General features: G+C 43.5%; 2 protein-coding genes across 2 annotated transcripts; one reads left to right on the top strand and one right to left on the bottom strand.

Annotated features, from left to right (window-relative positions):
* The first annotated feature begins 8,553 nt into the window (after positions 1 to 8,553).
* LOC138979737 (uncharacterized) lies at positions 8,554 to 33,881 on the top strand. Its single transcript, XM_070352478.1, has 5 exons — positions 8,554 to 8,772; positions 15,323 to 16,847; positions 18,768 to 19,012; positions 22,347 to 22,664; positions 31,432 to 33,881. The coding sequence occupies exons 1-5, from the start codon at positions 8,565 to 8,567 to the stop codon at positions 32,091 to 32,093; spliced, it is 2,958 nt and encodes a 985-aa protein (XP_070208579.1). The 5' UTR covers positions 8,554 to 8,564; the 3' UTR covers positions 32,094 to 33,881.
* Positions 33,882 to 39,529: 5,648 nt separating this feature from the next.
* LOC138979738 (uncharacterized) lies at positions 39,530 to 50,927 on the bottom strand. The gene is made up of 4 exons (XM_070352479.1): positions 50,775 to 50,927; positions 48,370 to 49,486; positions 43,697 to 43,877; positions 39,530 to 42,122 (listed from the first exon to the last, which is right to left on the bottom strand). Exons 2-4 carry the CDS (start codon positions 49,234 to 49,236, stop codon positions 41,989 to 41,991), a joined length of 1,182 nt encoding a protein of 393 aa, XP_070208580.1. The 5' UTR covers positions 49,237 to 49,486; positions 50,775 to 50,927; the 3' UTR covers positions 39,530 to 41,988.
* Between the last annotated feature and the right edge of the window lie 1,573 nt (positions 50,928 to 52,500).

Genomic DNA, 52,500 nt, shown 5'->3' on the forward strand with positions numbered 1-52,500 from the left:
ATTATTTCGTTTGTGCTTTTTTGTTGGTCGCGCACGCAGGCGCTATGCGTCTCTCCCTCTCTGTCTGTCTATCTCTCTCTCCCTTTCGCTTTGTCTCTCTCTCTCTTTCTCTCCGGGCTCTCTCCCTTTCTCTTTGTCTATCTCTCTCTCTCCCTTTCTCTTTGTCTCTCTCTCTCTGTCTGTCTGTCTCTCCCTTTTTCATTGTCTCTCCCTCTCTGTCTGTGTGTCTGTCTGTCTCTCCCTTTCTCTTTGTCTCTCCCTCTCTGTCTGTCTGTCTGTCTCTCTCTCCCTTTCTCTTTGTCTCTCCCTCTCTGTCTGTCTATCTCTCTATTCCTTTCTCTTTGTCTCTCCCTCTCTGTCTGTCTATCTCTCTCTCCCTTTGTCTTTGTCTCTCCCTCTCTGTCTGTCTATCTCTCTCTCCCTTTCTCTTTGTCTCTCTCTTTCTGTCTGTTTGCGCACTGGGTATGGTTGCTGAATATTGCACGTTTGGTTGATAAGTCGGTTGGTTGGTTGATTGGTCAATTGGGACTGATAAATTCATGTATTCATTCATTCATTCTTGTTAAAAGGCTTCTCTTAATTTTCTTCCCCAGGTTTTACGCGGAGATGGTTGGCATCCTGATGTCCTCGTGTGACCCATGGAACCATACACAGCACTATATATGTACTAGCGTTCCTCACTGAGTGGCGTGTGCACTGTTGATAGGAGGACACTTACATCAAATCAAACGTGTTGAACAGTTACCACCAGCCTCGTGTGCAACACTTTCATCAAACGATATCTGAGGCCATGGAGGAGCAACGTCAAAAGGCAGAGACATTTCTGAAGTCACTTCCCGACCTCTCGCAGAAAATCTGCGGGTTGTGGTCTCCTGGCGTGGTCAGTGTATCAGCTGAACTACGAAAACATTTGAATGAACTTAAAGACGGGCGAAGTTTGTTCAGAAGTCTGCCATCTCTAATGAAAAAGGAATATAAGAGAAAGGCAGGAGAAGTTCTGATCAACTCGGGGCTGATAGCCTTGCTGTGTGAGAAAGCCACGCCATGGCTTGAAAACAAACAGGGCAATCATGTGACTGACGTGACACGCGCACTTTATGTGTGCACCAAGGGCACACACATATTGCTGAAAAAGGATGGAGATCTTCATCGGCTGTTGACTCTGATGGTGAATCTGCTGAAGGAGTCATTTTTGGACCACATGGCGGGTACTCTACAGCAGGTGAGTCTATGGGTCAGCTCGGACCGCGTAGAAAGCGATGGTTATTCCAAGCAGTCAGCATCTCGAAAAACAACACAACTCCTCACTCCATGCAGCTTGGCTTCTTTCAATTTTAATTTTCCTTCTTTTTTGTTTTATCACTTATTTTATCATCATTATTAAAACAAAAAAGAGGGGGTGGGGGTCTGTTTTATAGGTTTGTACAACATGCAAAGGCCGTGTCATTGGCCCACTGCAGTGGGCGTTTGTTTGTTTTGCTTTGCACAAAAAATGTCAATACTGAGCATGAATTATCTCCCTGCTTCCCGTCCTCCTTCTCTGCCTTCTTTTACATTTTGTCTAAAATTTGTCGAACATACAATCTACGCAGGCAAGCATGATACGTCATGACGTCATATAATTCTTAGCATATTGACGTAATGCTAAACATCCAGTTATCTCGAGTTTTTTCCGTAATACATGTCCGTGGGTTTTTCAATGTTCGGTTATTTCCGTGGCTTCATGCGGAAAGGGAACCGTCGTCTGCAATCAACGACATTGATCATTCTGGTACTTGTTGCTGACAAAAACATGATTTTAACACAGAATTTAATGTTAGAATAGCTATATAAACGCTATTGTGTTTTCATCGTAGCAATAGGGTCCGATATTTAGACTCGAACAAGTATAATGTAACTCGTCTTCGACTCGTCGGCATTATAGGGGAAGGGCTCCTAATATGGACCACTTTTTGTTTCATGCTAATAACTAGTTTCTTTTCTTGCGAAGAAGTTTCATTTTGTGTTTGGTAGTCCTTCTCTCTTAGGTGAACCGTTAGGCATAATTAGAGTAAAATAGCTTTGATACACATTCAGCAAAAATTAAATACAGAAACAAATCACAAATGGTTCATATTAGGCGCCCAGGCTCCTAATATGGACCAGTGAAGCAGCCGTCACGAATCACTGTCAAAAGCCCCCTATACTTCAAAATAACATGATACAACTTGGTGTGCATGTTAGACTAATTCAAATATGCTTTAGATTTATCTGTTTCGGGTTGATGAGAGCATTATTTGAAGCACACCAGGAAACTAAAGAAGCATATCAAAAACAGAGTGAAAATAAGTGAAATTATCAACTTCCACAAAAAGAAGACAATTTGATATATTTTTTTGAAAGCTTGAGGGCTAGTTATAAGTTATTTTCAGCAAGCTTCTTAATGGATTAATGAAAATAGTCTTTAGCTTTTATTTTCTTCGATTTGCTGAAGGTGGTCCATATTAGGGGATTCACACATATTTTGAGATTTTGATATAATTTTTTGTTTGCAGTAGAAAATCGGGGTCAAAACTGCTAAAATGTAACAAATACGGTCTAAGCTGTCATATGTAGCAATTTTTGTGTGATAAAAGCTTTGGCTGTGGACAGAAACGAGTCCGTTTTAGGCGTCAAATTTAGAGTGAACGCTGCTAAAAGTGAAAAAAAGAGAAAAAGGCTAACGGTTTTGAGGTTTGTGTTTCTGCAACTGTTTTGACATGTGCAAGTTATCCAGAGAGGGTGAATACAGCGAATGAAAATGTTTTTAGCGCTCTAGCGCCGTTAGTTTGTCAGATCAAGAGGTGGTCCATATTAGGAGCCGGTCCATATTAGGAGCCCTTCCCCTACTTGTCTCGTCTAAATATCGGACCCTATTGCTACGATGAAAACACAATAGCTGTTAATATAGCTATTCTGATGGACACGTGGGGGGAATTCGGGGACTGTGATTGGATGGTCTCACACATCCCTTTTCCGATCATCAAAGCATAATGCTGCGGAAGTCGGCCATTTTTGCCAATATCCAAAAGTATATTGGCAATAACAAAGACGCATGGTTCCGGTTTCTTTCACGTGTATAAAGTACAGGCATACCTCGCCAGGTTTGTTTCTGTGACGAGTCGACAGACGATGCCATTTGCTTTGTGTGTGTTTTTGTTGTTGCTTACTGTACATGACATACATTACGTGTAAAATCCAGTTCTTTAACAGGCAACAAACCTTGCAACTTTCCAGAAGCTGCAATCTGAAGCGACCTATCTCTGATTCTAGCAGACGATCTCTCCAATGTTTAACACAAAATCAGCAAACTCTCCTCTCACATAGAACGTCCATTGTATAGTGCAATGTTCAAATCAAGTTACCGGTCTGAAACATTTAGTCGTTTCTTCTGAGACAATCCTTGTTCTCTTATCATCTACAGATTTACCGCAGTCTTCACCACGCGAATTCCCAACAGAAGTCAGACTTTCGAACATACAATCTACGTATTTTTGTTTGTTTGTTTGCTTAACGCCCAGCCGACCACGAAGGGCCATATCAGGGCGGTGCTGCTTTGACATATAACGTGCGCCACACACAAGACAGAAGTCGCAGAACAGGTTTCATTCTCACCCAGTCACATTATTCTGACACCGGACCAACCAGTCCTAGCACTAACCCCATAATGCCAGACGCCAGGCGGAGCAGCCACAGATTGCCAATTTTAAAGTCTTAGGTATGACCTGGCCGGGGTTCGAACCCACGACCTCCCGATCACGGGGCGGACGCCTTACCAATCTACATAGGCAAGCATGATACGTCATGACGTCATATGATTCCTAGCATATTGACGTAATGCTAAACATCCGGCTATCTCGAGTTTTCTCCGTAAGACATGTCCGTGGGTTTTTCAATGTTCGGTTATTTCCGTGGCTTCATGCGGAAAGGGAACCGTCGTCTGCAATCAACGACATGGACCATTCTGGTAATCTGACAAAAACATGATTTTAACACAGAATTTAATGTCAGAATAGCTATATAAACGCTATTGTGTTTTCATCGTAGCAATAGGGTCCGATATTTAGACTCGAACAAGTATAATGCGACTCGTCTTCGACTCGTCGGCATTATACTTGTCTCGTCTAAATATCGGGCCCTATTGCTACGCTGAAAACACAATAGCTGTTAATGTCATGTTTACTCTAAAAATTTGCTCAGAATGAAAAAGAATAGGATCAGTAAGTACTACGGTCGCATGCTTTGCGGAGACGAGCGTGACCCGCCTCGGTCTTTGGGTAGGGTTAGCCGAGACTATCTAAATGTAGTCCCGGCGATGATTGGTTTGTGGTGTTGATCTTTTAGTTTGTTACCGACTGACTAAATATCTTTATATCGCTTTACGCGACTTGTTTTGTTCTTCTCTCTCTTTTTTCCCTCTCTATCCCTCTCTGTCCCTTTCTGTCTGTCTGTTTGCCTGTCCGTTCGTCTGTCTGTCTGTCTGTCTCTCTATCTATCACTGTTTCTCTCTCTCTCTGTCTTCATCTCTCTCTCTACCTTTCTCTTCCCCTCTGTCTTTCGGTTTCTTTCTCTCTCTCACTCTCTCTCTCCCCCATATCTCTTCCTCTGTTTCTCTTGACCTGATTGCAAATGAAGAACTCCACGTGTCATGTTTCAGCAATCTAACGTTGGTGTGGTTGACATTATTGTAAATAAAGTAGAAGGTAATGTTTCAGATGGAATCTGTTTTTACGTTTATTAGAATATTCTCTTACTACACTGACGTTTTTCCTTCCAAGAATATGTAGTAAAATGTCATTGCCGCTAATTAAATTATTCCTGTTTCGTTCTGAATATAATTGCTTGTCATGCAGGGGCATTGCATACATTTGAAAAGAAATGATCTGCCCATGAAAACAAAAATAAAAACATGTATTATAATTGAAAATCACCCTCTGAGTATTTTGTTAATTGATTAAATGATAACTATTGTTCATGATCAGAACAATTCTGTTAGGGTGGTGACGAAACCTTGATTCACAGCCTGGGTGTGTTAAGCGGCTTGGCAAGGGTTGAAGAAAACAAGCAGCATTTACGAGATCTGCCAAACATCCACAGCGTCTTGAGAGCCTACTCCAGATCAGAGAATGAAGGGTGAGACAGCTTCATTCTTATTATTTTAGTGTCACAGTATTACGGCACATAACATAATGATATATTAAAACATTAATGGGGACTTTTTTTTACTTAAATAGAAAGAAATATCGGAGAATTATTACTATTATTGTTAATCATTTATCTGCAAATTAATACCCTTTTTAATCCCAAAGCACTTCGTGAAAGGCTATTTGTAACACAGTCTTGCTTGGTATGGTGGGGTGTGTTTGCGCGTCTATTTTTACCCCCCCCCCCCCCCCCCACACACACACAAACACACACATGCCCGCGCACGCACACACACACACACACACACACACACACACACACACACACACACACACACACACACACACAAACACATACACACACAGCGGGGGTCAAGGTCACCTGCGGTGGAAAACAAACAAGAGTTTTTGCGTCTTCAAAGAAACTGCTATTCCGAGATATCTACGCCAAAATAAGGATGTTTCTGGACTTACTAGCAGCGTCTCAAGATCTTCTGTACACTCTTCTGATTAAAAACAGCGTCCTTTCGTGGAAAATAAGCGGTAATTGACAAAACTGTCTTTACCATCCGACTCACATCATGCAGAGAGGATACACAGAGACAGTGGACAAGAAAGTCGCCTTCACAACAGTTACTGCGCCGCGACCAACAACGCCTAAACCAAAGACTGGGGCAGGTAGAACAGGAACATTTGAAATCAGAGAAACATTAATTTGTGTTTATACTGAAAAACGTACTTGTTAATCAGACACACTGTCGCTCCTCCTTACACCCCCCTCCCCTCCCCTTCGAAATGTACTTAGCAAAGTTTGATCGAATATATCACTTTACACACACACACACACACACACACACACACACACACACACACACACACGCACACACGCACACACACACACACACACACACACACACACACACACACACACACACACACACACACACACACTTGGGAATGAACGAGGAAACATAAATATCCTTAATCATGTATCATACATCCTGGACCATAAAGTCGCTCTGTTGGTCTACAATGGTATAAATCAATTACTGCTGACCAGGTCACCAGGTGGCAAGCTGACTTGTTCTTCATCTCAAGCGAGTGGGTTCTTTTCGAGACTGGTCAGCTGACTTCTTTTGGGTTTAAAGAACTGGTGTGGTAGGCAAAACCCAAGTGTTTTGTTTAACCTAGCCATTCTAGTCTTATCTTAAGTGATAACTGTGTTTGATTTGTCTAAATATTATAAGGCTTACACATTGAAACACAGACTTCAAACGTACCCAATATAAGTGTCGTTACACACAAGCCAGTATCATAGTTGTAATCACGTATTAGTTATGGGAAGGAAAAGATTGCCGTTTGAGATGTGTACGTTTCATTGGTCAGGATGTACTACTACGCAGTCACTACTCTGGCTTTTGTGGAGACAGAGAGGCGAGCAGACATATCCTCCCCAAACCATGGCATGGTTCAGTTTCTCCTGGGTCAGCTGAAGGCGCTGGAGCGTGAAGGATTTAATCCACACTGGGACTTAAAACTGCGGGGAGCAATGAGAGGTACATGTATTGCCTGAATGCCTGTTTTTCTACCTGTTGACCTGGTCGTGACGCTTTAGAATTGGGTTGATTTTTTTCACATTTAAATTTTTTTTCCCAAAGAAGTAGCAGGACACATTTAAAAAAAACAACATTTCACCATATTAGCAGACATGAAGCCACTTACAGTGCCGTAGGAGTGTATTATACATGGTTTTGCGTCTTTATTTTCAATTCTTATTTTGATAACCCAACAAAGAAGCAAACAAAGAAAAAAACACGATGAAAAAGTGTCATTAAATAAATATTGCCATGATTTACAACTCGGGCGTACCCGTCTGTTTCTGTAGAGTATACGGAACCAAGAAATATGAAAACAAGCTTCTACATTTGACACACGAGTTAATCCAGGCCTAATATGTTTGCCCAGTAAGTAGTTATTTTGAAACTTGCAGTGAGTCATCACCGACAATATCATCGATGTTCAGCAGACCAGCAAGGGTACTGTGATAATTTTTACCACATACGTACACACACACACACATCTTACTATCAAAGGGACGTAAGTGGTGGAAAATATGGCCGACGACAAGGAAAGTGAGAGTTATGTGGAACCAAACTCTTCACATCTGAGACAATAGGAAGCGTTGAAATGAGCAAGCGGTTGCAAGCAAATGAATGTTAGTGTTCTTTTTCCGGGGCACTGTCACAAGCAAAAGAACCAGCTTTTATTCTTGAGTGCTCATTGTCCTTAGACCAGGACTGTAATTTTACGAATGGCCACTTTTATGCTAATATTGTTACCAAGTTGCCGGGTTAGTGTAAGCCTACGTGATAATCATAACAAGTAAGGCAAAACGTTATAGACAAGAGTATTGAAACATTAGGGTGTATGCGCTCACATTTTGAAAACAAAATAACCAGAACAACATTTTTTTGATGCAAAGTCAGTATACACTTGACCCGTTAGTTGTGTGTGCGTGTGTGTGCGCTGGGTTTGTTATTCGTAATCATGGTGACGTTTAGAAGATTTCCCGACACCTGCTTCCACCTGAGTCGTTTAAGTGCTAAACATTTTTTTTTGGACATCATAATGACGTTACGTTGTACCCCTGCACTGCGTTCCAAAGCCCAATAAAAAACGGTTTGTTCCAGCTGTTGGCATACTGACATGGAATCCAGGCAACAGGGAGCTGCTGGTGCAGGAGGGTGTTCTCCCCTACCTGGAGAAAAGCTTGGTGAAGTGCGTTTCTGAGAACACGTGTAAAAGTAGGGATGACGCTTTTTTCCTTGGAATTGTTCTGTGTTTGCGTTATCTCATTTTCCGCCTTTGATGTGTACGATCTGCTTCTTTGTGGACAGAAATCGAAATAATTTTCGTGGGTTTTTTTTTACACACCAATGATCAAATGTCATGCTTGTTTGTTCTTATTTTGGTTGGATTCCATCTGTTATGGTCGAAACCCACATTCGGTTCATTGATTTATTGCTAACTATTACACTCGCACGCACACACAAACACACACACACGCACGCACACACACACACACACACACACACACACAAATATACACACACACACACACACACACACGCACGCGCTCCCCCTCAACACACTCATTGTCAGGAATGCATTTGACTTCCCGATGAAAAATATCGTGCGTGTATCAAGTTTCAAGAATTAAATTTCATGGATTTATGTACAGTAGAAAAATGACGTACCTACGTGACATAAAATCATCATGGAGTCGACACAAATAACTGTTCACAAACATTTCTCTGATAGGAAGTGATTGTAATAAGGACAGTCAGCAGACAAGTGATATCTTGCAGTGGTCTGGTTTCAGAATGGGTAACGTGCGCAAACATGGTGATTACACTGCTTAATCTGGCCTGTGCTGACCGGAACAAAGCGGAGATCATGAAGCACAAGCAGCTGCTGGATTCCTTGTTCAGCATCAGCATTGACCAGTCTCATAGTCACCGCCTTAATTGCATTGGAAGTGCTAAAAAAGCGCTATCAAAGTTGGGTATGAATCCACAGGACATGCAGGATGATGGAACACGACGTACAGGTGAGGAAGAGCTTTCAGACCTGTTTGTATATTCTGTAATCCCAGCGAAGCTGGAGGTATCCCGTGAACGCTATACTGTAATCGATTTGAGAAATGTGCATACCGAATAATACATGATAAAGAAGGATTCTTTGTGCCCGAAAATGGGCCACAGTTGGAGATGGAAGTTCACCAAAAATTGGGACCATACTCCCAGCTAGCAAGCTTTCGTCGGCCGACTGACGATTTCAGTCGGGTGACGTCGTCAAATGTCGTGTGTCGACGTCCGTTGTCGCGCCGATATAGTTTGCCTGTGTGTAAAACTCGGCAAATGTACGTAATAAACCCCGACATCGGCCCGACGCAATGTTGCTGTCGATAAAAATATGCAGAGTTACGGGAGATAACAACTTGAATTTATTATCATTATTTTAACATTTGTTACGTCCCCTGTTCAAGCGTCGGGAACGGCGTGACATGACTCTGCAAATGCGAAACTAAATTATTCATATTTGTTGACTTTTTCACATAGGAGTAGGATAATTAATTGTAAGTTTTGTTTGTATATTTGCAATCAAATACAGCATGAGCTCAAACCATGAGTTTTACATTTTAAAAATACGCCATCATATATACTTGAAATACTCTTATAGCTTTCCTTACGGTACAAACAAGATTGAGTGTGAACATGGCCGGCTAGCTGCTACTTTCCCGCGTGACCGAAGTTTATTTGTTTTCTTAGTTCAAGTTAATATCGAAAGAAGAGACATTCTTGCGAATGTTGTACAGCACATTGATGATATGTTATCCGAGACGAATGTCGCCTCGGGATCTCAATCTGAGTGCTGGTCCCAGTGCCACGTGGTGGCGGTGATAGTTGACAAGTTAAAATTGTGTAGCCAAGGACGGATGGAAACCTACAGGTGTGTTCAAGCTGTTAACGTCAACTCGAGGTCAACCGACGGATCCAGCGAGTAAGTGATTTTGGATTTTCTTGCTTTAATGTTAGTTTTGCTGTTATACAGTGGGGGGGGGGGGGGGGGGAGTACATACTGCTGTATCTGTATATGTAGATGTAGGTGTTTTGTCCTGTTACAGTGGGGGGGGGGGGGGGGGGTGGAGTACATACTCATGATACTGCTGAATCTGTAGCTGTAAGTGTGGTTTGCACTGTTACACTTGGGGGGTGGGGTGTATGTATACTGATGTATCTGTAGCTGTAGGTGTGTGTATTGCATTGTAACACTTGGGGGGGGGGGGGTACATACTGATCTATCTGTAGCTGGTGGTGTGTTTTGCACTGATGCACACTTGGGGGGGGGGGGGGTGTACATACTGCTGAATCTGTAGCTGTAGGTGTGTTTTGCACAGTAACACTGGGGAGGGGGGGGGGGGTACATACTGCTGAATCTGTAGCTGGAGGTGTGTTTTGTACTGTTACACTTGGGGGGGGGGGGGCGGTTGTACATACTGATGTATCTGTAGCTGTAGGTGTGTTATGTACTGTTACAGTAGGGGGGGAGGGGGTTGAACATACTGCTGTATATGTAGCTGTAGGTGTGTTTTGCACACGGGGGGGGGGGGGGGGGGGGGTTGAACATGTACTGCTGTATCTGCAGCTCTAAGTGTGTTTTGCACTCTACACGGGGGAAGGCGGTGGAGTGTTGTACATACTGCTGTAGGGAAGTTTTGTACTGTTACATTGGTGGCAGCGGGGGGAGGGGGGTGTACATAATTCTGAATCTGTAGCTGTAAATGAGTTCTGTACTGTTGCAGTGGGGGGGGGGGGGTTGTACATACTGCTGTATCTCATAATCTGTAGCTGTAGGTGTGTTTTGCACTGTTACACGGGGGGGGGGGGGGGGGGGAGGGGGGTTGAACACACTGCTGTATCTGTAGCAGTAGGTGCGATTTGAGCTGTTACAGTTGGGAGGGGGGGGGGGGGTGTACATACTGCTGTAGCTGTAGGTGTTTTTTACACTGTTACACTTGGATTGGGGGAGGGTTGTACACACTGCTGTATCTGTAGGTTTGTTTTCCACTGTAACACTGGGGGGAGGGGGGGGGTTGTACTGCTGTAGCTGTAAGTGAATTTTGCACTGTTACATTTGGGGGGGGGGGGGGGGGGGTACATACTGCTGTATCTGTAGCTGCATGATATACTGCTGTAGCTGTACGGGGAGGGGGGGTACATACTGCTGTAGCTGTTAGTGATTTTTGACTCACATGCGAAGCAAAAGTGAGTCTATGTACTCACCCGAGTCGTCCGTCCGGACGTCCGGAAAACTTTAACGTTGGATATTTCTTGGACACTATTCAGTCTATCAGTACCAAATTTGGCAAGATGGTGTATGATGACAAGGCCCCAAAAAACATACATAGCATCTTGACCTTGCTTCAAGGTCAAGGTCGCAGGGGCCATAAATGTGTTCTAAAAAACAGCTATTTTTCACATTTTTCACATTTTCTCTGAAGTTTTTGAGATTGAATACCTCACCTATATATGATATATAGGGCAAAGTAAGCCCCATCTTTTGATACCAGTTTGGTTTACCTTGCTTCAAGGTCACAGGAGCTCTTCAAAGTTGGATTGTATACATATTTTGAAGTGACCTTGACCCTGAACTATGGAAGATAACTGTTTCAAACTTAAAAATTATGTGTGGCACATGTTATGCTTTCATCATGAGACACATTTGGTCACATATGATCAAGGTCAAGGTCACTTTGACCCTTATGAAATGTGACCAAAATAAGGTAGTGAACCACTAAAAGTGACCATATCTCATGGTAGAAAGAGCCAATAAGCACCATTGTACTTCCTATGTCTTGAATTAACAGCTTTGTGTTGCATGACCTTGGATGACCTTGGGTCAAGGTCACATGTATTTTGGTAGAAAAAATGTGTAAAGCAGTTCTTAGTATATGATGTCATTGCTAGGTTTAGTTGTTTGACCTTGACCCTGAAGGCCAAGGTCATGTAAAGGTCAAGCATGTGAGTCGTATGGGCTTTGCCCTTCTTGTTTATACTGCTGTAGCTGTACGGGGAGGGGGGGTATACTGCTGTAGCTGTTACAACTTAGTGATTTTTGCACTGTTACAGGGGGGGGGGGGGTGGAGTACATACTGCTGAATCTGTAGCTGTAAGTGTGGTTTGCACTGTTACACTTGGGGGGTGGGGTGTACATACTGATGTATCTGTAGCTGTAGGTATTGCATTGTAACACTTTGGAGGGGGGGTACATACTGATCTATCTGTAGCTGTAGGCGTGTTTTGTACTGTTACACTTGGGGGGGGGGGGGGCGGTTTGTACATACTGATGTAGCTGTAGGTGTGTTATGTACTGTTACAGTAGGCGGGGAGGGGGGGGGGGGGGTTGAACATACTACTGTAGCTGTAGGTCTAGGTGTGTTTTGCACTCTACACGGGGGAAGGCGTTTGAGTGTTGTTCATACTGCTGTATCTGAAGCTGTAGGTATGTTTTGTACTGTTACAGTGGTGGCAGCGGGGGGAGGGGGATGTACATAATTCTGAATCTGTAGCTGTAAATGAGTTTTGTACTGTTACCGTGGTGGGGGGGGGGGGGGGTTGTACATACTGCTGTAGCTGTAGGTGTGTTTTGCACTGTTACTAAGGGGGAGGGGAGGTGTACATACTGCTGTAGCTGTAGCTGTAAGTAATTTTTGCACTGTTACACTTGGGGGGTTGTATATATACTGCTGAATCTGTTGCTGTAGGTGTGTTTTATACTGTAATACTGAGGGGGGGGGGGGTGTATACGGCTGTATCTGTAGCTGTAGGTGTGTTTTGTACTGTTACAGTGAGGGCGGTAGGGGCGGGGGGTTCTACATACTGCTGTATCTGTAGCTGATGTGTTTTGCACTGTTACACTGGGGGGGGGGGGGGGGGGGTTGTACACACTGCTGTATCTGTAGGTTTGTTTTCCACTGTAACACTGGGGGGAGGGGGGTTATACTGCTGTAGCTGTAAGTGAATTTTGCACTGTTACACTTGGGGGGGGGGGGTGGTGGTACATACTGCTGTATCTGTAGCTGCACCCAGCCAGCAAGACATTAGCGGCCGATAGTCGGCCGAACACCCTTCAAAAAGTCGGGCAGGTGACGTCAAAAGATACGACGCGGGTGTTGGCCCGACTAACTTTTGCAAAGAGGCAACGAGGAGGCCGACAGGCGGCCGAACACCTGTACTATGGCGGCACGCATCCGGTCCGATGTTAATCGGCCCGATGGCTTGTTGGACCTGCGGCCCGACACCTTATGCCGACATCGTCCCGATGTCTTCCCGCTGAAATCGATATCTTCCCGATGTCGGCATAAGGTGTCGGACCGCAGGTCAAACAAGTCATCGGGCCGATTAACATCGGACCGGATGCGTGCCGCCATAGTGCAGGTGTTCGGCCGCCTATCGGCCGCCTCGTTGCCTCTTTGCAAAAGTTAGTCGGGCCAACACCCGCGTCGTATGTTTTGACGTCACCGGCCCGACTTTTTGAAGGGTGTTCGGCCGATTATCGGCCGCTAATGTCTTGCTGGCTGGGGGTGGGTAAAATTGGCGCCCCCATTTTTTGAGCAAACGCCACCCAAGGCTGCTTTGGACGGGTAGAAATTCCGTAGTTTCCAAGTCTATGGATAAAGCTCGCGTAAGAAGAATACGTCACGGTCGAAAGTCTTTGACGTCAATTAATGCATCATGACGTCATGCCTCCCTGTAGTCTTTCTCTCTCGCGCGGTGTGTGTGTTTGTGTCCATTTTGTGCACATGTGTTAGTGTTACTGTTTGTGTGTGTGTGTGTGTGTGTGTGTGTGTGCGTGTGTGTGTGTGTGTGTGTGTGTATGTGTGTGTGTGCGCACGCGTGCATGAGTCTGTACTCGTGTGTGTGTGAGTGTGTGTGGTGTGTGTGTGTGTGTGTGTGTATTTGTGTGTGTATGTGTGTGTGTGTGTGTGTGTGTGTGTGTGTGTGTGTGTGTGTGTGTGTGCACGCGTGCATGAGTCTGTACTCGTGTGTGTGTGTGAGTGTGTGTGTGTGTGTGTGTGTGTGTATTTGTGTGTGTGTGTGTGTGTGTGTGTGTGTGTGTGTGCGCACGCGTGCATGAGTCTGTACTCGTGTGTGTGTGAGTGTGTGTGGGGTGTGTGTGTGTGTGTGTGTGTGTGTGTATTTGTGTGTGTGTGTGTGCGCGCACGCATGCATGAGTATGTACTCGTGTGTGTGTGTGTGAGTGTGTGTGTGGTGTGTGTGTGTGTGTGCATAAGTGTAAGTGTGTGCATGTATGTGTTTTTGTAAAGGTGTGTATGTCCGTCTCTGTCCATATGTGCGTATGGGTGTGTGTTTTGTGTGTATGAAGTTTTTGTGAGAGAGTGAGTGAGTGCGTGTGAGTAAGTGTGTGTATGTGTGCGTGTGTGACTTGGTGTGTGTGTGTGTGTGAGAGAGAGAGAGAGAGAGAGAGAGAGAGAGAGAGAGAGAGAGAGAGAGAGAGAGAGAGAGAGAGAGAGAGAGAGAGGTTTGTCTTTCGCTGGGGTATGCAGTGCCTTGGCGTTGCACATCTACTTAATTTTTTATATTTTAGAAATAGTGTTTTGTGGTTAGACTTTGAAGAAACTATCATTTAGGCTACATACTAATTAAATACAACGTGAAGTATTGGAGTTAACCGGTAATTACCTGTAATTTACCGGTTGAAATGAGAAAATACCGGAACAAAATTGGCTCCTGGTATGACTTACCGGTTGATTTTTAGAGCTACCCGGTGTTTTTTCGCTGGTAAAAAAATCATCATCAAAATCGCTTGCAAAGCACACAAATTCGCGTCATGAACCACCCGCGTAAATTCAACATAATGCGTTCAATGATCTGTATGTTGATGCGTTCCCATTGTTTCCATAACCGCTTCGATCAAGGGCAGCTAAATAAAACGTGAATGTAAACAAATTAAACAGAATTCCCGCTATGAATTGCCATACAAAAAACCCACTAAACAAAACAAAACCCAGCAACAACTGAAGAACAATCCCCCATGGACCTTCCATGTTTCAAATTCATTAATAGTATATTTTATTATAGGAACTTTGCGGTCATTTTTCCCCTGCACCACCTGGCATTCGCCCCTTTTCTGTTTGTAGCACGCCTTTCAAAATGCAATGCTCACTTCCTTAATCTGCGAGGAAGCAAAAGAGATAATACAAAATAAAATGATGTGAAAAGGGAAATAGACACGGAGTTTTTTTTCTCTCCAGTAGGTGTACAATTAAAACCGACGTAACTGTGCTACGCGAGCCTTTAAATCAATACCATTCATTTAATGTTTCGTTTATCAACAACAGGTTTTAAAGACAGAACAGTAACATCAAGTCTTTATTTTTCTCTTTAAAGACAAGTGTACATGAGTGGTCGGTAGAATGAACGACCGTTTCATTTTACTAGTTATTCAAGGCTTAATTATGTGTTAGGTATTATGACATGGTACATCCGTTATCATTTTAAATGCGTCAAACTTTCAACAATCAACTACATTGATTATTATTATTTTTCTTGCATTTTCTTATCTCTCCTCTGTAGGCTTACTGGACATGAGCAGCGAGACTGAAGACTCAGGGCGCCAGATCCCAATGTCTGCTCCACAGAGAATGGATAGCACGAACAATGACCTCACCAGCTCCTTGCCCAATGGTTCCCCAAATCTCTCCATTAGTGTGGAGCTAGAACACATGCCTCACAGTGGCTCGACCTACAGCATTCAGCCTGGAAACATGACAGGCAATCTGACACCAAGGAGCTTGCCCCAGTTAATGTCCCCTGACTTTATGCCTCATGGAGCTATGTCAAACAGCAGCCAAACTAATCATGCGCCTCCCCTTGTCAATCCATTTCATCGCCCACCTTTCCGGATGCGTTACAGTGTGCCATCCAGCGGTCCAATAAACAGCTTAAACGGAATGCATTATGGTAGCTTGTCAAACAACGTCCAACTGAGCGATGTGCCTCCATTCACTACTCCAGGACACCTACCACCTGCCGCCAGGATGCCTTTAAACGTGCTTCCCGACGGTGGGATGAACGGAATTCCTTATGGAAGCATGGCAAACACCGCCCGACCCTGTACTGTCCCCCCAGCTGGCGCCCACGGCAATCTGCCACCTGCCATGATGAATCGTACTGTGCCTCACAGCGGTCTGACGAACAGCGTGCCTCCTGGGGGAATCCAGACCAACATACAGCCAAGCTACGTGCCTCATCTTCCTCCAAGCAGCATGCCCAGTGATTGTCCGGCCAGAAACACGACAGACAACCCCCCAGCAGCAGGCAGTATGTCTATCGATTGGCAGACGGCCAGTTTCTCAAACAGTATGAACGGGATACTGAACATGCAAAATTACATACAACCAGGTAACGTGCATTCTGGAAACACGCCAAGCAGTGGCACACATTGCATCATGCATAATAACCATGGAGATTTACCTTACTTTGGGATGACGGGGGGAGCACCTGTTCTGGGGATGATGGGACATGAACCGAACACTACGATGCTCCCTGACCCAAGGAATGCTCCAAAATCCATCAGCGGCAACATACGCCCAGAAGAAGAGACATTGAATGTTGGCAGCTCTCAGGTGGGGTCTTGTACGCAGATAGACCCAAACAGCAGCAGCACTGTTCCAATGGATAGTGACATGGATAATGAGCAGCTAAGCACCATTGACAGCAGCAGCATCAGACCCATTCCCAGTCTGCCCGTGATATCCAGGACAGAAAGTCTGAGCAGAAGTTCAGTGATCACCACTGCGCCTTTCAGCGGCAACACTGCTGTCTCTACAAGCAGGTCTGCCACAGCCAAGTCCTCCAGTACCGACACTGTTCAGCAGGGGTCTCTCTCTCCAGGCCCTAGCTCCACCGCTGGAAATTCCAGTTCACATGCACCCCCTGCTATTTCTATGTCCACGACAGGAGGTGGACTGCCTTCGTCCTCCACTTTTGCCAAGCCTTCAACTCCCATCGTGCCTGGTAGTGGACCAGATTTCAGTGTTCTCAGCCCTTGTGAAACCTTGAATTCATACAACCCTCCGTTACCGCTTTACCATGAAAGGTAGGTCCAAAAACTTGTGACGGTATTTTATATTACTTTCTGCAAGCACAGCTTAGATGATCCATCCGTTGCTTTCCTCTTGATGAATAATTCTGGGGAAGCATTGGAGGCACTACGTAGAGGTTACATGCCGAGTCTCAGTGAATATTGCAAATAATGGTCGAAGGTAGCGGATCATGAAAAATGCGAGCTTCAGCGAGCTTTTTCAGGACTTTTTTCATTTTCATTTTCATTTTTCCTTACTTTATTGTCCCATCGCTGGGAAATTCGGGTCGCTTCCTCCCAGTGGAAAGCTAGCAGCAACGGAGTCGCGCTACCCAGGTGTGTGCGTGTTTAGGTGTATTCAGCCACCTGCACTTATGGCAGAATGACCAAGGTCTTTTACGTGCCATTGTGATGACACGGGGGTGGGACATGGCTTCCGTCTCTGGGTCTGCACATAAAGTTGACCCGTGTCCGTCCCGGCCCGAATTCGAACCTGCGACCTTTCGATCACAAGTCCAGTGCTCTACCAACTGAGCTACCGGGCCCCCGCGAACTGAGACCATTATTTTTGATAATCACTGAGACGAGGTATATAACCTCTTTATTCCTCCTTTCTTTAGTTAATCAAAGAAAAGAGGAGTTTTTGTGCTAAAGTTTGATCGAATCCTATTCCCTCAACCAATCTGTTGTATAGTTCCGTGAAAATCATTCAATTCTGTTAACACTTCATGTCAGTTTCCCTGTTTTGTACTAAAACCAAGTAGGCTACACAGTTACGTTAATTGTTATTCTGCTGTGGCCGTAAAGGCAGATATTGTGTGTTCTGTTCATGTTTTGGTATCGCTAAGGAAATTTTATTTCATTAAATAGGATTAAGCAGACGAACTCTTGCACCCGAGTTTCAACGTTAAATACTGTATGAAGTTATTGGGGGGGGGGGGGGGGGGGGGGGCAAAACACTGTATGAAACCGCTTTATGTTCTTAACATTGATGGGATGTGTCCGTCGCGATATAAACTTGAATGGTTGAAAACGACGTTAAACACCAAATAAAGAAAGAAAGATGGGATGTGTGCATTCGGTTGCGTGTGATCTGTTTATAAAATGAAATATTGTACAAAACTGACCGTCGGATTGCAGTCTTTCGGTCGAAGAAACCGTATGCAAAGAAATTTGAAAGAGGAACTACTCTTGTCGCTAGACACAGTGTGAGAGTTACTTGCCTTGGAACTTGCTTGCCGGGTGATTGTTAGATTTCGAGTCAAAAAACAACCGAACTCATGGATTTTATATGGAGATTCATGTGTTCAAGCCTGTAGGTGCTAGTTTAAATGCGGCACGTTCGTTTTGTTTGCTCCAGAGATGTATATTTTGTACATTAGAGCGTTCAGAACTTTTCAGTCGCAAAAGTAGTGCCGACACAGAACAGCTTATTAACCCATGCGCTGTCGAGGATTCAGGCTGTTGCTGGCTCGTTAATTGTTTGGTTGCTGGATGTTTATCGAAAAATAACCAGCCCTTCAAGTTTACAGAGGTAAAGAAGCAGAAGGGGGAATAAAGTTTGGATACAGAAAAAAAGGTCTGAAGAGGAACGGGCAGACAAGGTCCACAGAACATTTTGGAGAAAAATGACATGTAACATGCTGATAGCCAACAAAATATCACTTAAGTTTAAATCTGTGAATTGTGTTTTTTTCTTTTTTCGTTCTTAAAGGCCCACTCCGCCTCCTGTAAACCCTCAGTTTCCGATCACAATCAACGCCAGACGAGAGTACCTAGGGTGTTCCCTAGCGGTAAGCGTTCAAACGAAAGTGTGTTCGTACTGTATTAAAAAGCCTGACAGTGTCTGTAATCGGAAACTGATGGTTTACGGGAGGCGGAGTTGGCCTTTAAAGCATGTGATGCTCATACTGATTTTTGTTTGTGTGTACCAAGCAATCTGTACACGCCCTGTCCACCGTCAGTGAGCAGCGAATCAGCGTCCACCCCGCGCTCACCCGACCAGCAGCATAGCATCACATCGCCTGAGTCCAGGGGATCGTTCACATCTCAACCATCACCAGGCCACGGGGTAACAACCTCGGAGCATGCGCAGGAGGGATTCAGCGCCCCTCCTTCTCCGCCTCATTCTGGATTGCCCCCTGCTATGAATCAGGAAGGGTCCAGCCTCTACAGACCAGGTCAGTACAGTGAGTTAAGGTCAAGCTTACCTATGGCCTGAAACGATCCCAAATCGCCCCCAACACCACACGTACGGGTACGGTGGTTGTAATGATGTCATCTCACACCAGGAATACCTTAACAATTCCAGGTTGATAAAAGGACAACAAAATACTGCTTGTTAACTGTTAATGAAGAATACGGAACAAATAAAAGCAACGTTTGAACCCTAGAGCCTTTTTCAGGTACATACACAAAGTAGAACAAGTCGCGTGAAGCGTATATAAAAACATTTATAATGCTGCGTCGCTCACAAGAAATAACGGTTTTAGGTGTGACGAAAAAAAGAACAGGGCCTGTCACGTTTCAATATATCACATACAGTGATTATGAACGGTTTGTTACTTCTAACTAACTAACCACACCACGATCCACTCTCACAGTCATACAAATAAATAGAATCAACAAAAGTATAAGTTTCAGACGCCTGTTTATGTAATATCACGCCACCTCCCTCGAGACTTAACTCCAAAAGATGTTCTTTTTACGTTCAAAACGTAAAATAAGTGGTCACTGACAAAATGCCAGTTAAAGTATAGAAAATGATAATAACACGCTGATCCCGTGTATAGTTAGGAAAGTCACTGTTCTGCCTAAAAGTGCTAGTTCATGCAGGTGTCACACACCCCACGTTATCACCACTCGAGTGTAATCATAAATACAACAGATGACTTGGTGGTAAGAAGGGTGCAAAAGACATGGTGCACTTAGCTTTTTGCCACTGAGTGGGCGGCCCGTGATTAGTCTATAGTCTCCACAACTGCTCCGTTGAATGTAGTGCCGGCTGGCGTGGCAACGAAGCAGGGAACAGTGGAGACATCAGGCGCCTCACTCAGTCGCTGAAGGTCCTCCCCGTAGTCTACCAGAAATAGTAGAGTTGTAGCTGGTAGGACGACGACAGAGACAGCAAATCACCAGTACATCAGGTTAGCAGGTTACATCATACCGCGGACGATCCGGTTACAGCATCCCGTAGTAACGTAGAAAGTAGTTGGTAGACGTAGGCAGTTGAAATACAGCAAGCAAAAGAAGGCTGCAACAAAAAGCATCGGTGCACTAAACATGCCACGCTACCCCTCACACACCACCTTTAAACATGTCACCTTTACATATTTCATCGAGCACGTGGGCCTGCACAAACGAACTTTTACAACAACAAATCAGCTATTTTCTTTCCTTCTCTCCATATCTGCAAAAAACATATACAGATTAGTATTTTAGCGTCACAAAGAGCAAATTATAGAGTATTTCATTCCACAAACACAGACTCGTCAACAGCGTTAAATAATGATTTATTACCTCAACAGCCTAATGTAGGTAGCTCTCTTTTTTAAGCGAATCCGCTTCCTTTTGAATGGCTTCTGCTCGTCAGCGAAAATACCGCCATCCCCCTCTTGCGCTGAATCCTTCATGGGTTGGAATTCCTTCCCCGCTCAGCCTGCGAAGAAACTTGACGCCTCGTCCGTCAGCCAGCATGTAAACAGTGAGAAGGCGGTCTCTACTTGAAGTTCCTAGAAGCCCTACTGTGCAAGCAGAACGGCACGTTGATATACAGTGAAGTAGTTAACGTGATGAAGTCCTTCAAACTCGTAGGAAATAAGACACCGACGCTTCTCTCTCGCCGCTGTGTTTCGAGTGTGCCGTTACTTGTCTCACACAGACAACCTTGACAATATCACGTGACTCACCTTGTCACGTACCCAGTTCAGTTACCGTCAGTTTTGCCCTGACAGCAGAAATCACCCACGTGAAACCCTTGCAACAAGAAATCCCCGTGTTTCGGCTATGCTCGGTCAGCTAAAACCCCGGGGGTTGACAGAATGCACAGGCGCTTTCTGTCGCAACTCGAGAAAGGCACCCCACAGAGTGACACTTTCTCGATCCATGTCACTAAATCGTGACAGGACCTGAGTACGGTGATAAATACAAGACTTATTTTACAACCATTTGAAAAATACATACATCCCCCGTGGCTGCCCGCATAACGAAATCGTTTTTCTCGTGTTTGAACTTGCCAGTGTTATAGCACAGAGCAGAGTCCGTCCCGCACTTTGCTTTGTGTACATCACGTGGCCACCCAAACACCCGCACAACGCAACATTTTCACGAGAAAAACACTTTTATTTGTTTGCTTTGTCTGTATTGCACATTTCTGTTTGCATTTACCACTGACGCACCAAATTGTATACTTTAGTTTGCAAGTGAATCGTTATCATACAAAATAACGTTATCACGAGACGAACAGAGATCTCAGAGATCGTCTGCTTTTCAACTGTTTCGCGCAAATCGTGTAATATCTATTTTTGCGGAAACCTCCCGAAGAAATGCAATCTCAGCGGCTTCCACTTGCAACATAGTCGTGCTTATTTGGAATGTGACGTCCTGTTCTTCGTCAGTCACACCTATCTCGAAAACTAAGCGTCGCACAGAACCAGTGCCCTTCCATTATTAGTCAAGATCAACACCACAAAAAAAATCATCGCCGAGACTACATTCAGATAGTCCAGGCTAACCATACCGAAGACCGAGACGGGTCACGCTCGCCGCCGCAAAGTACGCTTCCGTAGTACTTACTGAACCTATTTTCTTTCATTCTGATTACTTTTTTAGAGTAAACATGACATATCTATATAATTTTGAATTCAGGAGAAGATACGTAATACAATGCAATCAATTTTAAATCTGTTTGCAAACAATTGTTTTATTGACAACTTTAATAAGCAAATTCATTAATTAATGTTCAGGCCTTCAAGCTGAAATGCAATACGAAAGTCCGCGCTTCGTCGAAGAACTTGACCAAAATTTCAACCATTTTGGTAGAAAAATGAGAGTGTGACAATGCTGCCTCATTTTTTACAAAAAATCCGGATATGACGTCATCAAAGACATTTATCAAAACAATGAAAATAATGCCTGGGGATATCATACCCAGGAACTCTCATGTAAAGTTTCATGAAGATCGGTCCTCTGAATCGCTCTATACACACACACATACCTGTGGTCAGTTGAGGCCGACACAAATTCATATTTAGGCGGCCAGCCGAGACTACAAAGTAGTGCATGTTTGTGTCCGTATAGTAAATGATTGATGCAACAGAGTAAGTGAGAGTTATGCGGAACCAGTCTCCTGGCACCTGAGTGAATAGCTATCTTTGAAACTATAATGAACAAGGAGGATGACAGTCGCTTGTTAATTTCAATGCACGTTATTCTCTTGGTCTTGCTTACCAATGACATAGAATCAGACAAGATATAGATGGATAAGAGATGATACTTTTCTGGTGTTTGTTTCAGGCGAACAGAATAACAACTTCATGAAGACCCATGCAGGGGAAGCTCGGACATGCCGGATTATCTTTAAAGCTGATGGAAAACCTGCCGCGCTTCCATCAAACCCTGAGAGTGAGTCTTCCAGCAAAGCTCAGAATCGAGCTCAGAGGACTGTATCCTCTTCAAAATCTTCAAACAAACGTGCCAAGCTGTTGCCCAAACTGGAGACTGTGTTTTCGGACGGAGCTAACTGCCTACCTCAGACAGCTGCATCTTCTTCAAAATCTAAAAACAAGCGTACGAAGCTGTCTTCTAACCCAGTGACTGAGTCATCCAGCAGAGGTAAGAATTCATCTAAAACACCCACATCCTCTTCAAAATCTAAAAAGATACGCGCTAAGCTGTTCCTCTCAGAAAACTGCATGCTCATCAATATCTAATAAGAACGATGAGGCGTGATTTACCAGTCAGCAGTCTTCTCTTCTTCTTCTTGGTGTTCGCAGAGGTTACACAATCAGTCCAGCACTGGTGATAAATGTTGTCGTTTTCTCCAACTCCTGTCGACTGCCGTATAGTTTGGTCTGCAGGGGAGTTGGTGACGGCCACACTTCTTTTCGTTCCTCATCTAGTAAGGGACATCGCTGTAAGATGTGTTCCGCTGTTTGGTCTTCTTGACCGCAGGCACAGGTTGGTGATGGCGCCAGCTTGAACTTTCGGTTCATGTGAGCATTGAGCCTGTTGTGGCCAGTACGCAGCCTGATGAGGTTGACTTGCTGCTCTCTGGACATTGTGTGGTAGTCATCTCTGTTTGTCCTTGGCCTCATCAATGCCTTGATGGTTGTCTTCTGCTCACTAAAGCTGACACTGTTTTCAGGTTGGTCTTCCACGGCTCCTTCTTTCGCCAGCTCATCTGCCCTTTCATTTCCTGGTATGCCACAGTGTGCTGGTATCCACTGGAGGACAACTCTTCTGGTTTGTCTGACCATCTGTAATGCTTTGGCCAGCTGTGGGAGTTTGTCGTTCTCTAGGGCCTGAAGGACTGAAAGGGCGTCCGAGAGGAAGACAACTTGGTAGCAAGGGTCTGCGGAGTCCTGAACCAAGGAGGCGGCCTGCATGAGAGCTTCTGCTTCTGCTTTATAGTGTTTGCCAGTGGCAACGCTGGATGTAGCTGTATGTCCCCCAGGGAACTGGATGAGAATGCCTGCACCTCCATTGAGCACGGCGTTAGTTGCTGATCCATCGGTGTATACATGGATCCACGCCTCTTTTGGGTACTGTTCGTCGATCAGGGCTAAGGTGAGTGCCTGTCGAGCTGTGTCATTCTGATCTTCTCCTGAGGTAACATGTGGAACACTGGTGCAGATCTGGATGCCTGGTTTCTCTGTTGCCTTGGGGGTTTCCTCTTCTTCTTGAGTCAGAGGTAGAGTGTTCTGTGGGAGGACTTCCCTGTACTGTCGAGAAAGTCTCTTGCTCTCGTGTACAAAACTGCTCCGTTTGAGCCGGTTCTTGGTGAGGTTGCTCAGTCTGTGCTTCATGGGGTGGTCGGGTAGGCACTTGAGCTTCTCGGCCTGTACCATAGTCTTGGCTTCTCTTCTCTGACAGAGGGGTTGGATGGTGGTAAGCTTCTCCATTTCCTTGATGGGCGTGGATTTCATTGCACCAGTGATGAGTCGGAGGGCCTGGTTTTGCACACGGTCAAGGGTCTGCAGGTTTGTCTTGGCTGAGGTTGACCACGCTGTGGAGCCGTACTCGAGGTGGGGTCTGATTGTTCCCTGGTATACTGTCTTCAGTATCTTCTCGTTCGCTCCCCAGGTGGTACCTGCCAGCTTCCTGAGTATGGCTAGCTTGCGCCGGGCCTTCGTCTCTGCCTGTGCAATGTGTGGTTTCCAGGTCTGCCGTCTATCAAAGGTGACACCAAGGTACGTTGCTTCTTCATCCTCTCTCAGAGGAGTTCCACCAAGCCTAATGGTTCCCGCTTTCTGCTTTGGCGACAGTGTGAATAGGGTGGTGGAGGATTTCTCCTTGTTGATGGAGACGCACCAATCTTCTGCCCATGCGTTCAGCCTATCTGCCGCTTGCTGCATTCTGTAGGTGGCAGTACTTGCGTGCTCCTCCTTGCACCAGATCACAAGGTCGTCTGCGTAGAGAGCAGCTTTGATCCCCTTGGGCATCTCAGACACCAGATCGTCGATGAAGAGAAGGAAGAGTGTGGGGGAGAGGACTCCGCCCTGAGGGACGCCATGACGAAGGAGGAACTTCTTGCTTTTGGTCTGGTCGACGTTAACTCTTGCCCTGCGGTTATAGAGGTAAGAGCGAATCCACTGGTACATGTTGCTGGACACGCCTTTCCTCAGCAGTTTTACAAGGAGTCCATCTTTCCAGACCTTGTCAAAGGCCTTCTGAAGATCTATCCAGGTGACGAAGACCAGCTTCTGTTCCTGAAAGGCATCTTCAACTTCTTGCGCCAGGTAAGTGACCTGATCTTCAGTGCTGCGGAACTGTCGGAATCCAGCTTGTTCAGGGGCGAGGAGGTTCCTGGATTCCAGGTACCACCTGAGGCGCTCGTTCACAATTCTCTCCAGGGTCTTCACAACACAGCTGGTGAGGCTGATTGGGCGATAGCTGGCGGCCTTCTTTGGATCCTTCCCTTTTTTTAAGATGGGGATCATGATCGCTTCTCGCCAGAGTTGTGGTAGCGATCCTTCTTGCCAGCTGCTGTTGAAGACCTCGAGTAGCTTGTTCTCTGCTGCACTACCAAGGTGGGTTAGCATCTCGTTGGTGATGCCGTCTGGGCCAGGGGACTTCTTCGCCTTTGACATTTTCAGAGCTGAGTGCAGCTCGTGGAGTGTGAGTGGTTGACTCATGGCGTCCACTGTCGACTGTCTGGCAGGTCTCTCTCTTTTCTCTCTTCTTGCTTCTCTCTGTTTCTCGGGGCTAACATGGAGGTTGCTCTCAGCTGCATAGCTTTCAGCAAATTGGTTGGCAGCATGCTTTCCAGTTAGCACCTTCTCGTTCTCTTCTAATGTGATCTTTCCTCTGCTGGTGTTCTCATCATTCAACTGCTTGGTGAGCCTCCAGAGCTTTCTGCCATCCTTCTCAAGGTTCAGAGAGCTTGTTTTCTCTTGCCAGCTTCTCCGTCTTGCCTGTAGCTTCTTTTTGAGAAATTTGGCTTTGGCTTCCTGGAGGCGGATGTTGTTGTTTTGTGACGGGTTGACTTCTGCTTCCCTTCTGGCGTCTGCCAGATCATCATCCAGTTCCTGCAATTCATTGCTCCAGTAGGGCTTATAGTCTCTCCTGGCACCCCTGGGAATGGACTCACGCGCTGCTCTGAGGATGCTCATGTTGAAGTCCTTCGCCACCATGTTGATGTCTCGACCCTCGACTCTGATGTCTTTGGTGAGTTCGCTGGTGCGGTGTCTAAAGAGGAACCAGTTCGCTCTTTTGTAGTTCCACCGTGGGAAGGAAGCTTCAGTGCAGGACTCCATGCCCAGGGTCAAAAAGACTGGCCGATGGTCACTTCCACCTAGCTGTTCTCCGACCTCTCTGCTGGTTAGCTGGTGCATGTCTTCCGTGCAGAAGGCTAGGTCAGGAGTTGATGTAGTGTGCCATCTTCTGGAGTAGAATGTAGGGCAGTCAAAGGGACTGTTCAAAAGGATGAGACCTTTGTCGTCCTGCCAGTTCTCCACCTCTTCTCCTCTCCGATCCAGGTGGTCATATCCCCAACTCTGTGAATGACTGTTGAAGTCACCCACCACGATGAAGTTGGAGGCCTTTGCGGTGATCGTGTCAAGGGCGAGGTGTCTATCATTGGGGCAGTAGAAGTTGACAAGATGGAATTCTGATGTCTTCGTCTGGATTCGAATCACCTGATATTCGGAGTCCTCCATGTGCGTTTCTATCAAACAGGCATTGATGTTGTTCCTGATGAGGGTCAGGATTCCTCCTTTGCTTCGGTCTGTTCTGTCGGACCTAAGGCATTGGTAGCCTCTCACTTTGAAGGACTTTTGGGGTGTCAGGTGCGTCTCCTGAATACAGCAGATGTTGATGTTCTTCTCATGCAGGATATGCTCCAACTCTGTCTTCTTGTTCAGGATACTTTCTGCGTTCCAGTGCATGACCTGAAAAGGTCGCTGCTGACTGGGTTTCTTCCTGGTTGTGGTGGTGCCAGTCACTTTCCTCCCGCATCCCCTGGCGTGACAAGACGGACGGGAGGGACCTCCAGTAGTTGGGGCTGGGTCCCTTTGAGGCATGGGACCCGACGCTGCTCCACCCTGGGGGGTCCTCAATGGGCGAGCGCCATTTCCATCTGTGCTGGTTGATTGTGTCATCATTTGCGTAAGTGCGTGTACCCGTGGTTTGTTAGAATGCGCCGTGCGGCCCGGGTCCTCCGTCTTCAGCATTCGGGGTTTTCTGTCGGGGTTACCTCACCCTTAGCTCATGGCCCGTACGTCCTACCCTGAGAGCACAGGGGGGAGGATTTGCCGGGATCCCACCCGGAGCCAGTTTGGTCCGCGGCCGCAAGCGGCTGATCTCCATATCTGAAGACCGTTCCCCTATCCGCCACCCGGGGACGCGCTGGGTTGGGGGTGGTCGCCCCACTGAAAATCCCACACTGGGTTAAGAAAGATCAGCCTGTCCCAGCCAGTCAGCAGTCATTCAAATGTATTGAAACACGTCTGGTTCTCTCAAACATTCCTTGTTAAACGGGGAGCGGGAGAGACAGACTCACATTGGCAGTGTGAAGGAGAGGGAAAGAGAAAGAGAGAGAGAGAGGCAAATTGAGACAGAGAAACACAGACAGACAGACAGACACTGAGACAGAGACCCAGAGATACTTTGAAAAAAAAAACCTTTGGAGGTTGCAGTTTTATATTAGGACTGTACAATAATGAAGAATGACACAGTTTTATAATGACAAAACCCCGAAATAGTTACATATATAGTTCGCAAAGATAAGTCACAGAAACCTTAGTGGGACAATATATTTACGCAAAGTAAATGACTTAGTTGAAGGCGCTAAAACTGCTTTCTTCTCTGCCCAGATTATAGGTAGTAGAACATGCAAAGAACTTTTTCAAAATTTAAATTCTCTGCTTGGCAAACAGACGGTTTCCAGCCTCCCCACCACCCATGACTCTAAGGACCTGCCAACTGTATTTTCTGACTACTTCACTGAGAAGATCGAAATCATCAGAAATAGCTTTCCTCCACCAGTGGCTTCGCCTCCGGCTTCACAATTCTCTGGTTCTTTGTTGGATAGCTTCACTCCTGTATCTGAGCAGTTTGTTTTGAAGATCTTGAAGAACACAGTGCCAAAGTCTTGTGAGCTAGACCCCATCCCCACCAACTTGTTTTATGAAAACCTTGACCTTTTTCTTCCCATCATAACCAACATAATCAACTCTTCTCTCACTTCTGGCACTGTGCCAATGGACTTGAAAACTGCAGTAGTTAAACCTTTGATCAAGAAACCATCTCTGGATAAAAATCAGTTGAAAAACTATAGGCCTGTTTCCAACTTGCCATTCAATTCTAACATTCTGGAAAAAGTAGTGCCTAGTCAGCTTCTCTCCCACCTTGAAACCAACAACATCTGCAACCCTCTTCAGTCAGCGTATAGGGCTGGCCACAGCACCGAGACTGTTTTGCTTCGGCCCTTCCAGCCTCCATCACAGTAGGTTCTAGTGACATTTCTCTCTCTGATAGTGCTAGGAATCTTGGGTTCATCATGGACTCCCACCTCTCAATGAAACAACACATCAAAAAAGTCTGTCAGACATGTTACTTTGAGATCAGAAGAATAGGTTCCATAAGAAAATTTCTCACTGTTGATGCCACTAAAACTCTCGTTACATCCTGCATTCTGTCCAGATTAGATTACTGCAACTCCCTTCTCATAGGCTGCCCTGACTCCACCCTCCAACCCTTGCAAAAAATACAACACTCTGCTGCACGTCTCATTTTCAGAGCACAGCATCGACAACCCTGCACTCCTCTCATGAAAGAACTTCACTGGCTTCCTGTATCTGAACGTATTAGGTATAAAGCTGCCTGCTTCTGCTACAATATCATCTCTGAATCGGCACCTGCCTATCTTTCTGAACTGGTCTCCCTCTACACTCCCTCTCGCACCCTTCGTTCTTCTGATGATGCTCGACTTCTCCGTCAAGGTCGCTTTAAACGCAAGGCTCATGGCTTCCGCACGTTTTCGTATTATGGACCTCAGTTATGGAATTCACTCCCCTTTCAATTACGTCACTCTCCATCCATTTCATCTTTTAAGTCCAATTTGAAAACTCACTTGTTCCAACAACATTACGGATAGTTCCCTAGTATAGAGTCTGGGGATGTGAGATGTGCATGATGTGTTGTTTGAATCTGACAGTGATTGTATGATTTTTGTATACATGTATTGTTGTCACGCGCTTTGAACTTCTGATAAGGCGCTTTAATGCCCGTTATTATTATTATTATTATTATTATTATATCTAAACTTACAGTTTCATGCTGACAATAACCCCGGGTGTGCGACTCATCGACCTTTCAATCGTCGACCTTATGTGGTCCTTGACCTTTTGCTGTCGACCTTTTGTTGCACTCGACCTTTTGTCAACCTCCACGCTTTGACTTTTGACCAAATGCTCTCGACCTTTCAAGCCTCGATTTTTGGTCTTGGACATTTTGGTTCTCTTCCACAGTTGACCAAATTTTTACACTGAATGCCATTATAGAAATTGCGTTTAGAAAAAAAAGGTGGTAAATTATATGTTTGTTTTGTAGACCTAAAGCAAGCTTTTGATTCTGTACAACGGAGGCACCTTTTTGAGATTATGTGTGAGAAGTGTGGGTATCAGGAAAGTTCATGAATGATCTTGTTGTAGTTTATGATTCTGTTGTTTCTTGTATCAGGGTGCATAATGCATCAACGGAATTTTGTGATTGCCCAACTGGTTTGTGTTTTGAGTCCTTTGTTATTTTCCATATTTATTAACGAGATTGCTTTATTTGTGCAAGAAATGGTATGCATGGAATCCAATTGTTGCTGGGATTGATTGACATTTTGCTAGTACTGCTTTTTGGTGATTATATTGTTTTGTTGTCAGGTTCTCCAGGAGGGCTACAAAATCAAATTGATGCACTGAACAAAATGTGTACAGATTTATGTTTGTATATAAATGTTGAAAAAACCAAGATCATTGTTTTTAGAAAAGGACATTAACTAAAGGGTGTTGATGCTTTGGCAGTACAAGGAAAGTGTATTTGTTCTCCCCCTCCCTCTCTCTATACCCTTCTCTCTCTCTCTCTCTTTTTCTCCTTCCCTCTCTCTCGTTCTCCCTCTCTATCTTTACCCTCTCTCTCTCTCTCTCTCTCTCTCTCTCATCCTCTTTCTTTCTCCCTCCATCTCTCTTGCTTCCTCTCTCTCTCCCCCTCCCTCTCTCTCTCCCCCTCCCTCTCTCTCTCCCCCTCCCTCTCTCTCCCTCTATTTCTCCTTCCCCCTCTCTCTCTCCCTATCCTTTCCCCTCTCTCTCTTCCCGTCTCTCTCTCGAGCTCTCTCTGTCTCAATCTCTCTTTCTCCCCCCCCTCTCTCTCTCTTCTTTTTTTGTCTTGGAAATAAATAAATAAATAAATAATAAATGAATAAATATATATATAAATAAAAAAATTAAAATAAAAAAAAATAAAAAAAATTAAATCAATAAATAAATAAATAATTAATAAAAAATAAATAAATAATTAATAAATAAATTTTTAAAAAAACATTAATAAATAAATAAATAAATAAATATTTATTACATCATTGCTTGATATTCATAATGCATTTTGAAATGTCTTTTCAATTTTTTGACATTTGTTTTGTTTGTTTGTTTGCTTAACGCCCAGCCGACCACAAAGGGCCATATCAGGGCGGTATTTTTTGACATGTTAATTATATAAATTGTATTGTAATTAACTTAACTTCTATTTCTTCTTGTTATTAATCGAGTTACCCTCAATGGGCGAGGGCCGGATGAAAAAAAGCATGTATACTTTGCTTATTCTGTTACCCTCGATAAATAAATAAAGTTCAAAGTTCTCTCTCTCTCTCTCTCTCTCTCTCTCTCTCTCTCTCTCTCTCTCTCTCTCTCTCTCTCTCTCTCTCTCTCTCTCTCTCTCACTTCTGTATGCTCAAGTCTGATTTGGTTACCTGGGGGTTTTCACATCTCATATATAATGTCGCCCCTATCACAAACACTGACCTTACAAAGGGCATCCAATACAACTCGAAAATAATGTTGTGAAATAAGACTTCTCATTCGTAGCGTAGAGCCACAGTGTGTGCTAAGGCTCAGTCCTTCCCATGAAAACAGATGCTCACTATCTCAGTGCGTGTTCATATAACCAACTTTGTCAATATTGAAATTTAAAATGTAGAATTGTTGAATTCATCAAATATACCATTTGTTTGCCCAGTTCAAGAAGAAGGCAAAACGTTGCATGGTTTGTGGAGTAAAATGTGACATGAACATCGAAACTGATGTTTTATACAGCTTAATAGTTGCCTTAGCCTCTTTTCTTAAACATCGTACATTTTCCCTGTTTCATTCTGTCAGTTTCACATGCTTTGCCTCTCTCCCTTTCTCTTTCTTTAACCCTGTCATACGACGCCTCCCCCCCCCCCCCATTGGCTCTCTCCCCCTCTCTCTCCAAATTTAAACCCCTCAAATTATAGACCAATATGTTCTTTCTTCTCTCTTAAAACCTTTGGAAATATATATCAACAAACATCTTCTATCACACTTTGATAACTATATATGACTTAGAAAGGAAACACATTTTCTAATTTCGTTTCTTTCTTTATCCCTGCCATCCGACGCGTCCCCCCCCCCCCCCCCTATCGCTTTCTCCCTCTCTCTCTCTCTCCATCCGACGCGTCCCCCCCCCTATCGCTTTCTCCCTCTCTCTCTCTCTCTCTCTCTCTCCCTCTGCAAATTTAAACCCCTCAAATTATAGACCAATATGTTCTTTCTTCTCTCTGAAAACCTTTGGAAATACATATCAACAAACATCTTTCATCACACTTTGATAACTATGACTTGGAAAAGAAACACATTTTCTGATTTTGTTTCAGACACACGGATAGACAGGGACATGGAAACGGAAGCCTTGGAGACCACATCTGTAACTCCATTGTCTACAACGATCCTCAAGGCCGAAGGCAAACGTCCAAGGCATTATCGAAACCCCAAAGGTGGCGCCTCCAGCCAATCCAAGGTTCCCCCGAGCCACGCTGGAGGTATACTGAACCAATTTCAAAAGTCTGTTCAGAACTGTCAGCCTCCTTTCAAAGTTTCCAGAGATAGTCCGTGCCGTGATGAGGTACCCAGCAACCCTTGCAAGTCCCCTCAGCAGAATTCTGACACAGAACAGCAAAACTGCACAAAGAAAAGGCATACCTGTCCATGCTGCCCAAAATATTTCATTTCTAGGGGTGACTTAAAAGCTCACTTGAAGCAGGAGAAACATTTCAAATGTAAGAAATGTAAGGAGTGCGAGAAGCGATTTTCTTACAAGAAAACCCTCGCCAAGCATGTAAAAGATAAACACGACCCAGAGAACGAGAGTTCTTACAAGTGTATGGTCTGCGACAAAGAGTTTGGCTGCGAAAGATACATGAAAGAACACGAGAAGGTACATGAAGAACATGCATACGAAAGGTACAAATGTAGAAAATGCGAGAAAGGATTCCCTTACAGGTCGATCCTTAACAAGCACATGAAATCATGCAGGTAAACATTGGTCACGTCACTCTTTTAGTGCTTCCTGGGTGTTAATCATGGTCCTGTAAAGAACTCAACAGCCCGTTGAGTACATGAACCAAAATAAACTTGGCAAAACAACTATTGCAACCTTTTTCATCTCATTCAAACTTCTATGCCATTAAAGACTCGAATTGGCTGTTTGGCACGCTTTTTTGATTAAAGATTTCTTTTACAGGGGTCGCGTGACCATCGTCCAAATGAGGGTCACCCCAAAAATCAACCTGACAAAAACTTAACGTACCAATGAAAAAAATCAGAATAAGCATAGCTTGACAACTTTCGCATTTGAGGAGAAATTAAAACTTATCTACTATCCTGAACAGGTTGTGCAATGTGCCAACTACTTGCAAGCTTGTTTGGTCTTTTGTATGGCGGCTTGTTTGTTTGTTTGTTTGTTTGCTTAACGCCTAGCCAACCACGAAGGGCCATATCAGGGCGGTGCTCTCTTTGACATATAACGTGCTATGGCGGCTTGGCACTAACGTGTTGCTTTGTTGTTAAACATTGCATTCTCTTTTTAGTTGTAGTTACTCACATTAAAGGCACAGTAAGCCTCCCGTAAACCATCACAGATACGGTCAGGCTTTTACACACAGTACAAACACCCTTTCATTTAAACACTCACCGATTGAGAACATCCCAGGTGCCTCCGTAAAGAGCGAACAATTTTCAAAGAATTTATTTTTGCGTGGTTTATCTTACCCCTGAGCCATCGTGAACCCGTCTGATCCAGTTTCCCTTTTTCACAATGTAGTCGTCAGTTAGTCATTTAAATGCGACTCGATGTCAGCTTATCTACAATAGCACGTTTTTATGCACGAAACAAACGGCTGTGGTTCACAAGAACTCTAGCGATGGCTTTTGACTGTTGAGAGGAACGGCGATATGCACTAAACTGTCTTCTGCTACGACCCTTGCGTGACCCTGCTTCCGGGCTTTTCTTTTTTTCAAACTTTCACAACTTAGAATTGTACTGATCTTGTCTTGACGAAAAAAGAATTCTTTTATGATTAAAGAATGTTTGTGTAACAAGCTGTCAATTTATTATTTAGATTTTAAAAGTTAGGTCTAGCGCAAAAACCCACCACGGTCCAAAAACATTCTGATAATCATCGATCCACGGCTATCACCAGTTTACATCGATAGAATGAGACCCGAAGGGAAGTAACTCATTTTTGACCTGAGTTCAGATTGGGTCCAAAAAGTGTTCGAGACAATCAGCAAAATTAATTCTTTAACAAGAGGCGAAGCCTTCAAGGCTCACGTAAGAAATCGACAAACAGTAACACAAACTCAATCACTCCGTCACACATACACACACACACACACACACACACACACACACACACACACACACACACACACACACACACACACACACACACAGTAAGCATAGGTGAAACTGTGCAAGAAAGCGAGACCCTGGATCTGCCAAGTAGTCTCGGCCCGCTCACAATAACAATGACCGAGACTTTCAGTAATTCCTTTGCGTGACGTCTAACCCTCTTACGTCATAATGTGACGTCTTCAAATAGTTTCTATCACACACGTCGAACACTTTTGACCGAGACTGACGTAATCCATAGACTCGGAAATGTTAAAGTTTCTATCACAGACATACACACGCACGCACGCACGCACGCACATACGCACATACGCACATACGCACGCACGCACAGACAGACAAAGTTACGATCGCATAGGCTACACTTACGTAAGCCAAAAAAATTGCTCGCTCTTTACAAAGGGCACCTAGGATGTTCCCGTTTGGTGAGCGTTCAAATGGAAGGGTGTTTGTACTGTGTGTAAAAGCCTGACAGTATCTGTGATGGTTTACGGGAGGCTTACTGTCCGGGAATATTCATAACAGCCGTCCAGCACCAAAACGAGGCGCCATTGTTGTTAAAGACCAAGTCCACGAAAATATATTCTTTGATAATTGTGCTTGCCCTTGAGTTGCTGAAAGATTCTAAGATGACTTATGTAATTTAATGGAGGATGTAATTTTGATGCTACAAAGAACCGACGCGCTCACAAACCAAAACGAACACTAGAATTGGAAAATTAATCAAAGTTTTATTGTGGATATGGTCATACCGTCATAGGGAGCAGTTCTTAATATTATCATATAAAGGCTAAGCATAACCTATGGAGAGTTAATGGACTTATATTGGAGTGTGGCGGAAAAAAGCTAAACTAGGTTTAGAAAATGAAATGATGCTAGAAAGTAGAGTTGACGTCACTGGCTTGGGCGGAGTGGTAGAACGTAGAGCGAGAAGCGCGGAGCGTGGAGCGAGAAGCGCGGAGCGTGGAGCGAGAAGCGCGGAGCGTGGAGCGAGAAGCGCGTGGAGCGAGAAGCGCGGAGCGTGGAGCGAGAAGCGCGGAGCGTTCTACCACTCCGCCCAAGCCAGTGACGTCAAGCACAGTGGAAACTTTGACAGCACCTATCTAATCTAAACAGGCTCAAGGCGAGCAACTAAAACATAAACATTACAAATTAACTTGATAAAAACTGGAGGCTGGCAGAAAACTGGGTCCAGGAACAGAGCAAAATAATCTATCTATTCTAAAAACATGTTGTTCCGTGAATGGCTTCCCAGTAAGTGACGACAAATACAGGCTATCAACCACGAAGGTGAACGAAAAATTACTACGCGTGAACACAAAAACTAGGTTTCTACCGTTACAAAGCGTGCGATCCGTGCGCTCCGTGGGGAAAATCTCCATAGGCTAGCATGATGTCCAGCGTAAGCCATTCAGGCACATGTAATATCAGAAAAACGCCGGCCACACTCTCGTTTATAAATTTGTTCGTTACGATATTTAACGTCAGTAAAACAAAAACAAAGGTCGTACCAGGACGCTCATACTTAATAAAGAAAAATAAAAGATCAAGATCAAGCTAGACCAAAAGCACAAACAAAACAAAGAATCTAAAAACACGGAAGGCTCCTTAGCAGGGGCATTCACATTCCCCCCTCGAAGACATCTTAGTCTTTACAAAAGTCAACATAAAAAAAATAAAAATAAAAAAAAAGAAATTCATCAAAACTCATGGAATACATACGTAGTTCAAAAAACAAAATCCGAAACATTACAGAATCCTTTTGGCATTATCCAAAACGTAGCTGTTCGAAACGCACTCTCTTTGAGTCTCAATCTAAAAAATCACACCTGTTCTTTCAACAAGCGTAACATCATATTTCGTCGGTCCGTCACTCAACATATCGTGTCAACATTATTCTTACACCTTTACATAAACTGCAACTCAGTATGGATGACTGTAGTCGCAACTGTACAAAAGAATACAAATCAAAAGAAACATCTTCAGTCTTCTTAATCATAAACACAGGCATTCGCACGCGGGAAGGACTAAACAAAACCGATTCATTAAGCGCTTGCCTCTGTCAACAAGAGCTTTCGTTCCGAAATGCGGAACCAAAAACATATATACAAATGCAGAGAAATCACAAAGTCACAAAAAAATATTTGCATTTAGACGAAATTTTCTCCCAAAATCAAAACAGCGCTACCTGTCAACAGAAGCGAACGTATTACTTCAAACCAAAGCATGCACAAAAAAGTCTGTCGAGTCAGTAAAGTTCACTGGAAAAGTCATTAGGTGTCTGGGTCTGCCTTCACTAGCACGGTCAGCTTGGAGATGGGGCGCCAGTAGTAGAAGGTGGAATGGCTCGTCTTCGAGGTGACCTTGACAGTCTTCAGCTTGTAGGTTCGCACGAGTCCATCGTCGCTGGGGCGGACCTCCGTCACGAGTCCAAGAGGCCAATCTGATCTGCATACGGCTTCATCACGTAGCACGACGACATCTCCGACAGCAACGTTTGTTGGGGAAGAAGCCACTTTCTTCTTCGTTGTGGTCTTCTTCGTTGTGGTCTTCTTTGTACTTGTCTTCTTCGTACTGGTCTTCTTCATCGTGGTCTTCTTCGTCGTGGTCTTCTTCGTTGTGGTCTTCTTCGTACTGGTCTTCTCAAAATCCTTTCCATGACATGGAGGGCGTCGGAGATGCTGGGTTCGGCGAGTGTCGTGCGATATACGGAAGCGACTGATTCACCTTCGTACTCGCTGAGACAATATTCTGTTAGAGACACGTGCATCACGTCATGGACAGACTGTTTTGGCGACACTTGTCCCAGTATGGTCCAACCCAACGGTGTGAGAACGGCGTATGGGTCTCCCTTGATAACTCTCTCTGGCATGAATAGCTCTGCATGATCGTAGCCAATCAACAACCCGGGAGTGCAGCCTTCGAGCAATGGGGGAATCTCGCTGGCAATATGGCTCAAATGCTTGATGTTGCGAGGGGTTTCTGATGTGGGAATGTTCTCGGTGTCATTGTTGAGATTCAAATACATGAACGATTAAATATATATATATATGATTTCTTTTAAATATGTATTCTACAATAATAAAAACAACTGAATAATGACTTTCACACTTTTTTTTAAAATTTTTTACTAAAGTTACTATTACTGTATCACTAAAATGTTTGTTTTCTTAAAATAATGTGAATTCCTAGAACCAGATTCCTAGAACCAGATTCCATCAGCCCAAATTCCTAATCATGCATTCCAAAGGAAAAGTGTCGACAAAGAAATAAACATCAACAAAGAAAGACTTTTTAACAAAGAAAGACACAAATAAATAATCCAACCATAATCAAAGTACATGTACTCAATAAATTGCATTCAGGTTCAATTTGAAAAGAAAAAAACACCCAAACAAACATAGAACAACCGAACACGTACCGTGTGTAAAATAATCTTTTTGTTTTAATGATTGCATCAAAGCCAATACAAAATATGAGAAGAAGATCACATCAATATAAGATCACATTGTTCAAATAAAAATAAAACAACAACTGACAGAACTTTAAAATTATTCATGTACTTATATATATATATATCTAAATTCCGATCTTCGCTGACCCTCCAGCATAATCCCCTCCCCGCTCAACTGGCCTTTTATCTTCAACAGATAATGTAGTTTATTAACAAACGTATAAACATCTCAGATTACACGCTTTATTGCTTAAATAAATAGCTCGTTATTTCCCACTTTTTATAGAAAAAAATCTTCTTGTTTGTAGTTTTATAAATATTGACATTGTCCAGCAGGATAAACAAGGGTGCGGCGCCGTCTTTTCTTTACTTTTACCTTTGTCTCAACAAGTGTTCGGTTATTTCCATCATAAAGACGTTACTTTTACCTTTGTCTGAACAAGCGTTTGGTTATTTCCATCATTAAGACGTTACTTTTACCTTTGTCTGAACAAGTGTTCGGCTATTTCCATAATAAAGACGATACTTTTACCTATTTGTCATAAGTGTTCGGTTATTTCCATAATAAAGACTTTACTTTTACCTTTGTCTTCCACCTGTTCGGTTATTTCCTCCATAAAGACGTTACTTTTACCTTTGTCTGAACAAGTGTTCGGTTATTTCCATCATTAACCTTTGCCGTGCTTCCTGGGTTCACCTGTACCCAGAGACACACTAAAATCATTGTAACTCTGGAACCAATAAAGGTATCGTTTTGAAATTTTAAGTATCTCTCACACACCTAATTTGCTCTCTGTCTGCAAATTTTTAGTGTGTACATGACAAAACATTAAAATTAATTGATTATGATAATTTACATAAACACTACCGATGGCGCGGCGGGTTCACACAAACCCATACTTTTAAAGAGTAGTAGTGATTGTAACTATCCCTCTGCCGACGGCGCGGGTTCTGCTACACCCATAATTACCAAAGCGGCGGAACAGTGTCTGTCTGCCTGTTTGTCTCCAAGAGACTGTCTGTCTCTCTGTCTGTCTGTCCGTATCTCTCTGTCTGTATGTCTGTTGTCAGTTGCTCTGTCTGTCTGTCTGTCTGTCTGTCTGTCTGTCTATCCGTCTATCTGTCTATCCGTCTAACTGACTGTCTGTCTATCTGACTGTCTGTCTCTCTCTCTCTCTGTCTCTCTCTCTCTCTTAGTCTCTCTCTCTCTCTGTCTCTCTCTCTGTCTCTCTCTCTTAGTCTCTCTCTCTGTCTCTCTTTCTTAGTCTCTCTCTCTCTCTTTCTTAGTCTCTCTCTCTCTCTTTCTTAGTCTCTCTCTCTGTCTCTCTTTCTTAGTCTCTCTCTCTCTTTCTTAATCTCTCTCTCTCTTTCTTAGTCTCTCTCTCTCTCTTTCTTAGTCTCTCTCTCTCTTTCTTAGTCTCTCTCTCTCTTTCTTAGTCTCTCTCTCTCTCTCTTTCTTAGTCTCTCTCTCTCTCTTTTTTAGTCTCTCTCTTTCTTAGTCTTTCTCTCTCTCTTTCTTAGTATCTCTCTCTCTTTCTTAGTCTCTCTCTCTCTCTTTCTTAGTCTCTCTCTCTCTCTCTCTTAGTCTCTCTCTCTCTCTCTTTCTTAGTCTCTCTCTCTCTCTTTCTTAGTCTCTCTCTCTCTCTCTCTCTTTCTTAGTCTCTCTCTCTCTCTCTTTCTTAGTCTCTCTCTCTCTTTCTTAGTCTCTCTCTCTCTTTCTTAGTCTCTCTCTCTCTCTCTTTCTTAGTCTCTCTCTCTCTTAGTCTCTCTCTCTCTCTTTCTTATTCTCTCTCTCTCTCTTTCTTAGTCTCTCTCTCTCTCTTTCTTAGTCTCTCTCTCTCTCTTTCTTAGTCTCTCTCTCTCTCTCTTTCTTAGTCTCTCTCTCTTTCTTAGTCTCTCTCTCTCTTTCTTTGTCTCTCTCTCTCTTTCTTTGTCTCTCTCTCTCTCTCTCTCTTTCTTAGTCTCTCTCTCTCTCTCTCTTTCTTAGTCTCTCTCTCTCTTTCTTAGTCTCTCTCTCTCTCTTTCTTAGTCTCTCTCTCTCTCTCTTTCTTAATCTCTCTCTCTCTCTTTCTTTGTCTCTCTCTCTCTTTCTTAGTCTCTCTCTCTCTCTTTCTTTGTCTCTCTCTCTCTTTCTTAGTCTCTCTCTCTCTCTTTCTTAGTCTCTCTCTCTCTTTCTTTGTCTCTCTCTCTCTCTCTTTCTTAGTCTCCCTCTCTCTCTTTCTTAGTCTCTCTCTCTCTCTCTTTCTTAGTCTCTCTCTCTTTCTTAGTCTCTCTCTCTCTTTCTTAGTGTCTCTCTCTCTTTCTTAGTCTCTCTCTCTCTCTTTCTTAGTCTCTCTCTCTCTCTCTTTCTTAGTCTCTCTCTCTCTTTCTTAGTCTCTCTCTCTTTCTCAGTCTCTCTCTCTCTCTTTCTTAGTCTCTCTCTTTCTCTCTCTCTTTCTTAGTCTCTCTCTCTCTTTCTTAGTCTCTCTCTCTCTCTCTTTCTTAGTCTCTCTCTCTTTCTTAGTCTCTCTCTCTCTCTCTCTCTTTCTTAGTCTCTCAGTCTCTCTCAGTCTCTCTCAGTCTCTCCCCCCCCCTCTCCCTCCCCCTCTCCCTTCCCCTCTCCCTCCCCTGCAAGAAGTCGGTGAAGGGAGAAACTCGATGCACCCACTGAAGTAGCGCTGTGGGTTTCCCTGAACCAACCCCGTCGTTAGAGAAATAAACGGTAAAAACCCTCTTTCAAATGTATGGGTTCAGACAAACCCGCATCGTCGTTAGAGAAATAAACGGTAAAAACCCTCTTTCAAATGTATGGGTTCAGACAAACCCGCATCGTCGGGCGTGTGTAGTCAAAAGCGGCATCCGGCAAAACGTTACTTGTACCTTTGTCTGAACAAGTGTTCGGTTATTTTCATCATAAAGACGTAACTTTTACCTTTATCTTAACAAATGTTCGGTTATTTCCATCATTACGACGTTACTTTTACCTTTATCTTAACAAGTGTTCGGTTATTTCCACCATTAAGACGTAACTTTTACCTTTATCTGAACAAGTGTTCGGTTATTTCCATCATTAAGACGTTACTTTTACCTTTGTCTGAACACGTGTTCGGTTATTTCCATCATTAAGACGTTACTTTTACCTTTGTCTGAACAAGTGTTCGGTTATTTCCATCATAAAGACGTTACTTTTACCTTTGTGGAAATTGTCGCAACAAGTGTTCGGTTATTTCCATCTTAGGTGGACTTGATATTCTTTAAAATGACAAGCCTGTCAGGAAACTTTATGGAACAGTCCTTCCCGAAAAGTCTGCTGACTATCTACGATCTGCCCTGGCCTTGACAAGCTTAACCGGGATAAGAGCACCCCGCCACTTGGACACACACCCGTAATCAAAACGCTGACTGCTTTCAGTCCAGAGAGGGGATTTCTGTTTACAAGTGGAGGGCTAGACTTATTGCATGTAAAAGCCTGGCCATGACAAGCTTAACCGGGATCAGACCACCCCGCCACTTGGACACACACCCGTAATCAACACGCTGACTGCTTTCTGTCCAGAGAGGTGATTTGTGTGTACAAGTGGAGGGCTGGACTTATTGCATGTAAAAGCCTGTCCAGAGCGGAGATCGTGAGCCAAACCTTTTACACTGAAAGTCCTGTACACACAAACAACATTGTTGTTCATTGCTGTAGTAGAGATTTCAAAGTTCTTCAGAGGCCATTTTAATGTAACCTTGCTGAACTTTCTGTGGAGTTCGTTCAGAGGCTCGCATCAATCACGCAGGAAAACGGCAGTCACGTTGGTTTTCTAGATTCTTTATTGATTGTTCATGTCTTCCATTCTCTAGTTCCGTTGGCAATCTCAATAATCACGTTATCACGCATCCGCAGTAAGCTTTTGACAAAAGGATTGCTGTACGCTCCTGATTGGTGCGTATTCTACATTACAAAAGCGATACATCCATCCCGCAGCAAAACTCGTCTGCTACAGATAAAATACAAAAAGTTCACAGTTAGCCGGTTGCCTGGTTTGGTCAGCAAACCAGTCCAACAGGAAAATACCTAAAATTCTTTACTGCCATCGGCTTAAACTATAAAACTACATACAAGAGTAATTTAACTTGTTTCCCTGACTATTACAATAACACTGAGTGAGTGAATGTGTGTGTGTGTGTGTGTGTGTGTGTGTGTGTGTGTGTGTGTGTGTGTGTGAAACTATAAAATTAAATAGTTAATCTTCAATAACAACGTTACATTTAACATACACAATAATTACAACAGACAAAATAATCACTCTGTCACATTTATGCCAAAAACCTTGCACGTCGTTCAAACAATAGTGTGAATCACCAGAGATCTGTGATAAGAGCATCCTTGAACTCTGACATTATACCAAAAGGAACCCCACAAAAACAAAATAGCAAAGGAATAACACCAAACCACTTCCAACCTGCTTGAATGTAGTGCAGAATTGGGATTGTATCCTTAGATCCCAACTGTGCCAATATCCACATTTTCTTCCGAAGAAACCAAAATCTTACTATGTAGAGAAAACAGCTTGGCTGAAGCTTTTATGTGTTCAAGTGGACGGATGCTCTGACCACGTGTTAATGGACAGATCTCTATTCATTTTCATTACTTTATTGTCCCATCGCTCGTAAAGTCGGGTCGTTTCGAGTCCTTCCGGTGGACAGCTACCACCAGCAACAGAGTCGCGTTACCCAGGTTTGTACGTCGTAAGGTGTAATCCGCCACCTGCACTTCTGACACAATGGCCGATGTGTTTTGATACTCCACAGTGGGTACATGGGGTGGGACATAGATACCGTTTCTAAATATGCACAGAAATGTTGGCCCGTTTCCATCTTAGCCCGGATTCCAACCGGTGGACCACATTCAAGGGGTCTACCAACTGAGCTATCGGGCCCTATGGTACATTGTACAATGGGTTTGAGATTCAATTAATTTTATAAAGTTTGAGATTCAATGCATTTTATAATGAAGGTTGAGATTCAATGAATTTTATAATGTTTGAGATTCAATGAATTTTTATAATGAAGGTCCAGGCAGAACTGTTCAGTTACCCTGCATTAAATTCGCTCCAATGTTTTAATTGGCTGACAGCACCGGAAAACCACCAATAGGAGACAGGTGGCAGCAAAGGTGATAGTTCCATAAACAAGAGAGATAATGCTGTAGGACTGCACCAAATCCACCAGGAAACCTGTAACAGAAATACCAATGGTTATGTCCCATGCTTTTATAGTTGTGAGGCAAACTCGCAGTTTTATGTTCTTTTGTAAGTAAGGGGAAACTGGAGTTTGCATCTGTTTGATTCGGGTATTGTCAAATTTGTTTTTAGTGGCCTTTCGTCGCTCAGTCCATTACAGTTGCTCATACCATACCAACTAACATACCACACAACCAGTCAACTAGTACAAGCATAGTCAGTGCGTCTGCAGAACCCTCCCCTGCCCAATCTGCCCGTCTGTCTGTCTGTCTGTCTGTCACACCCACACACAGTCACGTACACACACAAACACAAAGCCACGTACACATACATAGTCACGTACACACACACACACACACACATAGTCACGTACACACACATAGTCACGTACACACACACACATAGTCACGTACACATGCACACATAGTCACGTACACACACACACACGCACACACATAGTCATGTACATACACACACACACACACACATAGTCACGTACACACACACATAGTCACACACACACACACACACACGCACGCACGCACACACACACACACACACACACACACACACACACACACACACACACACACACGGAGTCACGTACACACACACACAGAGTCACGTATACACACATACACACACATTCACGTACACATATCACCGCCATGAACACAACAACAACAACAACAAACAACACAGACAGAAACGACAGTCCCAGAACAGAAAGAACACCATTACCACCACCATCGCCACAATCCGGGAGGGAAGGGATCTCCGTTGGTAGGGTCTCTTGCTGGAAACCAGTTATCGCTATCGGCGTAGATTCGACCCCTAACATTCGGTAAGGATTTTATTTTTCAGAGTCACCTTTTTGCCCGTTCTCTTCGGTGTTCGAACACCTCCGTATGATGTAGCCTACGCATACGCACGATAAATATCCAAAATTCATAGGGAAAATCTCAGGGCTTGGAAGCATGGATACACGCATCCAGGCAACTGAGAGAAATGAAGTGTGGTGCTCTGCTGTATGGCAGCTCGCTTTCCCCAGGGAGAAAGCAGCCCGAATTTCCTTGAGGAAGAACTGCACAGGACGATAAGGATAAGATTCATATAGTCTTGTGAGGTTACCCTCATGGAAATTCGGGCTGCTTTCTCCCTGGGGAAAGCGAGTTGCCATACAATATGCGGTGCTACCCAATTTTTTGTTTTTTCCTGCGGCAGTATACGGCGCTAACTATTTTTTTGTTTTTTTCCTTCTTGCGTGTCTTCATGTTTGCAAGCCCTGAGACTTTTGCTGTGAACTTGGGTCCTTTATCGTGCGCATGCGTGCACACGGGGACGTTCGGACACCAAGGAGAGCCTGCACAAAGTTGACTCTGGGAAATAAATCCCTCGCCGAACGTGAGGATCGAACCCAAGTCGATAACGACAACTGATTTTGAAGCCAGCGCCGCTAGCGACTGAGCTATTTCCCCGCCCATGACACCAGTACCAATACCAACCACTAACACACTCACCTGTAGAAATACCTGTACACTCACCTGTAGAAATACCTATACACTCACCTGTAGAAATACCTGCCACAACATCAAAGACGCCCTCCACCGTACAGAGCAGGCCCAGGGCAAGGGGGTAGGCAGCGGGCCCCGTGGCGGCCAGGACAGCGGGGGGGAACATCCCCACGACCCCCCCGTACCCCGCCCCCATGCACGAGTAGAACACACAGGCCACGGGAAAGCTGGAAGCCTGAAAATGTGTTAGCAAGAAATCAAAACAAGTCGCGTAAGGCGAAAATACAACATTTAGTCAAGTAGCTGTGGAACTCACAGAATGAAACTGAACGCAATGCAACGCAGCAAGACCGTATACAGTATAGACCGGATGTATAAAACACCGGATGTATGAAAGTCTGGATGTATGAAAGGGGTAGGCAGGGTCCCGGCAGAAGCTACTCTTTGTTATTACTTAGAATTTTCCGGTTGTATGAAAATCGGATGTATAAAAGTCCGGTTGTATGAAAGCAAATCTCTGGTCCCGAGCAGCACAAATGCGTTGTTGCAAGACCGGTTGTAAGAAAACGAAAGTAGACCCAAGTCACCAAAGTGTGGTAAGAGTAATTTCCCTTCCTTCCTTGTTGTTGTTGATTTTATCCATTAAACTGATTTTATGTTTAACTCCATTAATAATCTGTTTTGTTTGTCTATTCAGTCATTTTAGCCTGTTATAAATTTGTCATGACTAAAGAGCCATAATAGCCCAGGAAGGCATTTTTTTGTACAATTAGAACCAGCGGCATTGGTCGTGGGTGTGACTCAGTTTTTACATTTAGTCAAGTTTTGACTAAATGTTTTAACGTAGAGGGGGGAATCGAGACGAGGGTTGTGGTGTATGTGTGTGTGTGTGTGTGTGTGTGTGTGTGTGTGTGTGTGTGTGTCTGTCTGTCTGTCTGTCTGTCTCTGTGTGTGTGTAGAGCGATTCAGACCAAACTACTGGACCGATCTTTATGAAATTTGACATGAGAGTTCCTGGGAATGATATCCCCGGATCTTTTTTTCGATAAATACCTTTGATGACGTCATATCCGGCTTTTTGTAAAAGTTGAGGCGGCACTGTCACACCCTCATTTTTCAATCAAATTGATTGAAAATTTGGCCCAGCAATCTTCCACGAAGGCCGGACTTCAGTATTGCATTTCAGCTTGGTGGCTTAAAAATTAATTGATGACTTTGGTCATTAAAAATCTGAAAATTGTAAAAAAAACATTTTTTTTTTAAAACGATCCAAATTTACGTTCATCTTATTCTTCATCATGTTCTGATTCCAAAAACATATAAATGTGTTATATTCGGATTAAAAACAAGCTCTGAAATTTAAAAATATAAACATTATTATTAAAATAAAATTTCCGAAATCGATTTAAAAACAATTTCATCTTATTCCTTGTGGGTTCCTGATTCCAAAAGCATATAGATGTGATATGTTTGGATTAAAAACACGCTTAGAAAGTTAAAAAGAATAGAGATAAAGAAAAGCATGCTATCCTTCTCAGCGCAACTACTACCCCGATCTTCTTGTCAATTTCACTGCCTGTGCATCGAGCGGTGGACTGACGATGCTACGAGTATACGCTCTTGCTGTAAAAATGCAGTGAGTTCAGTTTCATTCTGTTAGTTCGACAGCTTGACTAAATGTTGTAATTTCGCCTTACGCGACTTGTTTTTACATTTAGTCAAGTTTTGACTAAATGTTTTAACATAGAGGGGGGAATCGAGACGAGGGTCGTGGTGTATGTGTGTGTTTGTGTGTGTGTGTCTGTCTGTCTGTGTGTATGTGTAGAGCGATTCAGACTAAACTACTGGACCGATCTTTATGAAATTTGACATGAGAGTTCCTGGGTATGATATCCCCGGACGTTGTTTTCATTTTTTCGATAAATACCTTTGATGACGTCATATCCGGCTTTTTGTAAAAGTTGAGGCGGCACTGTCACACCCTCATTTTTCAATTAAATTGATTGAAATTTTGGCAAAGCAATCTTCGACAAAGGCCGGAGTTTGGTATTGCATTTCAGCTTGGTGGCTTAAAAACTAATGAGTGAGTTTGGTCATTAAAAATCGGAAACTTGTAATTAAAATTATTTTTTTATCAAACGATCCAAAAACAATTTCATCTTATTCTTCGTCATTTTCTGATTCAAAAAACATATACATATGTTATATTTGGATTAAAAACAAGCTCTGAAAATTAAAAATATAAAAATTATTATTAAAATTAAATTTCCGAAATCGTTTTAAAAACTATTTCATCTTATTCCTTGTCGGTTCCTGATTCCAAAAACATATAGATATGATATGTTTGGATTGAAAACACGCTCAGAAAGTTAAAACGAAGAGAGGTACAGTAAAGCGTGCTATGAAGCACAGAAACAGGCTCGTCACTTTCACTGCCTTTTGCACTAGCGGCGGACTACGGTCAGTTTCATTCTGTGAGTTCCACAGCTTGACTAAATGTAGTAATTTCGCCTTACGCGACTTGTTTTATGTTGTTGTTGTTGTTTTAATCCATACTGGTTTTAAGTTTAACTCACTTTTTTGTATTCAGTGCGCGCGCGTGTGTGTGTGTGTGTTATAAATGTGTGCGTTTTGGAGAGAGAGAAAGAGAAAGAGAGAGAGAGAGAGAGATAGAGAGAGAGAGAAAGAGAGAGAGAGAGAACTCAGAAAATGTTATTTGCTACGCCAACGGTCATTACAAAGCTTCCACGACCAAAAACATTGTCAAAAGCGCAAAAGGGTTGTGGAGGGAACACACACAATACAGTTGAGCCACACACAAACACACACTCACACACACACACACACGCACGTACGCGCACACACGCACACACAGAGGGACGGGGGGGGGGGGGGGGGCGGAGAGTGCACGGCCTTATGCAAAGCAGAACAGTTCCTTACACAAACAGTTGCTCTTTCTATCGGTTGTCCTGACTGTGTCAGTGTATGTAAGTACATGTACTTTTCCACTTGTTATTCACAAACCTTTTCTTCTAACAAGGATATGTATCAAAACATTTAAACATAAAAAAACAAATAAATACAAAAATGATATGAAAAAAAACCTACTTTTATCAAGTAACAGACGCGTGGCCGGATGTATGAAAGTCAATCCACAATATTATCATACATCCGGTTAACCGGATTTAGTAAAGACCGGATGTATGAAAGACAAAAAGTGGGTCCCGACGACTTTCTTACATCCGGTCTCGACTGTACTCGTAGCATCGTCAGTCCACCGCTCATGGCAAAGGCAGTGAAATTGACAAGAAGAGCGGGGTAGTAGTTGCGCTGAGAAGGATAGCACGCTTTTCTGTACCTTTCTTCGTTTTAACTTTCTGAGCGTGTTTTCAATCCAAACATATCATATCTATATGTTTTTGGAATCAGGAACCGACAAGGAATAAGATGAAAGTGTTTTTAAATTGATTTCGAAAATTTAATTTTGATCATAATTTTTATATTTTTAATTTTCAGAGCTTGTTTTTAATCCAAATATAACATATTTATATGTTTTTGGAATCAGCAAATGATGGAGAATAAGATGAACGTAAATTTGGATCGTTTTATAAAAAAAATATTTGTTTTACAATTTTCAGATTTTTAATGACCAAAGTCATTCATTAATTTTTAAGCCACCAAGCTGAAATGCAATACCGAAGTCCGGGCTTCGTCGGAGATTACTTGACCAAACTTTCAACCAATTTGGTTGAAAAATGTGAGCGTGACAGTGCCGCCTCAACTTTCACGAAAAGCCGGATATGACGTCATCAAAGACATTTATCAAAAAACTGAAAAAAACGTCTGAGGATATCATACCCAGGAAGTCTCATGTCAAATTTAATAAAGATCGGTCCAGTAGTTTACTCTCAATCGCTCTACACACACACACACACAGACAGACAGACAGACAGACAGACAGACACACATACACCACGACCCTCGTCTCGATTCCCCCCTCTATGTTAAAACATTTAGTCAAAACTTGACTACATGTAAAAACTAGAATGGTAAGTTGTTGGAACGTTTAATTTGACAAAACAAAACAAAACATTCACAAATTACAAGTATCGACCCAACGGTCTTTTCAGTGCACAGACATACAATAATAAGACACAACTTGGCTTGACGAAATGCGCTTGTGACTTCCTAGCAAGCGGCCGCACATGTCACTACCATTAAATTTCGCACTCAGATTAAAGCATTAATTCAAACTTTCTATGCCAGAAAAGGCCGTTCACTTCACTATTTGGATCACCTTTCGCGTTAAAGATTTCCTTTACAGGGGTCACGTGATGTTTTGATTTTAGTACGAAATTTGTTGCAATAATGTTTTGGCGAAGTATAGTACGAGTATCAGAATGCTCAAATGACCAAGCGACCAATCTTCATTAGGCTTATTGAGGTGTCCACTACTGTTTATCGTCGGTTGGCAGTTTTTGTCTCCATAAATATCAAATATACCTTGAACATGTTGTAAATGTATTAAATCTTAGTGTTTGTCCAGTCAGACTTGAAATGTATGTAAATTCGTCGTACGTAAAGAAAGTTGCAGCGAAAATATATACATGTAAATTGTCATTCGAGAGCAAACTTCAAGCTGTACTTATATACGTGACGTTGTTCAATCGAGATGTACGTAAAAAACACACGTCCTAAGTGAAGAAAGCAGAACCTGTAGTACTTACCTGTCCAATCAGACACAGCCCTAAGCTGCCAATCAGGCCGCAGACGACCAATAGCATGACACTGTGCACGCGTCTGTGAAGACTGGCCACACCCATCGCTACCCTACTGACAAGATTGAACAGCTGGTAGGCGAAGTTGAGCATGACACCGTCCTCGACTGTCCAGCCCTGGAGAAGAGCGAAGTCCAGCACGAGAAACGCGAAGCAAACAATCAGTGACAACGCCGTCACGGTCAGCACAAGAACGCTGAGATACAGAGGGTTCCTCAGAAACGCTGCCTGGGATTTCCAACCAGAGATAGACCTGGTGTTCTTGGGTTCTTGATTGTCTTGAAATTCTATGCTCCCATCGTTGGAGTATTTACTTTTCAACTGTTTCTTTTCGTGAGATTCTATGCTTCCATCGTCGGTTTTGACGTCTTTGTTGTTTTTGAAGTGTTTCTTTTGTTGGTGAGTGTCGTTGTGGGTGTGATCTGAGTGCAGAAATTGTTCACGCTCTTGGTCATCCTCGTTACTCTGTTCAACAATCTCATCGTTGTCTTTCACGCGTTCTAGCTGAGATTGAACACGTTGGTCTGATTTTAAGCTGTCTTTGCAGTCACTATTCTGCAAGAAAATGTTCTCCTTTTGTGTTCGATGCGCTAGATTATGTGAATCTTTCGGGTTTTGTGCATCTCTTGTATTCTGTGCATCTCTTGTGTTCTGTGCATCTCTTGTCGAATACTGCCTGTCTTCACCAGCACTCATCAGTTCAACCTCGTCTTCTTTGCTGTCACGCCTATCCCTATGCTCAAGGTCACATTCATCCGTCACCATGGCAACGACATCGCCTCTGGACTCCGGCGCCTTTTCAACCAAACCTTCCATTTTCCGTACAGAATCCCATTTTCCCCGTGTGGGATCTCTACCATTATGTATATCTAAAGGAACAGCCTCGTAGGTAATGAAATACTCAGCAACGTTGGCAACAAGGTCACTTGACGCTGACTGGATCCCCGATGGCTGCGGGGTGTTGAGAAGAGGGGAGGTAAGCAGGAGACCAAAGATGGCGGTGTGCAGGGAAATGCCGCTGGCCAGGATAAGACAACCTCGCCACGAGTACACCTCTGATAGGTATCTGCACACACACAGATGGAAGGAAAGTCATATTCTGATAGTTATACACAGGCGGTTAGTTTATTGGCATAACGGTTAATGGTACACTCAATTCAATTCAATTTAATTAAGTTCAATTCAATTCAATCCAACTTTATTTTCTGAATGCAACAAACAGAAAATTTTCTTCTCCTTGTCATGAAAACAGTTCTGGTCAGCCTTTACGTGTTATAAAACCGCCTCTCCACTTGGTCACATACCAAAAATAAACAGACCTGCTGCTTGTTGTACTGAGTTTGATTTTGTAATAAACTAATTTCTTTAAAAAATAAATTAAAATTAAACACACACACACACACACACACACACACACACACACACACACACACACACACACATACACACACACACCCACACACACACACGCAATGAATTCACAAAAACAAACACCCAATAATTATGCACACAGACAACCCTGCAGGCTGTTGTGTTCTGGTGTAAGCCCAAGCCCAAGTCTTATCTACTTTAAAAGCTTGGCCAGAACTGAGATGGAAAGCCGAACATTTTGTGCTTATGTGTGCCTTTGCAGTACTGCACATTTCGCAACCATCAAGACCGGTGTAACACGAAATTTTTACTCCACGAAAAATTTACTCCGGAGTAAATATTTCGTACGAAATTCTTACTCCGAGTACACTTTTCGTACGAGAAAAGAACTCCCCAAGGCACGAAAAAATTACTCCCTCCACGAAATGTTTACTCCCCATTTTTTTTACTTCCAGTAAAAATCTCGTACGCAAAAATGGGATGCGGGCGAAGGGATGATGCCAATAAGTGATCTCGCACAAACGAATGTCGCGCTACCCTCCTTCCACCCCCTCCACCACCAAGACTAACAGGGGACAAGGGAGTAAAAATGTCGTACACCTGGCATGGGAAGTTAAATTGCTCGTGTTGGGGTGAAGTAATTTATTCGTTATTTATTCGTCAGGGGAGTAACATTTTTGTACGAAATTTTTACTCGGAACTCACCTGTCTTGGGGAGTAATTTTCTCGTGCAATGGGGGAGTGCTTTTTTCGTAAAGGGAGTAACTTTTTCGTACGAAATGTTTACTCCGGAGTAAAAATCTCGTGGGAGTAATTTTCTCGTGTTACACCGGCACCGTGTGAACAGCCCAGGGCTACCCAAACTGCGCGTCCCTGTGTCCTATACGCACTGGAAGCCGAAATCACGTACTGAAACCTCATTGAGGGGGTCGTGGGACGCACTAAACCAACTCGTGTTTTTTGGAATGGTCACTGAAGCTTACCTGTAGAGCAGGGGGGTCCCCAAGGTGCATGACACCTCCGACGGTGGCCATGGCTGAAGACACGAAGCCCGCGTTGTGGCGAAACCTTCTCATCGCCATTGAGAGTGTGGACAGGTGTATGAGGCAGAAACCGCAACCTGTGTGGACAATGATTTCGTCACGCTCATAAGAAAAATATCTATCTCAGTGTCAGGCATATGTAGTGAAACTACAGGGGAAGCTACTGGAAGAGTATCTATCAGCGCAAACTCTCAGACCATCGGAAATCATTGCCAAAGGTAACGTAAGCAAAACTGCCGATCTTGTTTCTTGAGTTAGGCACTTTTCTTTATGATACTGGAAGAATTGTTTTGAAAATGTGAAGGTATGCAAAAGCTCTTTATGGGTTGTTATGCAGTTTTGCTAATTAAAAATGTTGCTGTCAGCTCTTTATCTCACGTTTATCCAGCTGTCTCCGCTCCAGATAGGCAGTTTGCAACTTATAACTAAAATGAGATAGGCACCTTGATCAGAAACCAAAGAAATGTTTTTTTGCGTTTTTCTCAAAACATAAAAACATTACTTAGGCAATTATCATCTTTCTTTCTTTCTTTATTTATTTGGTGTTTAACATCGTTTTCAACCACGAAGGTTATATCGCGACGAGGAAAGGGGGGAGATGGGATAGAGCCACTTGTCAATTGTTTCTAGTTCACAAAAGCACTAATCAAACATTTGCTCCAGGGGCTTGCAACGTAGTACAATGTGTGCCTTACTGGGAGAATGCAAGTTTCCAGTACAAACCACTTAACATTTCTTACATACTGCTTGACTAAAATCTTTACAAAAATTGACTATATTCTATACAAGAAACACTTAACAAGGGTAAAAGGAGAAACAGAATCCGTTAGTCGCCTCTTACGACATGCTGGGGAGCATCGGGTAAATTCTTCCCCCTAACCCGCGGGGGGTGATTATTATCTTATGAGCGTGACGATGTGTAGTCTATATAGTGAGGTTAGCATCGAGGAGACTGTGATTGAGCTTCATTACACCCCCGGTATAGGGCTGTGTATAGGATTCGCTCCATGTGTTTGTTTGTTTGTTTGGCTGTGTGTTTGTGTTCGCATATAGATCTCAAGAATGAACGGACCGATCGTCACCAAACTTGGTGAACAGGTTCTATACATTCCTGAGACGGTCCTTACAAAAATTGGGACCAGTCAAACACACGGTTAGGGAGTTATTGGTGGATTAAGATTCTACAAGGACTTATAGAGGGACATGTTAATGGTCAAAGGGAAATAACCTTCTCAGTTGGTGGCAGTGAGAATGGTTATTTCCCTTTGACCAACGGGGGTGTTTTTCCTACCTCGGAGGAATTTCTTGTTCTACTAGGATACAAGTTAAAGGCTGAGCCTTTTCTCACAATCTGTCCTTGAAACGTACAATCACACATAAAGCAAATGTAAAAACAGAATCAAAACTTGAATAAAAGTAAAAAGTGGGAAGTGATGTTGATGATGATGATGATGATGATGATGATGATGATGATGATGATGATGATGATGATGTAAAGGTTACATGCCGAGTCTCAGTGATTATTAAAAATAATGGTCGAAGTTTGCGGATCATAACAAATGCGAGCTTCTGCGAAATCAAAACGCAATGAAATCAAAACGCATGAAATTACACAGACATGAAGTGGTTTTTAACACATTTCATTTATTTTTTTAATGACTTAAAA

Source organism: Littorina saxatilis, linkage group LG11 (genome assembly GCF_037325665.1).
Source record: "Littorina saxatilis isolate snail1 linkage group LG11, US_GU_Lsax_2.0, whole genome shotgun sequence".
Lineage (NCBI taxonomy): Eukaryota > Metazoa > Mollusca > Gastropoda > Littorinimorpha > Littorinidae > Littorina > Littorina saxatilis.

Excerpts from the sequence above, each read along its gene's own strand:
- LOC138979737 (XM_070352478.1), top strand. The coding sequence starts at position 8,565 with ATGGTGATTACACTGCTTAATCTGGCCTGTGCTGACCGGAACAAAGCG. Across the intron at positions 8,773-15,322 it reads TGATGGAACACGACGTACAG|GCTTACTGGACATGAGCAGC; the intron begins GTGAGGAAGAGC and ends TCTCCTCTGTAG. Across the intron at positions 16,848-18,767 it reads TTACCGCTTTACCATGAAAG|CAATCTGTACACGCCCTGTC; the intron begins GTAGGTCCAAAA and ends GTGTGTACCAAG.
- LOC138979738 (XM_070352479.1), bottom strand. The coding sequence starts at position 49,236 with ATGGAAGGTTTGGTTGAAAAGGCGCCGGAGTCCAGAGGCGATGTCGTT. Across the intron at positions 43,878-48,369 it reads GGCTGTGTCTGATTGGACAG|GCTTCCAGCTTTCCCGTGGC; the intron begins GTAAGTACTACA and ends ACACATTTTCAG. Across the intron at positions 42,123-43,696 it reads TGTGGCAGGTATTTCTACAG|GTTTCCTGGTGGATTTGGTG; the intron begins GTGAGTGTATAG and ends TTTCTGTTACAG.